Source organism: Pristiophorus japonicus, chromosome 8 (genome assembly GCF_044704955.1).
Source record: "Pristiophorus japonicus isolate sPriJap1 chromosome 8, sPriJap1.hap1, whole genome shotgun sequence".
Lineage (NCBI taxonomy): Eukaryota > Metazoa > Chordata > Chondrichthyes > Pristiophoridae > Pristiophorus > Pristiophorus japonicus.
Window position 1 is genome coordinate 23,186,794 of NC_091984.1, and position 72,089 is coordinate 23,258,882.

Genomic DNA, 72,089 nt, shown 5'->3' on the forward strand with positions numbered 1-72,089 from the left:
CGGATCCGCGACCTCACGAACGCGCCTCGGGACCCGACGAGCTGCAGGTCCTTCAGCGCGGCCTTCTTCGCTTCGTACACCGTCCGCAGGGCCGGGTCCTGGACGACTTGACCGAGACGGGCTTCCAGGTCGAGCACCTCTTTTTCTAGGCGCCCGACTCTGGCCGCCCGCCTCTTGGTCGACCCCCTCGCGTACTCTTGACAGAAGACGCGGACGTGAGCCTTGCCCACGTCCCACCATAGCCTCAAGGAGGGGAAGCCCCCCTGCTTCCTTCTCCAGTCGGACCAGAATCGACGGAACGAGTCCTGGAACCGCACGTCCTCCAGCAGCCGGTTGTTAAAGTGCCAGTACGCGGACCCCGTCCTCGCGCGGAGCGAAGCGAGCTCCACCCACACCAGGTGGTGGTCCGAACACGGCACCGGCCGCATGGAGGCCGCCGGGATGCAGGAAACGTACGCCCGAGACACGTAAAGGCGGTCGACTCTAGACCATCCTACTCCAGGCCTCACCCAAGTAAAGGCGCTGGAGTCGGGGTGGAGATTTCGCCAGACGTCCACCAAGTCGAAGGACCCGACCAGGTCCCTCAACTTCTCCATCGCCGTCATGCACTGCGGGGCACCGGAGCGGTCCCTCGCCTCGAGGGTGCAGTTAAAATCCCCCCCGAGGACAATGCAGTCGCCGACGTCGACGGAGCCAAGAAGAGCGGTGCTGGGTCGGGAAATGACAGCGGAAGGGGTTCCCCCTCCGCCCCAGGAACTGGGGAACAAGGAGAGACCCGGCCATAGGAAATCCCCAGGCTCCCCAAGTACACCAGCTCCAAAGTAAGGGGCGAGGGTGGGTGTTCCTCCTCCTCCCCGCTGCCACCCCCCGGCCCAGCATCTACAGTGTCATAAAAAACATTTGTTTCATTTTCTGCCGGGTCGAACAACTCCCGGGGGAAGTTGGGTATTGGCTGGGCGGGCTCAGGTTCGGCCTTTTCGGCCCCGCCCGCCTCAGTCCCCGGGACGCCCGACCCGGCGGCAATGCATTCCTCCGCGATCCCCACGCCCCCCACGACAGGCAGATCTTCCACGCCATCCCCGGGAGGCAGAGGTTGGGCAGCCTCGACTGCCTCACCCTCCCCGGGGACAGACTCCTCTCGCCTACAGCGCAGCTTGGGGGCGCTGGTGGGGGACGTGGGACACGCGGCGGGCACCGACTCCTCCGCGGAGGGATGTTGTTCCCCCTCTGCCTCAACGGAGCGGCGCCTCCTTTTGTTGCTGGAGGTGCGCTGAGGCAGGGAGACCTCCATGTCTGCCGAGGCCTCCCGCACCACCCCCCCTTTTCCTTTTCTTGCCCGCGCCCGAGCCCCTCTGCGGTATTGGTCAAGGGCTCAGGCACGGACTCGGGGCACCCCACGCTCGCCGGTGACTGGGTTGGGCTGAGCGCGGTGGTCAAATTGTCTGGCGCACTGAGGGGACCCGCCTCTGGATGTTTTGCCTTCTTCCGCGCCTTCTTTCCGGTCGGACGCTCTCCCTCCCCCCCGCCGGAGGCCCTGAAAACAAAGGCCTCCGACGATGCCCGCGCACCTATGGCTCCCGGCACGCGGACGCAACTAGGGGGAGGGGTGGCGGCGGCGCCAGCCTTGGCCGCCTTCGGTGGTTTGGCGGCCTTGGAGGCGGGGCAGTTCTTGCGAATGTGCCCCACCTCCCTACAGGCATGGCACCGCACGCCGTCCGACGTCCAGAAGACGCGGTAGGCAGTCCCCTCGTGCACCACATTAAAGTGCCCTTCCGTCATGTCCTTCCGCGCCAGCCGGACAAAGAGCTGGCGGCGGAAGGAGAACACGTGGCGCAGGCTGTTCTCCCTGAGGCCGAGCGGTATGGGGTTGATCCCCGACCTTACCTCCCCCAGTTGGTGTAGGTGAGGGAGGAGGAGCTCAGCGGAAACAAAGGGCGGGACGTTTGACACGATGACCCTCTGCGCGGTGGCCTCGAGAGGGTCCACCGGCAGGAACGTCCCGCCCACCGTGAGCCCCTTTTCAAGGGCCAGGGACACCGCCCGCTCCGACCCCAGGAAGAAAACAGCCTTCCCAGACATCTTGGAGGCCGCGACAATGGCCGAGGGGCCGACTACCCCAGCCATCGCCCGCACGCACTCCTCAATGCTCATTGTGGGGTGAGTGTATCTCTTGACCCCGTGTTTCCTGGTTATAAGTTGAAAAGGTGGCAGGGCAGCGGGTGGCGCAGGAGGTGCCGTGGAAGCAGTTGCCACCTGCGCATATGTCTTCGCTGGCCCTGCCACCGGCGTGGATGGGGTCGCCATCACGGGGTCCCTTTAAGGGCTACACCCACCCCAAAGTCACAGGCCTTAATGGTCTTTATTAGCCTCGTTGTTGTTTGAACAGAGGGAGCTCTGAAAGAGGCACACCTCTCCCCTTGTTAATGATTGGGGAGGGGCCTTGTTCCCTCTGCTCAGTGTCTTAATTGTTTTTTTTATAATTAGGAGAAAGGGGCCTCAGAGAGAGAGGGGAGAAACAGAGTAACAGAGAAAGAGAGAGGGGGGTGGGAAGGGGGGGAGAACTGCGAGGGCAGGTCTCCCCTCGCAGCTGTGGGTGGGTGCACTCCCCAGATGGCAAAACACAAAAAACACAGTCCTTGGGGTGGGTCTTCAGGTGGGGGGAGAAGACGTCTTCACCTGGGGCAGCAAGAGCCACCAGGCACACACTCCTAACGATGTTAATAGGGTAAATGAGAAAAAACTTCAGCCTGGTAGCTCCAGCTATCCCAGGCTAGGCAATTGGGGGGGCGGGGGGGGTTCAATTGTGGGGGGGGCCTAGTTGTAAGCAAGGCCCCCACACACACTACCACACACACACACACCCCCCACGATGTTCCGGCCCTCAGTGGTCTTCTTTCCTCCCCCCACCGATACAACAAAGTCTGTTTGGGAAATGCACCCACACCCACCTGTAGAAATGTAGAGTCTCCCTCCTTCCACACTGGATGTTTGTTGTTGGTTTTTCCCCCTCTCTCCAACTCTTTGCAGAATGGTAAAAGTTGTTTAAAGTTTTCTGTTCTCCTCCTCTCCCTCTGGGTAAAAGTTGGTGGTGAAGCCCCTTCCTTCCTTCTCTTCCTGGGCTGGTCTCAGGGCTCTCCAGGCAGGAGCTCAAGTTGATAGCTGCTCTCCTCTCTGCAGCTCAGCTCCAACTGAGCAGGACACGCCTCCACTGCTCCACAATTGGTCCTTGTGCATGAAACTCTTTTTGGAGTTTATCTGCAAAACAAAACACAATAAACCGTGCCACCCGACCTGGGTGACACACCAGACATTTAAAGGCCCTTTTTTTCTTTTTTTTGGTTTTTTTTGGGTTTTTTTTTTTTCTTCTTTTTTATGTTTTTTTTTGGGCACTAAAATCACAATTTTTCCCCAGTGCCCCCTATAAAAGGGAAGGGGACACTAAAAACACCGGCAATTAAAACAAATTAAACTTTAAAACGTAAAATCAAATTAAAATTTGGTTGCCGGGCGTGATGATGCACTCCAGTCCCTCCGGTGCCCACCTCTCGCGGAAGGCCGCGAGCGTACCGGTGGACACCGCGTGCTCCATCTCCAAGGACACCCTGGACCGGATGTAAGAGCGGAAGAGAGGCAGGCAGTCAGGTTGAACGACCCCCTCGACCGCCCGCTGCCTGGACCGGCTGATGGCACCCTTGGCCGTGCCCAGGAGCAGTCCTACGAGGAGGCCTTCGGACCTACCCGCTCCCCTCCGCACAGGGTGCCCAAAGATCAGGATAGTGGGACTGAAGTGCAGCCAGAATTTCAGGAGCAGCCCCTTCAAATAATGGAACAGGGGCTGCAACCTCGTGCACTCAATAAAAACATGGAACACGGACTCCTCCAGACCGCAGAAATTGCAGGCGGCCTGGGAGTCCGTGAACCGGCTTAAAAATTTGTTGCACGGCACTGCTCCGTGCACCACCCTCCAGGCCAAGTCCCCGACGAATAGTGGGAGGACCCCTGCGTAGAGTGCCCTCCATCGGGGACCCCCGCCTCCTCCGGACGGCAAGATGGTACGCCATGGTGTGTCCGGACGGCAGGCGAGGATGGCAAAGTTGAGAGTGTGCAGGAGCAGCCCGTACATGAAACCCCTCCGCGCGGAACTGAAAGGCACGGAGGGGATTTCCCCGAGGCGGCTCAAGTTGTGAGGCGCCGGCCCCCGAGGGAGGTTCCGGGGTTTGGCGCCGATGAGGAATTCCGTCCGGACGGGGGTCAGTTCGGACGGGATCTCCCCACGTGCTTGAGCCTCCTCGATGCACCTAACGGAGTCAGGGCCCAGAGCTGTTTTTAGCGACTCGATGGCATCGGCCGCGTGGCGGACGTTGGCAGAATTTAGGCGCCGCGCCAGCGTTTCTGGCGCCATCCAGCCCGCTCCTCCGCCATCGAGCAGGTCCCTGACCCTGGTCACATCACCAGCCACAGCCCTCTCTTCCGACCGCCACATAAAACCTCGGTCGTGGAGGTACGGATTCCCGAGCAGCGGCTCCTGCAGGACGGCCGCCACTCCAGCCGGCGGAGAGCTGCGCTTGGTGCAGACTTTGTTCCAGACCCTGATGAGTTCCCTGTAAAAGACAGGCAGCTCCCGGAGGGCGGTCCTGGCACCCCCCAAGTTCACAAACAGGAGCTGCGTGTCATAATTGAGGTCGCGCTGCTGGCGGAAGAAATACCTCGCCAGAGCACACCACCTAGGAGGGGGCTCGACGTAAAGGTATCTCTGCAGGGTCTGAAGACGGAAAGTCGCGAGCTGGGCGCTGACGCACACCAACGACTGACCGCCCTCCTCAAGCGGGAGACTCAAGACCGCGGCAGAGACCCAGTGCTTCCTGTTGTTCCAGAAGAAGTCCACCAGCTTCTTCTGTATCTTGGCGACAAACGCAGGGGGAGGGGTCAAAGTGACCAGTCGGTACCACAACATTGCGGCCACCAGCTGGTTTATGACTAGCGCTCGACCCCTGTAGGACAGCACTCGGAGCAGTCCTGTCCAGCGCCCTAGGCGAGCGGCGACCTTGGCCTCCAGCTCCTGCCAGTTCGCCGGCCAGGCTCCCTCGTCGGGGCTAAGGTAGACTCCCAGATAGAGGAGATGGGTCGTGCTCCAGGCAAAAGGCCTGAGCTCCTCCGGCAGGGAGTCCACCCGCCACTGACCCACCAGGAGTCCGGAACATTTCTCCCAGTTGATCCTGGCAGAGGACGCGGCCGAGTAAATCTCCTGGCACTCACGCATCCTCCGCAGGTCAGCGGGATCCTCTACCGCGAGGAGCACGTCATCGGCGTAAGCCGAGAGGACGACCTCCACGCCCGGCCCTTGCAGAGCCAGTCCCGTCAACCTCGTCCGCAAGAGGCGCAGGAAAGGCTCCACGCAAACGGCGTATAACTGGCCGGACATGGGGCATCCCTGGCGCACCCCTCTCCTAAAGCGAAGGGGCGCCGTCAAGGACCCGTTAACCTTAATCAGACACTCCGCGGCGGCGTACAAAAGTCGGATCCGGGCGACGAAATGCGTCCCGAACCCGAAAGCGCGCAGAGTTCCGAGCAGATAGTCGTGATCCACCCTGTCGAACGCCTTCTCTTGGTCGAGGGATAGGAAGGCGACCAACAGACCAGCCTCCTGGGAACAATGGATGAGGTCCCGGACCAGATGGATGTTATCGTGGATTGTCCGGCCCGGGACCGTGTAGGACTGGTCGGGGTGGATCATGTTGTCCAGCACGGCACCAAGGCGAGCAGACATCGCCCTGGCGAAGATTTTGTAGTCCGTGCTGAGGAGGGAGACCGGGCGCCAGTTCTTAAGGAGGCTGAGATCGCCCTTCTTAGGCAGCAGGACGATGACTGCCCTGCGCCAAGAGAGGGGCATCTCCCCGGTCGCCAGACTTTCCCCCAGGACCCGCGCGTAGTCGCCCCCCAGGACGTCCCAGAACGCCCTGTGGAACTCCACGGTCAGCCCGTCCAGCCCCGGGGATTTTCCCCTCGAGAGCCGGGCGAGGGCACCGGTCAGCTCCGCCAGGCTTAGCGGAGCTTCCAGATTTTCGGCGCCCTCCGGGCTGACCTTCGGCAGGTCCTCCCACAAAACTCTACGCGCTTCCTCGCTGGACGGATCCGGAGAGAACAGGGCCCCGTAATATTCACGGGCGCTGTTGTTGACGCCCTCCGGATCCGAGACGAGAGAGCCGTTGTCGGCCAGCAGCGTCAAGAGCTGCTTACGGACACTCTGCCTTTTTTCCAGCGAGTAGGGGAGCCGCGGTCCAGATCCCGCAGGAACCGGATCCGCGACCTCACGAACGCGCCTCGGGACCCGACGAGCTGCAGGTCCTTCAGCGCGGCCTTCTTCGCTTCGTACACCGTCCGCAGGGCCGGGTCCTGGACGACTTGACCGAGACGGGCTTCCAGGTCGAGCACCTCTTTTTCTAGGCGCCCGACTCTGGCCGCCCGCCTCTTGGTCGACCCCCTCGCGTACTCTTGACAGAAGACGCGGACGTGAGCCTTGCCCACGTCCCACCATAGCCTCAAGGAGGGGAAGCCCCCCTGCTTCCTTCTCCAGTCGGACCAGAATCGACGGAACGAGTCCTGGAACCGCACGTCCTCCAGCAGCCGGTTGTTAAAGTGCCAGTACGCGGACCCCGTCCTCGCGCGGAGCGAAGCGAGCTCCGCCCACACCAGGTGGTGGTCCGAACACGGCACCGGCCGCATGGAGGCCGCCGGGATGCAGGAAACGTACGCCCGAGACACGTAAAGGCGGTCGACTCTAGACCATCCTACTCCAGGCCTCACCCAAGTAAAGGCGCTGGAGTCGGGGTGGAGATTTCGCCAGACGTCCACCAAGTCGAAGGACCCGACCAGGTCCCTCAACTTCTCCATCGCCGTCATGCACTGCGGGGCACCGGAGCGGTCCCTCGCCTCGAGGGTGCAGTTAAAATCCCTCCCGAGGACAATGCAGTCGCCGACGTCGACGGAGCCAAGAAGAGCGGACACCTCTTCAAAGAAGCGCGTTTGCTGCGGGCCGGGCTGAGGGGCGTACACGTTCACGAGATGGAGCGGCACGTCCCCAGGCGAACCGTTACGTGCAGCAAGCGGCCTGGCACGGGCTCCTCGACCCCCAAGATCTCCGGCTGAAAATGCGGGCCCAGCAAGATGGCCACCCCACTAGAAATGGCGGTGAGGTGGCTCATGCGGACCTCTCCTTGCCATTCCAGGAGCCACGTGGCTTCGTCTCCCGGAACGGTGTGGGTTTCTTGCAGGAAGCACACCGCATATTTCCCCTCCCGCAGGAGCGAAAAATTGTCAAATCTACGGCGTGCCCCTCTGCCGCCGTTGATGTTGAGGCTGGCTATGGTTATCTTCATGGCAAAAGCATAGTGCAACCTCTACCTTAACCTATTGTGGGGGAGGGAGCGGAGTCTTTTGTTGAACTCCGCTCCCTCCGCAGCCCAGCGAGGAGTCCCTCGAGCTCGCGCAGCTCAAGGTGTTGCGCCTTTGTCAAGGGCCCGCCCGCGGCCAAGGTTTTGACGGCGGCGCGGACGGACCCCTTGATCAGCTCTGGCTCGGACCATTTTTCCAGGGCCAGTCGGGCTTGGTTGCAGCGACCCCGGCTCTGGGCCAAAAAGTCCCGGAGTTCCTTTGCAGGAATGAGGATGGTCTCGGCGGCGGCCGCGAGCAGATCCACCGCCTCGCTGGCGGTGGTCTCTAGGTCTTCACCCGCGTCCCCCACCGAGTCCCCGTCCTCCTCCGGGAGGTGGCCGCCAGCAGCCGGCCCATCGACCGCACAAGGTACGGCAAATGAACCAGCCGCTCCAACCGGCCCTGGCTCTGCCCCGATCCCACCCCCAGGATCGTCGGCAGAGGAGTCCCCACTGGGCTCTTTTAAAAATGGTGCTGGGTCGGGAAATGACAGCGGAAGGGGTTCCCCCTCCGCCCCAGGAACTGGGGAACAAGGAGAGACCCGGCCATAGGAAATCCCCAGGCTCCCCAAGTACACCAGCTCCAAAGTAAGAGGCGAGGGTGGGTGTTCCTCCTCCTCCCCGCTGCCACCCCTCGGCCCAGCATCTACAGTGTCATAAAAAACATTTGTTTCATTTTCTGCCGGGTCGAGCGACTCCCGGGGGAAGTTGTGTATTGGCTGGGCGGGCTCAGGTTCGGCCTTTTCGGCCCCGCCCGCCTCAGTCCCCGGGACGCCCGACCCGGCGGCAATGCATTCCTCCGCGATCCCCACGCCCCCCACGACAGGCAGATCTTCCACGCCATCCCCGGGAGGCAGAGGCTGGGCAGCCTCGACTGTCTCACCCTCCCCGGGGACAGACTCCTCTCGCCTACGGCGCAGCTTGGGGGCGCTGGTGGGGGACGCGGGACACGCGGCGGGCACCGACTCCTCCGCGGAGGGATGTTGTTCCCCCTCCGCCTCAACGGAGCGGCGCCTCCTTTTGTTGCTGGAGGTGCGCTGAGGCAGGGAGACCTCCATGTCTGCCGAGGCCTCCCGCACCACCCCCCCCTTTTCCTTTTCTTGCCCGCGCCCGAGCCCCTCTGTGGTATTGGTCAAGGGCTCAGGCACGGGCTCGGGGCACCCCGCGCTCGCCGGTGACTGGGTTGGGCTGAGCGCGGTGGTCAAATTGTCTGGCACTGAGGGGACCCGCCTCTGGATGTTTTGCCTTCTTCCGCGCCTTCTTTCCGGTCGGACGCTCTCCCTCCCCCCCGCCGGAGGCCCTGAAAACAAAGGCCTCCGACGATGCCCGCGCACCTATGGCTCCCGGCACGCGGACGCAACTAGGGGGAGGGGTGGCGGCGGCGCCAGCCTTGGCCGCCTTCGGTGGTTTGGCGGCCTTGGAGGCGGGGCAGTTCTTGCGAATGTGCCCCACCTCCCTACAGGCATGGCACCGCACGCCGTCCGACGTCCAGAAGACGCGGTAGGCAGTCCCCTCGTGCACCACATTAAAGTGCCCTTCCGTCATGTCCTCCCGCGCCAGCCGGACAAAGAGCTGGCGGCGGAAGGAGAACACGTGGCGCAGGCTGTTCTCCCTGAGGCCGAGCGGTATGGGGTTGATCCCCGACCTTACCTCCCCCAGTTGGTGTAGGTGAGGGAGGAGGAGCTCAGCGGAAACAAAGGGCGGGACGTTTGACACGATGACCCTCTGCGCGGTGGCCTCGAGAGGGTCCACCGGCAGGAACGTCCCGCCCACCGTGAGCCCCTTTTCAAGGGCCAGGGACACCGCCCGCTCCGACCCCAGGAAGAAAACAGCCTTCCCAGACATCTTGGAGGCCGCGACAATGGCCGAGGGGCCGACTACCCCAGCCATCGCCCGCACGCACTCCTCAATGCTCATTGCGGGGTGAGTGTAGTTCTTGACCCCGTGTTTCCTGGTTATAAGTTGAAAAGGTGGCAGGGCAGCGGGTGGCGCAGGAGGTGCCGTGGAAGCAGTTGCCACCTGCGCATATGTCTTCGCTGGCCCTGCCACCGGCGTGGATGGGGTCGCCATCACGGGGTCCCTTTAAGGGCTACACCCACCCCAAAGTCACAGGCCTTAATGGTCTTTATTAGCCTCGTTGTTGTTTGAACAGAGGGAGCTCTGAAAGAGGCACACCTCTCACCTTGTTAATGATTGGTGAGGAGCCTTGTTCCCTCTGCTCAGTGTCTTAATTGTTTTTTTTTAAATTAGGAGAAAGGGGCCTCAGAGAGAGAGGGGAGAAACAGAGTAACAGAGAAAGAGAGAGGGGGGTGGGAAGGGGGGGGAACTGCGAGGGCAGGTCTCCCCTCGCAGCTGTGGGTGGGTGCACTCCCCAGATGGCAAAACACAAAAAACACAGTCCTTGGGGTGGGTCTTCAGGTGGGGGGAGAAGACGTCTTCACCTGGGGCAGCAAGAGCCACCAGGCACACACTCCTAACGATGTTAATAGAGTAAATGAGAAAAATCTTCAGCCTGGTAGCTCCAGCTATCCCAGGCTAGGCAATTGGGGGGGGGGGGGGGTTCAATTGTGGGGGGGGCCATGTTGTAAGCAAGGCCCCCACACACACTACCACACATACACACACCCCCCACGATGTTCCGGCCCTCAGTGGTCTTCTTTCCTCCCCCCACCGATACAACAAAGTCTGTTTGGGAAATGCACCCACACCCACCTGTAGAAATGTAGAGTCTCCCTCCTTCCACACTGGATGTTTGTTGTTGGTTTTTCCCCCTCTCTCCAACTCTTTGCAGAATGGTAAAAGTTGTTTAAAGTTTTCTGTTCTCCTCCTCTCCCTCTGGGTAAAAGTTGGTGGTGAAGCCCCTTCCTTCCTTCTCTTCCTGGGCTGGTCTCAGGGCTCTCCAGGCAGGAGCTCAAGTTGATAGCTGCTCTCCTCTCTGCAGCTCAGCTCCAACTGAGCAGGACACGCCTCCACTGCTCCAATCCCAAAAAGTTAGTTTGCAGGTGCAGTCGGTAATCAGGAAGGCGAATGGAATGTTGGCCTTCATTGTGAGAGGGATGGAGTACAAAAGCAGGGAGGTCCTGCTGCAACTGTACAGGGTATTGGTGAGGCCGCAGCTGGAGTACTGCGTGCAGTTTTGCTCACCTTAATTAAGGAAGGATATACTGGCTTTGGAGGGGGTACAGAGATGATTCATGAGGCTGATTCCGGAGATGAAGGGGTTACCTTATGATTATAGATTGAGTAGACTGGGTCTTTACTCGTTGGAGTTCAGAAGGATGAGGGGTGATCTTATAGAAACATTTAAAATAATGAAAGGGATAGACAAAACCGAGGCAGAGAGGTTGTTTCCACTGGTCGGGGAGACTAGAACTAGGGGGCACAGCCTCATAAGCCAATTTAAAACCGAGTTGAGAAGGAATTTCTTCTCCCAGAGGGTTGTGAATCTGTGGAATTCTCTGCTCAAGGAAACAGTTGAGGCTAGCTCATTGAATGTATTCAAATCACACATAGTTAGATTTTTAACCAATAACGGAATTAAGGGTTATGGGGAGCGGGCGGGTAAGTGGAACTGAGTCCACGGCCAGGTCAGCCATGATCTTGTTGAATGGCGGAGCAGGCTCGAGGGGCTAGATGGCCTACTCCTGTTCCTAATTCTTATGTTCTTATGGCTTGCATCCTAGGGTCCTAAAAGGAGTGGCTGCGGAGATAGTGAATGCATTGGTTGTAATTTACCAAAATTCCCTGGATTCTGGGGAGGTCCCAGCAGATTGGAAAACTGCAACTGTAACACCCCTATTTAAAAAAGGAGGCAGACAAAATGCAGGAAACTATAGACCAGTTAACCTAACATCTTTCGTTGGGAAAATGCTGGAGTCAATTGTTAAGGAAGCAGTAGCAGGACATTTGGAAAAGCATAATTCAATCAAGCAGAGTTAGCATGGTTTTATGAAAGGAAAATCATGTCTGACAAATTTGCTGGAGCTCTTTGAGGATGTAATGAGCAGGGTGGATAAGGAGGAACCAGTGGATGTGGTGTATTTGGATTTCCAGAAGGCATTCGATAAGGTGCCAAATAAAAGGTTGCTGCACAAAATAAAAGTTCACGGGGTTGGGGGTAATATATTACCATGGATAGAGGATTGGCTAACTAACAGAAAACAGAGAATCGGGATAAACGGGTAATTTTCCAGTTGGCAAACAATGATTAGTGAGGTGCCGCAGGGCTCGGTGCTGGGTCCTCAACTATTTACAATCCATATTAATGACTTGGATGAAGGGGCCATGTGTAATGTAGCCAAGTTTGCTGATGATACAAAGATGGGTGGGAAAGCAAATTGTGAGGAGGACACAAACAATCTGCAAAGGGATATAGTCTGGCTGAGTGTGCAAAAATTTGGCACATGGAGAGTACAATGTGGGAAAATGTGAGGTTATCCACTTTGGCAGAAAAAATAGAAAAGCAAATTATAATTTAAATGGAGAAAAATTACAAAGTGCTGCAGTACAGAGGGACCTGAGGGTCCTTGTGCATGAAATGCAAAAAGTTAGTATGCAGGTACAGCAAGTAATCAGGAAGGCAAATGGAATATTGGCCTCTATTGCAAGGGGAATAGAGTATAAAAGAAGAAGTCCTGCTACAACTGTACAGGGTATTGGTGATGCCACACCTGGAGTACTGCGTACAGTTTTGGTCTCCATATTTAAGGATATACTTTATATTTGCATTGGAGGCTGTTCAGAGAAGGTTCACTCGGTTGATTCTGGAGATGAGGGAGTTGACTTATGAAGATAGGTTGAGTAGGTTGGGCCTATACTCATTGGTATTCAGAAGAATGAGGTGTGATCTTATCGAAACATACAAGATAATGAGGGGGCTCGACAAGGTGGATGCAGAGTAGATATTTCCACTCATAGGGGAAACTAAAATTAGGAGCATTGTCTCAGAATAAGGGGCCACCCATTTAAAACTGAGATGAAGAGGAATTTCTTCTCTCAGAGGGTTGTGAATCTTTGGAATTCTCTGCCCCAGAGAGCTGTGGAGGCTGGGACATTGAATATATTTAAAGTTGAGATCGACAAATTTTTGAGCGATAAGGGAATAAAGGGTTATGGGGAGCGGGCAGGGAAGTGGAGCTGAATCCATGATCAGATCAACCATGATCTTATTGAATGGTGGAGCAGGCTCAAGGGGCCAATTCGCCTACTCCTGCTCCTAATTCGTATGTTCTTATGTTGTTATACTGTAATCACAGTGGAATAACTGGCAGTGTTTTAACATTAAAGCAGCGGCAGTAGTGAGAGGATAAAGAGCGGCCCGAGAGTGGCAGGGCCGAGGCTCCGACTCAAAAACAAGAAAACAAAATCAAAGCGTGATGTCACAGGAGAGCATGTAGGTGATTGGCTGGTGAGTATGACAGCTTTTTTTTGCTCTGTAAGTTAGGGAAGGTGGATAAATTAAGAGCTGAGAAACTAGAGAAAATAATTAAACTATAAAACTAAAATATCGATTGAATAAAAACTTTAATGAATTAATTAATAACTAAAACAAGATTAGAGATGGCAGGGCAGGTGGTGTGTCATAACTGCAGCATGTGGAGGTTTGTGGAGAGCATCGAGGAACTTCGGCTCAGAGTTGTTGAGCTGGAGTACGAGTTGCAGACATTGTGATGCATCAGGGAGGGGGAGAGTTACCTGGACACTTTGCTCCAGGAGGCAGTCTCACCCTTAAGGTTAAGTAATACTTTAGAGTTAGTGAATGGTCAGGGACAGGAAGGTGTGACTGCGAGTCAGAAAGATATGGGGACCCAGGATGTAACGATAGAAGAACCTCAGCTCTTGACTTTGTCCAACAGATACAAGGTATTTGCTACCTGTATGGATAAGGAAAAGGATGGGAAAACTGACCATGGCACCATGGTACAGGTGGCCATCCAAGTGAGGAGAGAAGGGAGGAATGTGATAGTAGTAAGAGACAGTATAGTCAGGGAGATGGATACTGTTCTCTGCAGCCACAAAAGAGAGTTGCGAAGGCTGTGTTGCCTGCCCGGTGCCAGAGTTAAGGATATCTCCTCGCGGCTGGAGAAGAACTTGGGAGTGGGAGGGGGAGAATCCAGTTACGGTGGTCGATGTAGGAACCAATGACATAGGTAGAACAAAGAATGAGGTTCTGTTGAGGGTTTTTGAAGTGCTAGGGTCTAAATTAATAAGCAGAACCTCAAGGGTAATAATCTCTGGATTACTACCTGAGTCATGCACAAATTGGCATTGGGTCAAGCAAATTAGAGAGTTAAATGCGTGGCTCAAAAAGTGATATGAGAAGAAGGGGTTTCAATTCATGGGACACTGGCACCAGTACTGGGGAAAGAGGGTGCTCTTCCGTCGCTAGATGGGCTCCACTTAAACCGGGATGAGAAGCATCCTGGCGAATCGAATAACTAGGCCTGTATGTAGGACTTAAACTAAAAAAGGGGGCGGGGTCAGGTGAGGGGAAATTTAGAAACCTAAAGAGAAAAGGTCAAGGCTATAGAGCAGCGTAGTAATTTGGGTAAAAATAAGCAAGGTGTGATAGGAAGGGACAGAGGGATACAAATTGCGCACCCCCCCCCACCCAAAACAGGGTGCTCCCACCCTGTTTCGGTGGATTTTACCACAGCTTCAGTTGAGGTCGACTCTTTCGCGAAATTGCGCTTTGTTTTTTTTTTATTTTGATCCGGAAGTCGGTCATAATGGGGGCGGTGACTACCACTATCACATTCCTCCCTTCTCTCCCCATTTGGTTGGCCTCCTGTACCACGGTGCTGTGGTCAGTTTGCCCATCCTCCCTGCAGTCCTTTTCCTCATCCATACAGGCAGTAAATACCTTGTATCTGTTGGACAGGGTCAAGGGCCGAGGCTCCTCCATCACTACATCCTGGGTCCCCATACCTTCCTGACTCGCAGTCACACCCTCCTGTCCCTGACCATTGACTAACCTGCGGGGCAAAAAACGTGGCGGTGACAGAAACTGAGGGGCGGAAGTTGGGGCGGGGGCAGAGTCACCGCCGATGATGTCATCACGGCGCCACATCACCACGGCTCTCCCCTTCACTTAAAGGGGAGAGCCTCTGCACTTTTAAAACTTCGGGCCACTGGGTCACCAGGGAGGGTTTCGGCCGGGCCAGCTGCCTGGCACCCAAGACGGGGTGCGAGGCTGCCAAACCCGTGGGCATATTTGTCGGGCCAGCCTGGCAGTTGGCCGACAGAAATAAAAACATGGCGGCAGCAGCAGTAGGCCCTCCCCTTTAAGGGAGGCCGCACCGCTGCAGTAGAAGGCCACAGCCTCACTGGACCACCGGGTGAAAGCTTATTTTGGCACCGCCAGGTGGGCCAAAGATTTTCAGAGGGGAATGTTACCGTTGTGGGGTAGATCTGCGGTGCGCAAGGTGATGACGTGCATACCGCAGATTGGCAGCAGCGGTGCGGTAGTGGGGGGATCGGCGTACTGCCAGGCAATTGGGCTATCAGCGGTCATCCTCCAAAAGTTGGCATCCACTCCACTCCGCAGCATGGCCGCCGATTTGGGGTGGTAACAGGCCTTAAGGGAAGTGCCAATTTCGGCCCCAGAGAGTTTAATGGTAACAGTGCAGCAGAGAATAAGGTCAAAACAGGGAATAATGGTAAAAAAAAATTTAAATTAAAGGCTCTTTATCTAAATGCACGAAGCATTCGTAACAAGATAGACGAACTAGTGGTACAAATAGAGATAAATGGGTTTGATCTAATAACTATTACAGAAAAGAACTTTTGGGGGCATCCGAAAAGGAGGACGCTCCATAAACCCTCGTAGTTGACAGTGTCAAAGGCCTTTGTAAGATCGAAAAAGGCCATGCAAAAGGGCTGGCGCTGTTCCCTGCATTTTTCCTGCAGCTGTCGCGGTGTAAAAATCCTGTCCATTGTGCTCCGTAGGGGATGGAATCCGCACTGCAACACCGGGAGGAGCTCCTCGGCCACAGGGAGAAGACAGTTGAGGAGAACTCTAGCGACGACTTTCCCAGTGGCTGATAGCAGGGAGATTCCCCTGTAGTTGCCGCAGTCGGACTTGTCCCCTTTTTTAAAGATGGTCACGATCACTGCATCTCTGAGATCTCCCGGCATGCTCTCCTCCCTCCAGATGAGAGAGATGAGGTCATGTATTCGCGCCAACAGCGCCTCTCCGCCATACTTCATGCCTCAGCAGGATTCCATCCGCACCCGTAGCCTTGTTGTTTTTAAGCTGTCTTATGGCTTTTTCTACCTCGTGCAGTGTTGGGTTCTTACTGAGGTGGTGGCAGGTAGCATGCTGCAGGATACAGTCGAGAACACTTGAGTCAAAGGTAGAGTCTCGATTGAGGAGATCTTCGAAGTGCTACTTCCAGAAGGCCCTGACTCTTTGGTGTCCTTGATGAGTGTTTCCCCGTTCTTGGCAGTGGGGTGGGGCCTTGGGTGTTTGGACTGTAGGTGGCCTTGACTGCGATGATGAATCGTCGCACATCATGGCTTATGACCACACTTGATCAGCTCCGCTGGGCAGGTCACATAGTTCGCATGCCAGACATGAGTCTCCCAAAGCAAGTGCTCTACTCGGAACTCCTTCACGGCAAACGAGCCAAAGGTGGGAAGCGGAAATGTTACAAGGACACCCTTAAAGCCTCCCTGATAAAGTGCAACATCCCCACTGACACCTGGGAGTCCCTGGCCAAAGACCGCCCCAAGTGGAGGAAGTGCATCCGGGAGGGCGCTGAGCACCTTGAGTCTCGTCGCCGAGAGCATGCAGAAATCAAGCGCAGGCAGCGGAGTGTGCGGCAAACCAGTCCCACCCACCCCTTCCCTCAATGACTATCTGTCCCACCTGTGACAGAGACTGTGGTTCTCGTATTGGACTGTACAGCCATCTAAGAACTCATGTTAAGAGTGAAAGCAAGTCTTCCTCGATTCCGAGGAACTGTCTATGATGATGATTACAGAGATGTTGTTGCAAGGTGACCAAGGTTGGGAACTAAATGTTCCAGGGTACTTGATGTTTCGAAAAGACAGCCAGAATGGAAAAGGTGGTGGTAGCTCTGATAATAAAGGATGACATAAGGACAGTAGAGAGAAAGGATCTCAGCTCAGAAGATCAGGAAGTAGAATCAGTATGGGTGGAGATAAGGATTAACAAGGGGTAGAAAACATTGGTGTGAGTAGTGTATAGACCTCCTAACAGTAGCTATACTGTTGGACAGAATATTAATCAAGAAATAGTAGGAGCTTGTAACAAACATAATGCAATAATCGTGGGGGACTTTAAACTTCACATAGACTGGACAAATCAAATTGGCAAAGGTAGTGTGGAGGATGAGTTCATGGAATGCCTTTGGGACAGTTTCCAAGAACAATACTTCATGGAACCAACCAGGGAACTGGCTATTTTAGATCTTGCATTGTGTAATGAGACAGGGTTAATTAGAAATCTCATTGTAAAAGATCCTCTGGGGCAGAGTGATCATAATATGATAGAATTTCACATTACTTTTGAGAGTGACTTGCCCAAGTCCGAAATTAGAGTCTTAAACTTAAATTATATAGGTATGAGGGATGAGTTGGCTAAGGTGGATTGGAAATTAAAAGGTATGGTGGTAGATAAGCAGTGGCTAGCATTTAAAGAAATATTTTATAATTCTCAACAAAAATAATTTCCATTGAGAAACAAAAATTCCATGGGAAAAGTGATCCATCTGTGGATAAATAAAGAAGTTATTTATTTCCCTAATCTGCCACCATTCAGAAAATATTCTGCCCCGTGTTTTTGACACCAAAGTGGATAACCTCACATTTATCCACATTATACTGCATCTGCCATGCATTTGCCCACTCACGTAACCTGTCCAAGTCACCCTGCAGCCTCTTAGCATCCTCCTCACAGCTCATACCGCCACCCAACTTAGTGTCATCTGCAAACTTGGAGATATTACACTCAATTCCTTCATCTAAATCATTGATGTATATTGTAAAGAGCTGGGGTCCCAGCACTGAGCCCTGCGGCACTCCACTAGTCACTGCCTGCCATTCTGAAAAGGACCTGTTTATTCCGACTCTCTGCTTCCTGTCTGCAAACCAGTTCTCTATCCACGTCAGTACATTACCCCCAATACCATGTGCTTTGATTTTGCACACCAATCTCTTGTGTGGGACCTTGTCAAAAGCCTTTGAAAGTCCAAATACACATCCACTGGTTCTCCCCTGTCCACTCTACTAGTTACATCCTCAAAAAATTCTAAAAGATTTGTTAAGCATGATTTCCCTTTCATAAATCCATGCTGACTTGGACCGATCCTGTCACTGCTTTCCAAATGCGCTGCTATTTCATCTTTAATAATTGATTCCAACTTATGTCAGGCTAACCGGTCTATAATTCCGTTTTCTCTCTCCCTCCTTTCTTAAAAAGTTGTGTTACATTAGCTACCCTCCAGTCCATAGGAACTGATCCAGAGTCGATAGACTGCTGGAAAATGATCACCAATGTATCCACTATTTCTAGGGCCACTTCCTTAAGTACTCTGGGATGCAGACTATCAGGCCCTGGGGATTTATCGGCCTTCAATCCCATCAATTTCCCTAACACAATTTCCTGACTAATAAGGATTTCCTTCAGTTCCTCCTTCTCACTAGACCCTCTGTCCCCTAGTATTTCCAGAAGATTATTTGTGTCTTCCTTCGTGAAGACAGAACCAAAGTATTTGTTCAACTGGACTGCCATTTATTTGTTCCCCATTATAAATTCACCTGATTCTGTCTGCAAGGGACCTACCTTTGTCTTCACTAATCTTTTTCTCTTCACATATCTATAGAAGCTTTTGCAGTCAGTTTTTATGTTCCCAGCAAGCTTCCTCTCATACTCTATTTTCCCCCTCCTAATTCAACCCTTTGTCCTCCTCTGCTGAATTCTAAATTTCTCCCAGTCCTCAGTACTGCAGTCCATCACAGGCAAGTGTTGCTGGGAACTCAGTCTATGATTTAGTGACCAGCTCTGTATGTCAGCTACTTAGGGAACAGCACAATATGCAACCAAAGATGTGCGTGGTCAGGATGGGATTCCTTGAGCTAAAGCCACTCTCAATATCGGTGAGGTTGATAATCTGCTGGAGCACAAAGGTTTTGCCGTACGGGCCTAGAAATTAATCAGCAAAGAGGCTTGCCTACTGGTATATTGAGCAAAAAGCAGTAGCAAAATTGTGAATAAAAATTAAAATCTGTAGGTCAGTCAGTCAGTATTTGTACAGAGAAAAGACAGCTCATGATATTTTGACTGTTTATTACTTCATTCTGATGAAGGGTACAAACTCAAACTTTTGGGGGCATCCGAAACGGAGGAGGATGCTCCATAGACCCTCGCAGTTGACAGTGTCCTCCGCCTGCTCCACGACGACATGCAGGCCATGATCCTTACCAACGGATCCATTACAGACCCAATCCATGTCCGGACCAGGTTCAAACAGGGCTGTGTTATCGCCCAACCCCCTTCTCAATCTTCGTCGCTGCCATGCTCCACCTCACAGTCAACAAGCTCCCCGCTGGAGTGGAACTAAACTACAGAACCAGTGGGAACCTGTTCAACCTTCGCCGTCTCCAGGCCAGGTCCAAGACCACCCCAACCTCTGTCATCGCGCTACAGTACGCGGATGACGTCTGCGCACAGAGGCTGAACTCCAGGACATAGTTGACGTATTTACTGAGGCGTACGAAAGCATGGGTCTTACGCTAAACATCAGCAAGACAAAGGTCCTCCATCAGCCTGTCCTTACCGCACAGCACTGTCCCCCTGTCATCAAGATCAATAGAGTGGCCCTGGACGTGGACCACTTCCCATATCTCGGGAGCCTCCTATCAACAACAGCAGTCATTGACGACGAGATCCAACACCGCCTCCAGTGCGCCAGCGTAGCCTTCGGCCGCCTGAGGAGAAGAGTGTTTGAAGACCAGGCCCTCAAAACTGCCACCAAGCTCAGGGCTGTAGTAATACCCGCCCTCCTGTATGGCTCAGAAACATGGACTATGTACAGTAGACACCTCAAGTCGCTGGAGAAATACAACCAACGATGTCTCCGCAAGATCCTACAAATGCCCTGGGAGGACAGACACATCAACATTAGCGTCCTCGACCAGGCCAACATCCTCAGCAACGAAGCACTGACCACACTTGATCAGCTCTGCTGGGCAGGCCACATAGTTCGCAGACATGAGACTCCCAAAGCAAGCGCTCTACTCGGAACTCCTTCACAGCAAATGAGCCAAAGGTGGGCAGCGGAAACGTTAAAAGGCCACCCTCAAAGCCTCCCTGGTAAAGTGCAACATCCCCATTGACACCTGGGAGACCCTGGCCAAAGACTGCCCTAAGTGAAGGAAGTGCATCCGAGAGGGCAAGCAGAAATCAAATGCAGGCAGCGGAAAGTGCATGCGGAAAACCAGTCCCACCCACCCCTTCTCTCAATGACTATCTGCCCCACCAGTGACAGCGACTGTGGCTCTCGTGTTGGACTGTTCAGCCACCTAAGAACTCATGTTAAGAGTGGAAGCAAGTTTTCGTCTATTCCGAAGGACTGCCCATGATGATGATGACAAACCCAAAACAGTAAAATTGGGACTGCCGCTTGGTGTACTGCTCCTGATAATTCATATTGCTGGAAGTGGGAGAAGGATTGCGTGTACAATATGGGTGAAACAAAATACTTAGACATTGGCATAATTGTTCCATAAATAACCATCCAAAAATCAAGTTGTTGAAAAATCAGGAAATTGCTGGGAGTGATAAATATTAATGGGAAGAGCGACACATAGCAACCCGAGTTAAATTTAGGGAGCTGCATTTATTTTTTTTGAGCGACAGATAGGAAAATACCTGTCATGTTTTTGAACCAAAAATTAGCGATTGCCCATCCCAAAGAGTGAAACTGGCCAGGACTATAGGGATTGGTCTCCTTTTGAAAACTGTATAGTTTGGGATATAAAGTGCTGAGTTTTGACAGAACAAATAGGTGTGTTTTTTCCCCCCCCTGGGAATGGAACAATCTGTTAACCCCATGACAGGAAAAGCCTGAGTAAGACCCACCGCCGGTGTCACGTTAAATTCCGTCCTTCCTGGCTTTTAAGCAAGTGAAAAATAATAATGTGTTTTAAATTGCAACAGACGAACGGCGAGAGCAAAAGGCCGCGCGTGTGCTTTATAAGGATATTTGTTGGTGTAAGGCGGGGGGGAGGAGGCGCGAGTTGGTAAACAGCTAGTCCCCCTGGGCTGGGGCTGGGGCGGGGGGAAGGCTTAGTGTGAGGCAGCCGGCAGGCAGGCGCCAGTCAGCGCGGAGGAAGAAGACGGAGAAGATGGACGGGCTGAGAGGAGCGAGCCGGGGCTGGGGCGTCAGCGAGACGGACGGGCTGAGGGGGTCGAGCCGGGCCTGGGGTTCCACCGACTCGGAAGGACTGAGAGGTAGGATTGGGGCGGGCTTTTTTTTTTTTTCCTTTTTCTTTTCTTTCTTGCTCTCTCTTATCGCCTTCCTTCTTCCCGTGCGCGCCTTTTCTTTCCAAAACCGTCGCCTTTTTCTTTTTTTCCTTCCCCCCCCCCCCCCCTCGCCCCCTCGCCCCCTCGCCCCCTCGCCCCTCGCTCGGGACCCGCGGGAAACGGGCGAGCTCGGCGCCACGGCGTGTCCTCCATGGCAAAAAGCGAGAGGGGAGGGGAGGGGAAAGTCTCCATCTCTCCCTGTCGGTGTGTGGCGGGGGCGGGAGATCACCCGATAACGCGGCCGGCCGGCCGGCCTCCCGCTCCGCCGCTCACTCTCTGGAATGTTCCCTCTAAAATGGCGGCCGTCTTGTTGCCCTTCCCACCAACGCAGCGAGTGCGGTAATCGCAGCGGGGGCCGTGACCGCCACTCCGCCGCGCCTCTCCTGTTCCTACCCGCATCGTTAAATCATCACCGATTCCTCATCTGAAAACAAACTACTTTTTTTTTTTAAAAAACAAAAAAAATACCAGAGGATCTGTCTTCTTTGACCTCCCGTCCATTCGGCCCCCGGGATGGCCGGGAACCATTTTGAGTTGGATCGGTGGCAGAGCCTCCGCTTCCCTCGTTGCGCAGCGGCCAAAAGCAAATTACCACCTCCACCGGCAAATCATCCAAGAGCTGCCCCGAATTACATCAGATGCGTTACACACCACTTCCTAATCCAGTTTTTTTTTAAAACATCGCACCACATGGGCGGCCATGTTATTTAATTTTATAAGTTTCCTTTGTTTTATTTAGTTCCTTATTGGCTGTGACCCTTCTTAAATTTAAAAAAAAAAACGGGGGGGAATTAATTTTTAATTTTTAAAGAAAAAAACACGTGATTTTAGTATTTCATTCTTCAATTGAACGTTATTTAATTTTTACAGAAATTGCTAGAAAGGTAGAATAATCAGGCGTCAACCATGGTTACAATTCAAATATTAACCTGTCTTCTAAATGATCAAGTTGCTTTTCTCTTCTTAAGGATGTACTGCCTCTTTTTAAATTTCTGGTTTACTAAAACTGCTGGAATTTTTTTTGTGTTGGGAATAGATAGACAATTCTGGCTCAGAAATGATTCGCTATGTAATGTGTTGCTTACGTGATCACGCGGATGTAATTAAAAGCTTTCCATAATTTAAATGGTGATGGTAATTTGGTGGGGCGGGGGAGGGGGGTTGTCCAGAGTTATATTATTTTTGTCTAGGTGTAATAGAGAATGCATAGATGTAGTTTGCCTGCCCACTAAAGGGAAATATTTCTCAATGCACTGTAAGCCAATAGGCCAAATAAGCCTGTGAGTGATGTAATCAAACCTTTATGGCAGAATTCAATTTTGAATACTGGGCTCAGTTGACCTTTCACCAATATGTTCCTAAAATTTGTCAAAAACAAAATGAGCTTTAAATTGTAAAAACATTGCAACTGGTATTTGTTTAAAGTGGTCCTTCTCTGACCTTGCTTCAGGTCATCTGCTGTTGAAACCCTCATCCATGCCTTTGTTACCTCCTAGATTTGACCTCCCATCTTCTACCCGACATAAACTTGAACTCATCCAAAACTGCTGCCTGTATCCTAAATCGCACCACTGTGTTCGCTGACCTACACAGGCTCCCAGTCCAGCAATGCCTCAGTTTTAAAAATTCTCATCCTTGTTTTCAAATCCCTCCATTGCCTCACCACTCCCTAGCTCAGTAACTGTATCCACCACTACAACTATTTGAGATCTCTGCTCCTCCAATTCTGGCCTTTTATGCATCCTGATTTTCATCATTCCACGTGGCGGCTATGCCTTAAGCTCCCGAGGCTCTGGACTTTCCTCCCTAATCCCCTCCACCTCCTTGAAGATTCTCCTTAACACCTACCTCTTTGACCAAACTTTTGGACACATCTCCTATGTGGCTATTTGCCAAATTTTGTTAATGCTTCTGAGAAGTGCCTTGGAACATTAAAGGTGCTATATAAATGCAAGTTGTTGTTTGCAACTTGAGACGAGAAGAAGGGAGTTTGCCTGTGCAGATGAGTGTGAGGTAATGCATTTGGGGAGGTCTAACAAGGTAAGGGAATATACATAAAATGGGTATGACACTGAAAAGTGTAGAGGAGCAAAGGGACCTTGGAGTGCAGGTCCACAGATCCCTGAAGGTAGCAGGCCAGGTAGATAAGGTGGTTAAGAAGGATTATGGAATATCTGTACCTGCAATTAGTCGTCGAGGCATGGAATAAAAGAGCAAGGACGTTATGTTTGAACTGTATAAAACACTGGTTAGGCTGCAGTTCTGGTCACCACATTACAGGAAAGATGTGATTGAACTGGAAAGGATGCAGAGGAGATTTGAGAATTTTGGCTATAAGGAAAGATTGGAGATGCTGGGTCTGTTTTCTTTGGAACAGAGGAGGCTGAGGGGCGACCTGATTGAGGTGTATACAATTATGAGGGGCCTGGATAGAAAGAACCTGTTTCCCTTGGCAGAGGGGTCAAACAACCAGTGGGCATAGATTTAAAGTAATTGGGGGGAGGTTTTGACGGGAAATTTCTTCACCCAGAGTGTGGTGCGGGTCTGGAACTCACTGACTGAAATGGCGGTAGAGGCAGAAATATACTTTTAAAAGATACTTGGATGTGCACTTAAAGTGCTGTAACTTACAGGGATATGGACCAAGATCTGGAAAGTGGGATTAGGTTGAATAGCTCTTGGTTGGCTGGTGCAGACACGATGGGCTGAAATGACAACCTTCCGTGCTGTAAATTTCTGAGTACATTTTTAATTGGGATTTTCCTGTCCAAAAGGGGATCTTTAAATGAGGACTTCTAATACACGTGGACCAGTGTAAAGCATTGTAAACTTTTAAGATAACCATGAAACTGCACTGCCTTGATTGCCCACTTTTAAGATCAAAATTATTTAGTGAATTAATGAAATTAGAGTTTCATTAAACTGTGCGTTCATGGAATTGATGTCAGCTGTTGAAACATTCTTCACAATGGCTGGCAATATGAAATTCTTTTAATTTAAGAAAAAAAGCTAACAAATGGGACATTGAACATTTAAAAAAAAAAAAATACCTGGAGTGTAAATTTTACGATGCAAGATTTCTGGATTTAATTTCTTTTTAGGTTCTTCAAATTAAAACATATCTTTATTGCTTATTGTGCTAAGGCAAAGCCCAAGATGTTGAAGGGCACAACTTTTGCACTATGGAGGGTAGTCCCACCATGACTTCAACCCTGCCTATCTTTGTAAGTTTCTCCAACCCTCTGTGTTCCTCTAATTCTGGCCTCTTGAGCATTCCCACCACTGGGGGCCATGCCTTCAGTCATCTAGGCCTGAAGTTCTGTAATTCCCTCCCAAAATCTTAGCTTTACTGTTTCCTTCCTTTTTTTAAATGCTCCGATCTCTTTGACCAAACTTTTAGTCATACATCCTAATATCTTCTACAGTATCAGTCTTTGTCTGATTATGTTCCTGTGAAGCGACTTGACGTTTTACTAAAGGTGCTATATAAATTCAAGTTGGTCTTGTGCTGTTTATATGTCTCCGCATTTGAAAAGGGAAATCAGATAAACATTTGGGTTGTCAAGACACGAGAATGTTGGGTAGCAGAAGTTTATGAAAAATAATCTGCTAGAATATTTTCATGAACATTACACATTTTCTAATGCTTAGTGCATGTTCCTGATGCACCAAATAAGTTTTAATTTAAAATAGCCCACAGGCTCCATCTAGTGACCATTGTGGGCAGTGCCTTCATTCTCCTTGATATGAAGCCCCAATGCATTCTTCATATGATTTTTATTTCAAAACAAACTGGAAAGGAAACAAGTAAAATTAGTAGGTCCATTTTAACTCTACAACAACAACTTGTAATTATTTAACGTTGTGAAATGTCACGGCGCTTCATAGGAGTATTATGAGATAAAAAAAATTTGACACCGAGCTGAATAAGTAGAAATTAGTGCAGGTGAGCAAATGCTTGGTTAAAGAGGCATGTTTTAAGGAGCACCTTGAAGGAGGATAGAGAAGCGCAGAGACTTCGAGCTTGGGGCTTAGGCAACAGAAGGGACGGCCAACAATGGTTGAGTGGTTATAATTAGAGGAGAGCAGACATCTCCTGGTGGAGGGGTGTTGTGGGGCTGGAGGAGATTGTAGAGATAGGGAGGGGCAAGGCCATGGAGGGATTTATAAACCAGGATGATAATTTTGAAATCGAGTCGTTGCTTAACTGGGAGCCAATGTTGTGCAGCGAGCACAGGGGTGATGGGTGAGCAGGACCTCTTTAGATCACCTCTAGTTTATGTAGGATAGCACGTGGGAGGCCAGCTACAGGGAGAAGGCAAAAAAGAAGCAGAAAGGTGATGTCACAGCCAAGGGGGTATGTGATTGGCTGGTGATTGGTGAGTAGTTTTTCTTTTTTCTCTTCTATAACTGAGTAAACTTTAGCATTGTTGCCAATTTAAGTGTATCTAAGGGTTAAGTCATGGCAGGAGAGCACGGTCACGTGCTATGCTCCTCCTGTACCAGTTGGGAACTCGGGGACACTTCCGGTGTCCCTGACGACTACGTGTGCGGGAAGTGTATCCGCCTCCAGCTCCTGACGGTCCGTGTTGCGGAATTGGAGCTGAGGGTGGATTCACTCTGGAGCATCCACGATGCTGAGAATGACGTGAGTAGCACGTTTAGTGAGTTGGTCTTGCCGCAATTGAAGGGTCCACAGCCAGATAGGGAATGGAAGACCAGCAGGAAGAGCAGTGCAAGGAAGGTAGTGCAGGGGTACCCTGCGGTCATCCCCCTGCAAAACAGATACACCGCTTTGAGTACTGTTGAGGAGGATGACTCATCGGGGGAGGGCAGCAGCAGCCAAGTTCATGGCACCGTGGCTGGCTCTGCTGGGCAGGAAAGAGTGGGAGAGCGATAGTGATAGGAGATTCAATGGTAAGGGGAATAGATAGGCGTTTCTGCGGCCGCAACCGAGACTCCAGGATGGTATGTTGCCTCCCTGGTGCAAGGGTCAAGGATGTCTGAGTGGGTGCAGGACATTCTGAAAAGGGAGGGTGAACAGCCAGTTAGTTGTCATCGTGCACATTGGTACCAACGATATAGGTAAAAAAAGGGATGAGGTCCTACGAGACGAATGTAAGGAGCTCTGAGCTAAATTTAAAAAGTAGGACCTCAAAAGTAGTAATCTCGGGATTACTACCAGTGCCATGAGCTAGTCAGAGTAGGAATCGCAGGATAGCTCAGATGAATACGTGGCTTGAGCAATGGTGCAGCAGGGAGGGATTCAAATTCCTGGGACATTGGAACTGATTCTGGGGGAGGTGGGACCAGTACAAACCGGACGGTCTGCACCTAGGCAGGACCGGAACTAATGTCCTAGGGGGAGTGTTTGCTAGTGCTGTTGGGGAGGAGTTAAACTAATATGGCAGGGGGATGGGAACCAATACAGGGAGATAGAGGGAAATGAAATGGAGACAAAAGCAAAAGACCGAAAGGAGATGAGTAAAACTGGAGGGCAGAGAAACCCAAGGCAAAAAATAAAAAGGGCCACTGTACAGCAAAATTCTAAAGGGCCAAAGTGTAATTAAAAAAGCAAGCATGAAAGCTCGGTGCCTCAATGCAAGGGGTATTCGGAACCCAGGAGAGGGCTCTGAGCTAGTTAGAATGGGTGAGAGCTCAGATGAACAGGATCCCAAGAAAGAATGCAAAAGGCAGGAGGCAACAGAGCAGAGTAGCACTGGGGTAAGTGTAAACCACAAGGTGATAGGAAGGGACAATATGTATGAATATAAAGGGGCTGTCGGAGGGGTCAAAACTAAGAATCATGGTTTAAAAACTAGTATTAAAACACTCTACCTAAACGCAGGCAGCATTCGAAATAAAGTAAATGAGTTGACGGCACAAAACATTACAAATGGGTATGATTTGGTGGCCATTACAGAAACGTGGTTGCAGGGTGGCCAAGACTGGGAATTAAACATACAGGGGTATCTGACAATTCGGAAAGATAGACAAGAAGGGAAAGGAGGTGGGGTAGCTCTGTTAATAAAGGATGATATCAGGGCAGTTGTGAGAGATGATATTGGCTCTAATGAACAAAATGTTGAATCATTGTGGGTGGAATTAGAGATAGTAAGGGGAAAAAGTCACTGGTGGGTGTAGTTTATATGCCCCCAAATAATAACTTCACGGTGGGGTGGGCAATGATCAAGGGAATAATGGAGGCATGTGAAAAAGGAACAGCAGTAATCATGGGGGATTTTAACCTACATATCGATTAGTCAAATCAAATCGCACGGGGTAGCCTTAAGGAGGAATTCATAGAATGCATACGGGATTGTTTCTTAGAACAGTGTGTTACAGAACCTACAAGGGAGCAAGCTATCTTAGATCTGGTCCTGTGTAATGAGACAGGAATAATAAACGATCTCCTAGTAAAAGATCCTCTCTGAATGAGTGATCACGGTATGGTTGAATTTGTAATACAGATTGAGGGTGAGGAAGTAGTGTCTCAAACGAGCGTACTATGCTTAAACAAAAGGGACTACAGTGAGATGAGGGCAGAGTTGGCTAAAGTAGACTGGAAACACAGACTAAACGGTGGCACAATTGAGGAACAGTGGAGGACCTTTAAGGAGCTCTTTTATAGTGCTCAACAAAAATATATTCCAGTGGAAAAGAAGGGCGGTAAGAGAAGGGATAACCAGCTGTGGATAGCCAAGGAAATAAAGGAGAGTATCAAATTAAAAACCAATGCGTATAAGGTGGCCAAGGTTAGTGGGAAACTAGAAGATTGAGAAAATTTTAAACGACAGCAAAGAATGACTAGGAAAGCAATAAAGAAAGGAAAGATGGATTACGAAAGTAAACTTGCGCAAAACAAAAAACAGATAGTAAAAGCTTTTACCGATACATAAAACGGAAGAGAGTGACTAAAGTAAATGTTGGTCCCTTAGAAGATGAGAAGGGGGATTTAATAATGGGAAATGTGGACATGGCTGAGACCTTAAACAATTATTTTGCTTCGGTCTTCACAGTGGAAGACACAAAAACCATGCCAAAAATTGCTGGTCACGGGAATGTGGGAAGGGAGGACCTTGAGAGAATCACTATCACCAGGGGGGTAGTGCTGGACAGGCTAATGGGACTCAAGGTAGACAAGTCCCCAGGTCCTGTTGAAATGCATCCCAGGGTATTAAAAGAGATGGTGGCAGTTATAGCAGATGCATTCGTTATAATCTTATCAAAATTCTCTGGACTCTGGGGAGGTACTAGCGGATTGGAAAGCAGCTAAAATAACGCCTCTGTTTAAAAAAAGGGGGCAGACAAAAGGCAGGTAACTATAGGCCAGTTAGTTTAACATCTGTAGTGGGGAAAATGCTTGAAGCTATTATTAAGGAAGAAATAACGGGACATCTAGATAGGAATAGTGCAATCAAGCAGACGCAGCATGGATTCATGAAGGGGAAATCATGTTTAACTAATTTACTGGAATTCTTTGAGCATATAACGAGCATGGTGGATAGAGGTGTACCGATGGATGTGGTGTATTTAGATTTCCAAAAGGCAATCGATAAGGTGCCACACAAAAGGTTACTGCAGAAGATAAAGGTACGCGGAGTCCGAGGAAATGTATTAGCATGGATAGAGAATTGGCTGGCTAACAGAAAGCAGAGAGTCGGGATGAATGGATCCTTTTCGGGTTGGAAATTGGTGGTTAGTGGTGTGCCACAGGGATTGGTGCTGGGACCACAACTATTTACAATAGATGACCTGGAAGAGGGGACAGAATGTAGTGTAACAAAATTTGCAGATGACACAAAGGTTAGTGGGAAAGTGGGTTGTGTCGAGGACACACAGAGGCTGTAAAGAGACTTAGATAGGTTAAGCGAATGGGCTAAGGTTTTGGGTTCCATATTTACAAAAGAATGTACTTGATTTGGAGGCAGTTCAGAGAAGGTTCACTAGGTTGATTCTGGGGGATGAGGTGGTTGACTTACGAGGAACAGTTGAGTTGGTTGGGCCTCTACTCATTGGAATTCAGAAGAATGAGAGGTGATCTTATCGAAACGTATAAGATTATGAGGGGGCTTGACAAGGTGGATAGAGAGGATGTTTCCACTGTTGGGGGTTGACTAGAACTAGAGGGCATGATCTTAGAATAAGGGGCCACCCATTTAAAACTGAGATGAGGAGGAATTTCTTTTCAGAGGGTTGTAAATCTGTGGAATTCACTGTCTCAGAGAGCTGTGGAAGCCAGGTCATTGAATAAATTTAAGAGACAGAAATAGACAGTTCCTTAAATGATAAGGGGTTATGGGGAGTGGGCGGGGAAGTGGAGCCGAGTCCATGATCAGATCAGTCATGATCTTATTGAATGGCGGAGCAGGCTCGAGGGGCCGTATGGCCTACTCCTATTTCTTATGCTCTTATGCTAATTTGATACTGACCAGCTACATATCAATATATGAGGAATAAGATTCTGGAGCATATTACAGCATACTAACAACTGATGGAATACAATGTCGGAAAATGTGAGGTAATCCACCTTGGTGGGTGGGGGGGGGGGGGGGAGAAACAGTAAAAGGGAATATTATTTGAATGGGGAGAAATTACAACATGCTGTGGTGCAGAGGGACCTGGGGGTCCTTGTGCATGAATCCCAAAAAGTTAGTTTGCAGGTAATCAGGAAGGCGAATGGAATGTTGGCCTTCATTGCGAGAGGGATGGAGTACAAAAGCAGGGAGGTCCTGCTGCAACTGTATAGGGTATTGGTGAGGCCGCACTGGAGTACTGCGTGCAGTTTTGGTCACCTTACTTAAGGAAGGCTATACTAGCTTTGGAGGGGATACAGGGACGATTCACTAGGCTGATTCCGGAGATGAGGGGGTTACCATATGATGATCGATTGAGTAGACTGGGTATTTACTTGTTGGAGTTCAGAAGGATGAGGGGTGAACTTATAGAAACATTTAAAATAATGAAAGGGATAGACAAGATAGAGGCAGACAGGTTGTTTCCACTGGTCGGGGAGACTAGAACTAGGACACAGCCTCAAGATAGGGGGAGCCAATTTAAAACCGAGTTGAGAAGGAATTTCTTCTCCCAGAGGGTTGTGAATCTGTGGAATTCTCTGCCCAAGGAAGCAGTTGAGGCTAGCTCATTGAATGTATTCAAGTCACAGATAGATTTTTAACCAATAAGGGAATTAACGGTTATGGGGAGCGGGCGGGTAAATGGAGCTGAGTCCACGGCCAGATCAGCCATGATCTTGTTGAATGGTGGAGCAGGCTCGAGGGGCTAGATAGCCTACTCCTGTTCCTAATTCTTATGTTCTTATGAGTGTGCTGGAATAGTCAAGTCTGGAGGTAACAAAGGCATGGCTGAGGGCTTCAGCACCGGCTGAGCTTGAGGCAAGTGCGGAGAATTCTACAAATTTCTGCTGCCAACTTGCAGCCGAGTTGAACTTTTATCTCACTCAGTTGTACGATAACATGATCAGTCTAGGTCAGGCAATACTGGGTTGTTTTGTCTTGTTGGAGCACTGTGGCCTCGCTATAATATACTTATTGGGAGTATGAAATATGTTATAGCAAGGTGTGTATTTTGCTGAAGTGCTGTATTGTGGATGTTGTGACTGGACTTGGTCAATGTCTTTCTATGCCACTAGCATCTGTACTCCACCTCGCTACAAGATGGATCAGGATCTCCATAGTGCAACTTGCTGATGCAGTTCTTGTACTCATTATAACACGGATAGATCCAGTAATAGAGTTCTCAGATTATGGTACTTTTTGAGGAGAAAGCGTATGCCCTGCTCACCAAGTTTTGCTTGTGGTTTGTGCAAAAACATCTGGTTTTGAGATGAGCTTTCTCACATTGGGTAACATTACATAAAATGTGAGTAAACAAAGAATATACTTGGGCATTGCTCAGTACAGCAACTGCTCTAGGTGCAGGTCGAGACCTGTATTTGCACTGCTGTGGCTGAACACACTGGTGAGCTAGTGGGTGGGAGCCCAATCCAAAATTGGCGAACATGCTTTGGCTTGTTGCAACTCATCGTACACAAAGCAATGTGCGTAATCGAGACTGCATTTTTTAAAGCTACTTGGCAATGTTCCCACTCAGCTGCGTGGGCTCCCAAAAAGGGGAAAGGTCCCATGTAGGCTGCTCACCGGCTGCTCCACTTTAAACACAAGGATAACAATTTTAAATCCGAGGTGTTGAGGAATCGGGGGCCAATATAGGTCAGCAAGAACAGCGAGCAGCAACATATTCAATGTAAGATTGGCCGACAGAATACTAGAATAGTTGTGTCTGGAGGTGACCGTTTCTGCAGGAGATGGACTGAAGTAGAGGAAGTGGAAGTAGGTGGTCTTTTGTGATGGGAGGATATTGATTGAAAACTCAGCTCGGGGTTGGATCAGACAGCAAGCTTACACGCAGTCTGTTGCAGCCCGAGGTGATGGCCGGGGAGGAGAACGGAATCAGTGACAAGGGTATGGTGTTTGTGGCTGGGGCCAAAGATGGTTTTAGTCTTTACAGAGTTTAACTGGCTCATCCAATACTTGATGTCAGACAACAGTCTTAGACGAGACAGAACCCAGATCCTTCTGGTTGGTTATGGGTCATTATTACAACAGATAGTACATTTACTCATTGAGCTGTCCAGGCACTTCAACACCACTAAATCTATATAATGTACATTATTGGTATTTGAGGTCATTTCAACCTCAAAAGTTGTTAGTATGCTGTAATATGCTCCAGAATCTTATTCCTCATATATTGATATGTAGCTGGTCAGTGTCAAATTAGCATAAGAAATAGGAGTAGGCCATACGGCCCCTCGAGCCTGCTCCGCCATTCAATAAGATCATGACTGATCTGATCATGGACTCGGCTCCACTTCCCTGCCCACTCCCCATAACCCCTTATCATTTAAGGAACTGTCTATTTCTGTCTCTCAAATTTATTCAATGACCTGGCTTCCACAGCTCTCTGAGGCAGTGAATTCCACAGATTTACAACCCTCTGAAAAGAAATTCCTCCTCATCTCAGTTTTAAATGGGTGGCCCCTTATTCTAAGATCATGCCCTCTAGTTCTAGTCAACCCCCAACAGTGGAAACATCCTCTCTATCCACCTTGTCAAGCCCCCTCATAATCTTATACGTTTCGATAAGATCACCTCTCATTCTTCTGAATTCCAATGAGTAGAGGCCCAACCAACTCAACTGTTCCTCGTAAGTCAACCACCTCATCCCTCAGAATCAACCTAGTGAACCTTCTCTGAACTGCCTCCAAAGCAAGTACATCCTTTTGTAAATATGGAACCCAAAACTGCATGCAGTATTCCAGGTGTGACCTCACCAATACCTTGTATAGCTGTAGCAAGACTTCCCTGCTTTTATACTCCATCCCCTTTGCAATAAAGGCCAAGATACCATTGGCCTTTCTGATCACTTGCTGTACCTGCGTACTATCCTTTTGTGTTTCATGCACAAGTACTCCCAGGTCCCACTGTATTGCAGCAATTTGCAATCTTTCTCCATTTAAATAATAACTTGCTCTTTGATTTTTTTCTGCTGAAGTGCATGCCCTCTCACTTTCCAATATTATACTCCATCTGCCAAATTTTTGCCTACTCACTTAGCCTGTCAATGTCCTTTTAAAGATTTTGTGTCCTCACACATTGCTTTGCCTCCCACCTTTTGTATTGTCTGCAAACTTGGCTACATTACACTCAGCCAAGACTTGTCAACAATCCCAATGGGAACCATGAAGATTTTCAAAAAATCTTAGTAAATTGGGTCCATCCAAGATTACTTAATCAAAGAATGCTCAATAAGGCAATACTGCAGACATCTTAGAATTTTAGGGATTTCTTTTGATTTATCCTTGATTTAACTATATCATGATTTGAATTTTAATTGGTGCACAGGTGGATCGGAATGGCTGAACAGCGGAACCAGCAGCAGTTGGAGTGCCAGGGATAACTGGAAAACAGGTGGGGTCTGAATGGCTGAGCAACACCAATTGGAGTACTGGGGATCTGGAAAACAATCTGACGACTTTTCACTTTTCATTTGTCACTGCCATTTTGATACTGCAGCCATCTTGTACAAAAGCAGAATACAGCAGATGCTGAAAATCTGAAATAAAAACATTAGCGTTCCTTAGTCTGTTAAGTTTAGTATGGTGGTAGCCATTTTAAGAGTGATCTGCAATTTTCACACAATAGTGAGCCAACTTTGTGGTTTTTTTTGGAAACAATGTTTTGAGAAAATTTGAACTAAGTGGTTTCTTTCTTCAGAAAAATTCAATTACATGCAAACCCGCACCAGTGTTTCCTATTGCATTGTTATCACCAGGCTTATGTTGGCAGAAGTATACAATTCAGCATGTCAAATTGTTCCTGTTACTGCAATTGCCATTGACTCCTGTAGACTTCACCTTGGGGTTATACAGCTCAAAATGTTTCCTGGAGCCACAATTCAAGTTTGAAAGGACAACATCTCAGTCTCTACGGATGGGTATTTTTCACCATTTAAGGTCGTATACCTGATATAAATAATATTTCTACTATTGACTATCCAATTTGAAGTGTTTTCCTAGGTGAAGTGAAAATATTGGGTAATTTTCCTTGTAAGTTCCTGATAAATAAATAAAATTAGCATCTTCCAGTGGATATGTAGTGTGAGCGGTCCCTCGCCTGCCAGAATTGCTGCTAGTTCTTCACATATTTGTAAGATACCTTCAGGCTGCAAAACTTAAGGATATCCGCATTTAAAAGCAATCCCAAGTTCCCACCTCTAAATTGGTATTTTTTTGTTTATAAAACAAACCATTTTACACTCACTATTCATGATGCTAGTCACTGTATCTTGTCAAATAATTTGCACTTTCTGTGCCAAATTTTTAAATATACTACAGGGCTCCAGATACATTAGCAGTTTGCTCTCCAAAGCAATTGCAAAGTAATTTAGTTTGAATTGCTGATACATCAGCTTGAATCTGATTAATACAATTCAATGCAAAATCTGCTAATGAAGTTGACAGTAGAGTGGTGATAATGAAGTCAAACACAGTCGAGCCCTGTAGCATTGTTTCTGTGGTGCATTGCATGTTAAGTCTGAAGTGTATTTGTGTTCTATTTTGTTTGCAATTTACAAAATCTGGTTAAGATAACAAATGGGTTGATAAGTGAATTTAATCTTCCAATGCAAAACAGTTGAAACCGGATCTGAACGGTGTCCGAGAAAGTTTGGGTTTGTGTGTATCATCATTCAGAGAATAGTCTTTACAAATGTGTTTATGGAGAATTGTAAAAGGCAAACTAAAAGTTTACAGGGTGAGATTAAAATTGGCTTGCCCCAAAAAGGATTGATGAATTTCTAATATTGATTTTATATAAAAATTAAACAAAAGAGCCAAAACATGAGTATGGCAGACTTTAACTATAGCCGATGGTGGAAAACTACTAACAAGTTGGCCACCCTTTATACACGCTGACTAGCTTATCTTTCCATTTAAGTCAGTGGAAAGAGAATTGGACAGTGTGTATAATGGGCAGCTAATCTATTACGGCCTGTTTTCTACCGCTGCCAGCGGTTAAAATCAGTGCTAGGCTTGTGAAAACTTGATATTTGCTAATTGCTGTAGGCCCAGCATACAGAATTTCTAACTGGCAACAGTTTTGCAAGCAAAATTTAAATTGTGGGCAGGTAAAAGATCCAATCAAATATCACCTCGGGAGTTTGGGCACATCTCTTGGCAGACGGCTGAAAAATGAATTTAATATCTTGAAATCTCCCTGGGATTCCTCATGATTATCATATCTTGTGAAGATGTGAATCTTTGAAGTTTGTCCTGAAGCATTGATTCTCTATTTTCTGATTACAGTAGTCTGCCTTAATTACTATGTGTTTTTCAATTGGAGGACATATATCGGTAAATCCCCAACTCCCTCCTCCGAAGCAAATGAATTTCCTGAAATGAATAGTTTAAGCAGTAATTTGTGACTAAATCTGTTGAGTACAATTATTTGTGACTGCTTGAGTGGGTAAATTTTTGATAAAAATCAAAAGGTCTGGTTCTTGTTGTAGGGTTTTGAAGGAAGAAAATTATTCGCAATGGAGAATATTGATGTCAAGTCTTGTAAATTTCATTTGCAATAAGCTTGACTCAAGAAATTCATCCATTAAGGGAAAACTGGGCATGATGCGGGTGGGGGGGGGGGGCGGCGGGAAGCTGGTTGTTGGCAGGCATGTATGTGGTCTAAAATAGGAAATTTGAACTGTGACCATGTAATTGGGCTCACCTGAAATTAAGGAGACAGCAATTAGGCAGACTGGCCAGCTGTAAAAAAAAAAATCAATGGTTTTCCATGATATTTTATATGTAATCTAAAAGCAGTGGTTGAGTTTAGCATGCAATACAGGTGAAAGAGGTTGCTGTTTATAGGGTAGGATCTTCCTTTAATTCCTGTTCATAACGTGGTAAATGTATTGCAAACTGTTGGTTCTATTGTGTAAATGGATAAAATCTGATCTGTACTGAACCTGTTGAAATTTGATAAATAATTGAGAGAACCATTGCTCTGTTAGGCTCAAAATGGAGTCCTTCCCAATTCTTGTCATGAGAGTTTCCAAAATGCATTTTAAAAAAAAAAAACACAAATAAGTTGGTCCCACATACCTGTGAATCTTCCTTGTTTTAATTGGACAGCTAGCGCTTTTGAATATCTAAATTGTGTGACATGCTGTGTAAGACAATTCTCATGATTTTGCAGAATAGGGAATTTCTGCTTGCCTCCGTTGCATTTGGCTGCATTGCAGGAACTGGGAGAAGGAAGCTGCCAGTATAAACAGGAGAAGGGTATCTGGAGGGAAATGGGTGTCAGTATGAACTAAAAGGGGAGGGAGAGAAGAGTGCTGCTATGAGGAAGTGAAAAGGTGGGGGTGGGGGGGAAGAAAGTACCTCCTGAAGTAAAGGAGAGATAAAGTTCACTTTGGCAGCTATATAAACCATTTAATAATCCCATTTAGCAATATAAAGTGCCAATAATAGCCTTCAACTTCTCAAATAAACGAGGGATAATTCCTGCAATTTTCGCCAGTCTTCCACTGTACAAGTGATAGACTGCAGGTGGTAGATCCAACATTCTAAGTTGTGGTGAGGAAATGCCCTACTGCACCTTCAGTGTAATTGGATGTCATCGATCACTATTTCGGCTCTCCTTTCTTCCCCTCCCCTCCCCCATTTGTCAGCTTTTTAAAAGCTGTGATGCTATTGGTCAGATTTTTCTCATTTTATAGATGGCAATGCATGGTCCCTGTGATGCCATTGGTCAGATTTTGCTCACTTTATAGGTGGCATGCACTGTCCCTATTCTACCTTGCCTGTCCTTCACAAGTGAGCTTGAAGAGTGAATGTTGATCAACTCTTCCACTATGGGCCAGCACAGCTTATCCCCTTATCCTCAATCAGTATTTACATCAATTAGTTTGATGGACCGCAATCAATAGGAAGAACCATGGCCATTTTCCTCCTTCATGCCTTGCCCCCGCCCCCCAAATCTTTAGCGCCAACTCAGCAATGGAAATAAGAAAATGTTCATTCAACCAATCTAACTCCCGTCAATTAGTTGCATGCACATAGAACACTTTTGTCTCCCCTTTGCCTTGATGCTAAGTATATATCTCTTACCTGCTCAGCCATTTATGTTTGAATGCTACAAGTGATTGGTCTGTTAAATATTTCATTAGTTAACTGTTAAATGTAAATATTCATTTTAATGAGAACTCTGCTGAAAAGATTAACTTTTTTTAAATTAAAGGTATGAGTGGTGGTGACTATGAGCGTAGCTCTTATGGGAGCTCCAGGTCTTTCCTGGAAACTTACCCTAGTAGGAGTGAGAGGTAGGTGAAACATGCTTACTCATGTATTACTATCTTTAGAGTTGTGTTGCACATTTTTAATTGAAAGATAAGAAAAAAAAAAGTATTAAACTAATTACAAATTTTAGATCAATACTGGAGCTCAGATAAGCTTAACATAACCAGGCAGGTTGTCTTGCAATAATTCTGTCTGGTTATGAATTTTTAATTTCTAAGGCAAAGTGTATTGCAATAGTTGATTTATACCAGTAGAAGCTGCTAATTAGACTGTTTTGGCATTTTAGCAGTATAGCCAAAAAGGGAAGCCACAATTTAATTATTTCACTGTCCTATTGAGCTTTAGAGTGATTTGATTTTTCTTTTGATCAAACCCCAACAGTAGTCACCGGTAACAAAGCCAGCCCTTCCAAAATTGAGGGTACATTTTAAAGTAAAAGATTATTGTTTGTAGAAAGAGAGATAACCTTGGGGTTGGGGGGTGGGGAAACTCAACAATGATCAGTTGTAAAATATCCAAATTGTACAATATTCTGTAAATAAGTTAAAGTTTGCAATAAAGTAAGAGAACTACTGTAATTTCTAGGCATAGTGGGCTATTGTAAGGAAATAGTTATTTATCTCGGGTTAGATTAGTACAGTAGCAGTTCTGAGCTGTTAAGCAGAGTTCCTTAAAGAGGGCAAGTCCTTTTGCTATGGTCTTAGATTTTTTTTAAACCTGACGTTTCACTAATATTTTCTCAAAGTTGTAAAAGCTTTTCATTCCCCAGTACTGATGTTTCTCACCTAATGAGCACAAAACTTAGCAAAGAAGTTTTCATGTGGAAATTAAAATGACCACGTGAAACTACTTGCTTCTCACATTGAATTTGCCTGATCCTTAATGGAGATTGCAATTTAAAATGTCTATAAACACTGGGAATTTGGAAGTACAATGGCAATAACTAGGTTCAAACGTAGCTCAGACAGAGGAGACAATGGTCTTCTTTCCCATCTTAAGTCAAAAACTCAGTTGGCTTGTTTTTAATCCTGTTTCCAGTGGGCACATAGCCGCACCACATAAGTACCCTGAAAACATAGAATTAATTTGTGAAAATCATTCAGATACCAAAATGATGAAGTGTGGAAATAGAAGTGTTACACTGTACTCTTCTAAGGCTGCAATTGAGGCTTGCTATGTCAGGGCATTGTAGGGTGATCTGCATTGCACTTTGACTTGAGAGAGCTTGATATGCCCACCACATCCCCGCCTTTCATTGTGGGTTCATACACACTTGAACCCCATTTGAATTTTCAGAACCCAATTTCAATACCGTCTGGCTACAATAGCCAGTAGTATTTGTAGGATTTGTGTCATCATTCTGTACGCTTATGTGAAAAGATTTGTAAACTTTTAAAACTAACACATAGTTCAGGAAAAAAACTTCATAGTTATAATTGAAGTTGCAGTGAAACCTGGACTGAAATGGATTTCTCTCAGTATGAGATGTTCAGAAGATACTGCATCTGTACTGAGTGCTTAAGTGCACTACAAGTACAGCTGAAAAGATTATGGCCACAAATCTGGTGAAATGTCAGAGCAGACCTGGAATATCTGGCCTTTAATTCTTGAAAGATATGTCGACTTATCCACTGCATATAAGCGTACTGATGATTTCAGTGACTACAAAACTACCATTCACCACCCTGTTATGGGGCATGGCTGTTGGAAATCTCCATGCTAAATAGCTGTCGATATGAAAACTAATTGAGTTAACATTGCTACTGTTGCATAAAAAGAAAAATGCTCTCTGGACACTTGTTCAAAAAATGTGATTTTTAAAGATAACATTTTAAAACAAATATTTGCATAATTTTGTATAAGTAGTTCAGACAGAATTATAAAAGTTAGCTGCTTATGATTGTTGCTAACTAAATATGCTTTCATATTCTAGGCATTTTAGTGAAATGCTTTAACTTTATTACTGTAAATAAGTTTTCATGCTCATTGAAAAAAAATACAGGAAAGTAGCAACTTCCATGAAGTAGTCTACATTTTAATACTGACTAGTAATTGTGTATTGACATAGTTTCAAAACAAAAAATACTTCTAATTATGCAGGAAAAATGCAATATAAAAGAACTGTTGTAAATCTTAAACCTGTGGCGGTTTGCATTTTTTAATTGTTAACATTTTTCTTAAAACATGTATGGTAAAATGTTACCTTTTTGTTGAGTTTGAAAACTTATTTTCATAGCACATTTAACAATATTTTAACTAATGCTGTGTATAATTTATACATAAGTGAACAATATATACCTACGAAAAAGGGAATGAATATTTGAACCCTTTTTAGCAGGTAAACAGTGTTTTGTTCTGGTTTTTATTGTATTTCACTGGTAACTTTACCGGTTTCCTTACTGTGCAATTTTTCCAGGTTTGGACCTTATGAGTCGCATGACTCCAGGTCTGCTCTGGATGGCCGTGATCTGTATAGATCTGGCTACGATTTACATGAACCAGGACGAAGTCGCTTTGGGGATAGCTATCCTGATCGATCCGAGAGCTCCTACAGGAATTTCGGTGATCAATACCTTGACCCTTATGAAGGTAGAAGCCAGAGCCGATTATATGATAATGGCAGGTCTAACTGGGATGACACCTACACACACTCAAGTTCAATGCCTAGGGTGTGGGCTGATTCGGAAACAGGAAGAGGAAGTTACTCTTCCTACAGCAGCTTTTCTTCACTCCTTTCGAAGCCTTCAACTGTAGGCTCTCGGGGGAGGGGAATGCTTGCTTATGCTGGCAACGAGTATGGAGGCGGATCCCTTTCGATTCTGGGAGGACAAGGAGGAGGCAGAGGTCGAGGCAGAGAAGTAAGTACAGAATCTTTGAGATTCTATTCCCTTGCCACCTTTTTTTAAAGGGTACAAAATTAACTTTTTTCTGGTCACTAGCATTATTTTGCTAGTGAGGGAAAATAAATTTTCCACATGAGCTAAAACCGTTGATTGGTAGTAAAGTTAATGCAATGTTTTAAAATCAAATGCAAATTTTTGTTAACTGTAGGTGTTAATTTTGGACCCCATTTTAAAATAGTAAAACTATGAGTTAATATTCATACTTGCACAAAATATTTTTTCCTTCCTGAAACTCCTCAAATTTTGGATTTAAGTTTGGAATACAATCTTCACTGTAGGGATTTTCATTGTTTAAAAGAAACGTAAACCATTTTTTCTTACCATTTGGGTTGTGTTGAAATTTCCTCCCGAACTGTTAAAAGTCTGAAAATGCTGTTGCAGGATGCTTTCATAAGTGATGCTCTGCCAGTTCACCAGCATTCTCACAGGAGAAACGAATGGCATGGTTGCAGGTGGACATAGTGTTTTTTTTTGGCCCTGCATCCATTCACCGTTGTTGGTCAGGCAGCTTTAGAAATTGTGCTGCACTCAGCACAATTCTTAAGACTTGTTAAATGTCTGAGCTCACAAAAGTAGCCCTGTGCCATTTTAGTTTTAACACCAGGCCTGATTTGCTCAGGAGAACCTTGCTCAAATTAGGCAATTTGGTGTGTCCATACCCATCTTTTTTTTTAAAGGTATACCCTGTGGTCCAAGTCCTGAAGCAGAATTGCTGGAGCTGTGCTCCAACCCACTGCTTAACTAAACTCTTGAGAAGGAAAACTTGTGCTCATTGTGTGCATGATTAAAACATAAGGTGTGATTTATGGTGACAATCAGAATGAGCAGATACCCCATTTCTTGCATCTTTTATAAATTAGATTAATAATGTAGTTTTGAGAATACAAAGCTATTATCTGATAGGGAGAAGATATGGGCTTATGATAATGACAGTAAAGAAGAGAGGCTATTTGCTTATTTTAAATAACCCAAGCATTTCTTGTAACAATTTTTCCTGAAAATTGTAAACTTCTACATTTTATATCTTAGCAAATTGGATTTTGAAAAAAATAATTATAGAACAAAAACAATTAGGGTCACTAGCTTTAGAAGAAAACATAAACAGTTTCAAGGAACAGTTTAACTGCTTGTTATGTTTAAATTTCTCCGATGTATGCACAATGTGTCTTTATCTGTTTCCTTGTGCATTTTTATAATTAGTATGAATAATTTGCTTTTACATGTTTATTGATTATTAGTTGGATCAGTTCTTTATTTGATAAATATTTGCAGAAATGAGTTTCCTTTAAATATAAAATGTATATGTTTGATTTTTGGAAGTGTTTTACATTGTTTAGACAAGATTTTAGTGTATCGTGGGAGGTTTTCTAATAGTATCCATATTTGATAAAATTAAGTGGTTAAATGTTCTCAGTCATGCAGTACCCTTTTTAGTATTACTAGATGTCTTAAAGTATGCTTTGTAACTACTGTACATTGTACTATTCACCAGCATCATAGCTACATTCCGTGCCAAACTCTTGAGTTAATATGCAACTATGAATGGCCATCAAGTCTAGCTATACCATGGGAATGTAGTGCACATCAGTCAGCTAGCAAATTGGTTAAGTTATGCATCAATAGGAAAATGGAATTTTTGCAAACATTTCAAGCTTGTAGTGTTTTGCTTAAACATTTGCCACATGGTAAATGGTTGCAAAATGCTGTATATTCATATTCAAAAGAGCACTCCATGTTGTACCATCCACTTCTCTCAGCCATTTTTAATAATATAATGCTCAAGTGAGAGTGCTAGATTGACAGTTCATTTTGAAGACTGTTTTACCGGGATCTTAGCTGATACTGTCGCAACTAAGTTCACATAGACCCTTTATAGCCAGCAGAGACTTTCATCCCACCACTTTTTGTTTTGAACCTAGATTCTAAAGATGAAAGCATAATGTGGTCACCCAGGCTCCAAATTCGAATTCCTAACCATTCAAAACCTAGTGATTGTCATAATGCTTGAACAGATTTCCAAAAGACCTCTTTAAAAGCTCAAGAACTGCAAAAAGGCAACTTATTTTCTGACCAGATTCACAAGTATTTAAGGTCTTTTACATTCCAGTTTGGAGAAGGTGGCATTGAAAGCGGCTTGCTGCTGCCAGTGGCTTTGCAGAAATTGTATTGAGAACCACAAGCCTCCATTACATTAAATGTGCCATACATTAAAATGAATACTATTTTTGTTGAATAAAGTTGTTGCAACAAAATTCCAATCAATTAAAGGTGAATAGTTGCCAAAAAATGTAAGAATCCCAGTCACTAACAAGAATTGACAAACAAAATACATCAACAGATGATAAGTAATTAAACGTTACTACTGGTAGTAATAGTTGTTAAGCTTAGTGATCTATTTTAGTTGTACTTATAGTGAGACTGTTTGCATTCCACAGTCAGGCATACTAATCAGTTCATCTTCAAAGCTTTGTTTCTCAATTGTAAATCTTGTTTCTACTCTCTTGTGCATAATCAAACATAACACAATTGTGAGCATAAGTTAGGACAGATCAGCACGTTGCTTTTACATGTTGTAGGTTATACAAAAATGTACAGATACTGAAAATGTAGAAAGCAGATGAACGGCAGCATCCTTGATGTTTGGATACTTGTCACATGGCATACCCTCAAGTTCAGCTCCGCCCAAAAAATTTTAAATCTACTGGCACATCTTGGACTCCACTGCAGACAACTTCAGCTCAGCACCAAACATTAAGAACATAAGACAAGGAGCAGGAGTAGACCCTCGAGCCTGCTCCACCATTCAATAAGATCATGGCTGATCTGATCTTGGCTTCAACACCACTTCCCTGCACGCTCCCCATAACCCTCGACTCCCTTATTCAAAAATCTGTCTATCTCCGCCTTTTAAATATATTCAATGACCCAGCCTCCACAGCTGTCTGAGGTAAAGAATTCCAAAAATTCACGACCGTCACAAAATTTCTCCTCATCTCTGTTTTAAATGGGTGACCCCTTATTCTCTAGTTCTAGATTCCCCCACAAGGGGAAACATCCTCTCTGCATCTATCCTGTCAAGTCCTTTCATAATCTTATACGTATCAATAAAATCACCTTATTTTTCTAAACTCAAATGAGTATAGGCCTAACTTGCTCAACCTTTCTTCATATAACAAACACATCATCTCAAGAATCAACCTAGTAAACCTTCTTTGAGCTGCCTCCAATGCAAGTATATCCCTTTTTTAATTAAGGAGACCAGAACTGTTCAGTACTCCAGGTGTGGCCTCACCAAAGCCCTGTACACTAGCACAGCATACCCAGCGTGATCTCATCCCATTTGTTTTCTTCCCTCCCCTCTATTTGAACAATGTAAAATCATACTGGGACAGGAGAGTAGCAGTTTGTTTTTTTTTTTAAACGAAAGGTTTTTAAATTAGATTGGTGAAAGTAAACGTGGGTCCCTTACAGGTGGAGTCAGGAGAAACTATAATGGGAATAAGGAAATGGCTGAGATATTAAACCAATACTTATATCTGTGTTCATGGAAGAAGACACACAAATATTCTAGGAAAAAGTGGGAGCCAAGGGTCTAGTGAGAATGAGGAACTTAAAGATATTAGTAAAGAAACTGTACTGGAGAAATTAATGGGACTAAAAGCTGACGACATCCCCTGCACCTGATTGTCTACATCCTCGGGTTTTAAATGAGGTGGTTGCAGAGATGGTGGATGCATTGGTTTTGATCTTCCAGAAGTTCTAGAAGGGTCCCCGTGGATTGGAAGGTAGGAAATGTAAACTCGTTCAAGAAAGGAGGGAAAGAGAAAACTGGGAACTATAGACCAGTTAGCCTGACATCATTAGTAGGGAAAATGCTAGATACTATTATTAGGAACACAGTAATAGGACACTTAGAAAATCATGACTGGGCAAAGTCAACCTGGATTTATGAAAGGGAAATTGTGTTTGACAAACCTGTTGCTGTTTATTAAAGTTGTAATTAGATAAGTGGATGTTGTGTTTGTTTTCTGAAAATCCAAATTCAACAAGGCGCACAAAATTAGGGCTCATGGGATTGGGGGTAATATGCTAGCATGGATTGAGGATTGGTTAACCGACAGTAATCAGAGTAGGAATAGACTGGTTGTTGGCAGGCTGTAACTAGTGGTATCACATGGATCACTGGTTAGGCCCCATCTACTTATAATCTAGATCAATGACTTGGATGAGGGGACGGAGTGTAATCTATCCAAGTTTGCTGACAGTACAAAGCTAGGTGGGAAAAATAAGTTGTGAGGAGGAAGCAAGGAGGCTGCAAAGGGATATGGACAGGGTAAGTGATTGGGTAATAAGATGGCAGATGGAATATAGGCCCCAAGTTTCCACATGATTTGCTCCTGATTTTTAGGAGCAACTGGTGGAGAACGGAGTATCTTAGAAATCGCAATTCTCCACATTAAGTTTTCTGCAGTTCTAGTCAAATAGAACAGTTTCACTTTGGAACAGAATTTTATTTTCAAAAGGGGGCGTGTCCGGCCACTGACTCCTGATTTGAAAGTTTCCACAGTGAAAACGTACTCCAAGCTAACTTAGAATGGAGCAAGTGAAGATTTTTGTAGGCCTGAAAAAACCTTGTCTACACATTAAAAAATCAGGCGCAGGTTACAAATTAGGCGTCCGGAACGAGGTGGGGGGAAGGGAAGTCATTAATAAATCCTTAGTTATACTTATACAAATATTATACAAATAATTCCAACCTGAATAAAAAATTTATAAGAAAAGATTAAATAAACCATGTTCCTACCTATGTGAAAGTGCTTCAGGCAGGGAGAAGGCTGCAGGAAGCCTCAAGTTGAGGCAGCCGTTCCCAACGGGGGGGCGGGCGAGAGGCAGTAAGGGCCCGACCGACGGCGGGGGGGGGAAGCAGTAAGGGCCCGACCGACAGCAGCAGCCGTTCCCGATGGCAGCGGGGGGAGCCAGTGAGAAGGCTGCAGGAAGCCTCAGAAGTTGAGGCAGCCATTCCCGACGGCAGTGGGGGGGAGGCCCCCCTGCCGTCGGTCGGGCCCGTCATGAAACGGCTGCCTCAACTTCTGAAGCTTCCTGCAGCCTTCTCACTGCTGCAAGAAGCCTCAGTGCTGATGTGCTGATGGCAATGTGGTTTTGTTAAAAAATGTTAAAAATTGAACAGCTACAAAGAACTACAAAAATGGCTGAGTGCCAATGTTTCCTTCACACTGCGCGTGCGCGAACGCTCCAACGCGCATGCGCAGGGTTGCCGGCACGAAAAAAACTCATTTAAATGGTACCCGCCCCCTCCCACTTACAAAATCGGCGCGAGTGGTAGGCTCCATCCCCTGGGCGCCGTGCCAAGCACACATCGAGCTGCAAAGTGCTCGAAAATAGCGCGTTTTCTTTCAGGCGCCGTTTTCGGCGCGAAAAACGGGCGTCCAGCTCGGAGGGGTGCCTGTTTTGCCACGTGTGGAAACTTGGGGCCATAATGTGGAGAAATGTAAAGTTACCCACTTTTTGGTAAGGGAAGTAGAAAAGCAGAATTTTTAAAATGAAGTGTGGGAAATGTTGGTGTTCAGAGGAACTTAAGTGTCCTTGTACACTAATCACTGGAAGTTGAAATGCAGGTAAAACAAACAATTAAGAAAGCAAATAGTATGTTAGCCTTTATTACAAAAGGATTGGAGTACAAGAGTAAAGCAGTGTTACTGCAATTATATAGGGCTTAGTGAGACCACACCACAAGTACTATGTCCTTAGAGGGAGTATAACAAAGGTTCACCAGACTGATTCCTGAGGAGAGATTGAAGAGACTGGGCCTATATTCCCTAAAATTTAGAAGAATGAATGGGCTTAACTGGTGTTTCCCCTGCCTGGGGAGTCTAGAACTAGAGGTCATAGTCTCAGAATAAGGGGATGTCCATTTAGAACAGAGATGAGGAGAAATGGCACTTGCCATCAAGAATTTGAGTATTTCAGCATTAGCCCTGAAACTTTTCATTCCATTACGATCATCAGCAATACATAAAGTTTTGGAGATAGAATTATCACAACCTTGATTCATAACCAAGCCAACAGGTTCTACTCGGTTGTTTACTTGGTGCATTTCTCTTCATGCTGTTGCCATCTCTCTAAGCAGAACATGCCAGTGTCACTTGCAAACACCCCTCCCATAAATGCTGGCTCTGCTCCTCTGAAACCTGCTTCTGCAAAACAATGTTTTCTACTTTGAGTTCAATCATTGGATGCAAGAGCCTTTGAGTAACAGAACAGCCTTGTGTTGCTCACAAGCCCTGTGTCAGCCATTGTCCAACTAAACTGAATCATTTACCTTCTAACGAGACTGGAAAGCTATAGAAAGATACATTTTCAACATTAAGCATCACTTCATTTTCAACATTAAGCATCACTTCATTTTCCGATGATATAACAGTGGCTGGATGAAATGATATGTTCATAATCTTTTACCACCACTGTTGCCATTATGCTTTTCACCAGCAAATTAGAATACAGCAATAAGTTCAGTTTCCCGCCCCCCCCCCCCCCCCCTTAATGTCCGGATAATAAAAGCAGTATTGATGCATTTAGTTACAAAGCATCCTGGAAGCATCTAATGATAAAATATTGTTTTCAGTTTTGAATGGGTACTTTTAGGATTTATTTGTTCCCTCTTTTTTGACCATAGCAAAATGGTGCTATTTGCATCAAGGGACAATCTTGTCAAATATGTAAATGCTGCATAATTGGCCTGATTCAGCCAGTGTTACCAATGTATGCAAATTAATTTAAGGATGAACTGCTGAATTAATGCAGTCTGGCAAAACTTTAGTAGTTCAGTACATTGAAAATCTAGACCTGGATGCAAAAAATCCATTATTTTGAATTAATAAGATTAAGCACATGGCTTCTTCACTTGCCATGATTCACATTCTAAATTAGCATATGTGGATCTAAAAGAGTTTCACATTCTAAATTAGCATATGTGGAACTGTGCCATCCCACATGACCATGCATTTATAAACAGACACTGAAAAATGTTTTTTTTAAAAAAGCTTTTCAAATTAAAATAAAAGATATTGTCTTTTTCCTGTTTTCCTCCCTTTCTCTCTGGCAGTGCATCTCCTGAGGCTGAGTGGAGAAAATTATTTTCCCATGTGCCTAGTTGCATACAGCTGGACCTGCTCCAAAGGTTGCCTGTCACCAGCTGAAGTGTGACCTGGAGAAACCAAAGAAGATAATGGGATTTCTCTTTTCCAAAAAATACCTATGAAATTTGTGGGGTGGTGCATTCTTTTGTTTTTTTGAGAAAGTTAATAAAATTAAAGTTATAGGGTAGTTGGACTTTTTCCAGAATTTCTGCTTGATTGTCCCTAGTTTAGAATCATTTAATTAGTCACGTCATGTGCTGCAGTTGAGGTAAAAATGAAATTCTGGATTTGTGAAGAACTGTTTTCAGATGCTACAGTTACCCTGAAGTACTCCACAATTCTAAGATTCTTATTGCATTCTAACATTCCCTTTCAAATGCAAAGATAATTTTGAGTACATTTTGACCTAGTTTTTTTTTCTATTGTATGCACTAGTTCAGGAACAAAACCCACCTCTTCTCTGATGCCGCCTTTCCTGTATTCAAATTGTCATCATAGGACAGAGTGAGGTCCTGTAGCAATTATGTTGCTTGATGTAGGACCCCTAACTCTATAGTTTTGAATGACTTGCCATGAAACTATTTAAATGAAATCTGTCTTAATGACCATCTTCAGACCCAGTTTCAGGTGATATTTTAAACACCTGTTTTCCAAATATCGATTCAAAATCTGAATAATTGTTTGGACATGTGGGCCAGTGGTTAACGCACACAGTTTGAATGTATTGTAATTTTAATGGGGGGGAGGTGAGGAATAAGTAAACAGGAAATTGTAAGAATATCTAAAGTATGAGGAAAAGGAAGGGAGGATTTCTACAGAAAATCTGAGCGCAACGAAAACCTTTTACTAGTGGTCGGGAAGTTAGGCATAGCTTAAAAAGTTTAAATAATGCTGAGGCAGTTAAGAATTTTTTTCTTAATATTCCAAACAGTATAGTGAAAATTGTTTCCTCAGTTTGTCACTACGAAGCAAGTTTACAAACACATGACTCACAACTGATTCAGTGCATGCTTACTTTTTGAGAAGTGATTTAAATTTTTAGCATTAGGGTTATACACTTTCACGGATTATAGTTAGTTTTACACATTTTGGGCAAATTGAATTGCAGAATGTAAGAAAATTTAGGTATGTTTGTGGTCAACATAACATTTGTGCTTGGTTTTAAAAATACATTACAGCTGCCAGACTTAGATTTGTTCTCAAGAGCTGGGAGTAGTCTGTCATACAACAGAGGTGGGTTTGGATCCAATGCTGGAAGAGGCATGAAAAGGAAAGGGGCACAAGCCAACAAAGCTGCAGTAAAGAAACAGAAAATTGCAGCTGCTGAAAAAGCTCTCAAAGCAGCTGGTAAGTACTCGTGCATTGACTTATTATGCGGAACATGTGCCTGTCTCCATGTTACTAACTCGAGGAACTGAATTGGTAGAGTAGGCCTGTTTGTTACTGGGTAGAATTAATAGTAAATTTGTTGAAGTTAGTTAATTAATTTAAAAAGACTTGACTTCTTTACATTACTGAGTAGTCACAGTTGGGCACTTAAAATATATATTTTTTTTATTACTTTTGAATAGATCTGTTACACTGACCAGATTGCATTTTCAATGAAGGTTGGCTTAGCAGGCCATTCCTGTCCACCTCCAGACTGACCCTAATCTGTATGCTGTCGATCAGATAGCTACAGGACAGCCACTATGCCATTGCTGTGGCACATTCCAGATCAATTTAAACTAAAATTACTTTTATTAATACTTTAGCAGTTGAGATGCATTCTAAAAGATGAAATTTTGAATGATCATTTTGCTTTGATTGCTTTGCTGTTTATATATTATATTATAATTGTTTTTGATGTACAAGACCAGTGTCATGAAATCCATTTGAATTTTTCAGTGGCCAAAGCAACTATCCAGGCTAGCAGTGCAGCGGCTAAGGCATCAAAGGCCCAGGTAATACTTTTATTGAATCTGGATATTTACTTGTGATTAAACTAAATAAAACTGTTTCTTCAAGTGTCAATAATCTGGAACTAAATAGGTAGTTGTGCTCATGGGTATTACATGAAGTGAAAATTTGAACACAATGCAGTAATGTTTTAATTCTGTTCCTTTTCAGACTACCACAACAAATGTGGTACAGGATCAAGAAGTGAAGGATGAAGATTTTACTAAAGATGCATATGAACCAGATGCATATGAATGCTTTGACAAAAATGAAGGTAGGTAAATTCAAGTTTCTTCGTAAATTATGTAGTTACTTCATTTTCAGTAGTACCTATTTAAAAAAAAAAAAAAATAATCCCAATCAAGGTAAAAAGAAAACCGACAACGAAGATGAAGAGGAGAAAAAAAAACTTGAGGCGAGAAGAGAGAAGCAACGGCGTAGACGTGAGAAGAATACTGAAAAATATGGAGAGGATTACCGGTAAGTGTAAATGCAATGGAGCCCACTTACTATTAAAGCCAACCTTTAGCAAGCTACATGCCACAAATTGTGTTGTTACATTGCATTGTTTTTTTTAAGTGCACATGGACTAGGATGCCCAGTTTGTATAAATGTTGCCAAAGATTAAGAAACAAGAGCAGGAGTAGGTCATTTGGCCCTTCGAGCCTGCTTGGCCATTCAATAAGATCCCAGCTAATCTTTCACCTCAACTCCACCTTCCCCCACTATATCCTGATATCAACGTTGCCCCTAAAGTGCGTGGGCAATTGGGAGGTCCTGCACAGGCTGCTCACAAGCTGGAAGTGATACCGTGCATGTGTGGCCATGCAGCAAATTTTATGGGACCATGCACTTTTTTTTAAATTAAAAAAAAAAAAAAAAAAAATTTAAATCCGAGGCAACATTGGTCATATTCCTTGATTCTCTTCGTATCCAAAAATCTTCTCAATCTCTCTCTTGAATGTACTCCATGACTGAGCCTCCACAGTTCTCTTGGGTAGAGAATTCCAAAGATTCACAACCCTTTGCGTGAAGAAATTTCTCCTCATCTCAGTTCTAAATGGCCGAACCCTTATCCTGAGTCTATGACCTCCTCGTTCTAAACTATCCAGCCAGGGAAACAGCTACCCTATCGAGCCCTGCAAGAATTTTACATGTTTACATGTACTACAACAGCAAGAGTGTCATATTGTGGTACAGTTCTTTGTAAATCCAGTTCTGATTGAAAATTTGCCTATAAACATACTGGAAGTTGGCAGAATTAGTGTTACCTGGATATGTAAGAGTATTCCATCCGTGATGCCAACCTGGGTATATTAGCAAAAAGAAATTCAATAATGGTTGATTACTGGTCTACCATTGTTCTCTGTAAATTGCATAGGGGGAATTACTTGATATTGGAATTATAATCCACTCTTGCTTCTCTCCCATGCCCAGTTGGTTCTTCTTTAAAAAATGCACTAATGTGACTTTCCTGTGAAGTTGTTTGCACTTTTCAGAGTGTTGTGAAATGACAGAGCCAGGCTCAGGCTTGTTTGAGCCGAAGAAGTCTAGTTCAAAGCAGAATCTACTGAGGGATGGCCAGTGGAAAGGGTTTCCTAAAATCATTCTATAGCCAATTATTTTTTTGACCACAAAGTGGAATTCACAAATTTCTGCATGATGTGCAGAGGTTCAAAAAGATGGATCACTACCATCTCCAGGGCAATGAGGATGGGCAATAAATGCTGGCCTTACCAGCAATGCCCACATCCCAGGAATGAATAGTAAAAAAAAAAAAATTAAACAATCTGAAAATAAACTTGTATCTTTTATTTTATTTTATGTAGGAATGCATTTACGTGTTCCCTTTGTAAATTCCGAACCACAGAGGAACAAGAGATTGAGGCTCATTTGGAAACTCCTTACCATAAAGAAACTCTCGAGTACATTGGAAAGAACATTCAGTTTGAAAAAGGAGCTTCTGACTTTCTCCATGTAGGTTATGTCTGTTCTGTGAAAGTGATTTGAATTTTGAACTGAAATTAATCTGCATATAAATTTTAAAAAAAACAATTCTGCCCATCCCAATAATAGTCCATATAAAATTCTATATTGGTCCAGCTTAATTTGAGATTTGCCTCTACACCAATACCACAACATATTTTGAGCTAGATTTTCGTTTTTTGGCAAAAACAGTAGATTTACGCCAAAATTACTCTCTGCTGCACTACTGTTTTTAGGCGGAACTTTCGGCCTTTACATCTGCCCGGTAAAGGAGGCGTTACACGATGATTCGCGGCGAAAACCACGAGTTTCGGCAACTTTAGTCCGGGGCCAGGAGCACTGCGAGAGAGGCCCTGGGAGGGGAATAAAATTTCACACAACCCTTGGCTACTAAATCTCTGAAAAATAATAATAAAATAAAAATGTTTTAACTTGCCAGTTTTCGTACTTACCACTGCTGGCAGGGCTGCACCGACCGGTTTGACCTGTCTGTATTCTGTTCAGGTCGGGAGTGTGCCAAAAGTACGATGCAAATGCAACGTGGAAGCGCCGTCGCAAAGAGGATCCCGCCAACCGGGTTTTTGCCGCGGAGGGTCAAATCGCGGCGAAAACATAGAAACATAGCAAATAGGAGCAATAGTTGGCCCTTCGAGCCTGCACCGCCATTCAATGTGATCATGGCTGATCCTCTATCTTAACACCATATTCATGCTTTCTCTCCATGCTCCTTGATGCCTTTTGTGTCGAACCTGGCAAAAATCCGGCCCCTCCATGTTGTTCATAGTTTACAATTCGTATATAGTTTCCTGACTATATAGTAAATATTGTCAGCTGTGGCACAGTGGGTAGCACTCTCTCTTGAGTCAGAAGGCTGTGCGTTCAAGTCCCACTCCAGGGACTTGAGCGTACGAATCCAGACTGATACTTCAGTGCGGTGCTGAGGAAGTGCTGCATTGTCGAAGGTGCCGTCTTTCGGGTGAGGCGTTAAACTGAGGACGTTAAAGATGCCATGCACTATTTTGAAGAAAAGCAGGGGAGTTATCCCTAGTGTCCTGGCCAATATTTAGCCCTCAATCAACATAACAAAAACAGATTATCTGGTCATTATCACGTTGCTGTTTGTGGGAGCTTGCTGTATCCAAATTTTCTACTGCTTTTAGCACATTACAACAGTGACTACACTCCAAAAGTACTTAATTGGCTGTAAAGCGCTTTGAGATGTCTGGTGGTTGTGAAAGGTGCTATATAATTCCAAGTCTTTCTTCCTACTCGGTTGGAAATTATTTTTGAAGCACTTTAGATTCCAAGGGGCAAATGTAATTGATCAGCACATAGAGCGCTGCCAACATAAAAAGGACAGAACTTTAATTTATGCAGTGACTTTTACAACCTCAAGATGTCCCAAAGCTCTTTGCAACCAAACAGCTGCTGTACTGTAGGGAAATGCAATAGCCAATTTGCGCACGTCCAGGTCCCACAAACCGCAATGAGATACACGACCAGATAATGGTTTTAATGATTTTGATTTGAGGAATAAATATTGACCAGGACATTGGGAGAGCTCTCCTGCGCTTCAAATCATGCCATGGGATCTTTTATGCCACCCGAGAGGGCAGACAAAAGATGGCATATCTGACCGTTCAGCAGCACTCCTTCAGTAGTGCAGTGACCAGCCCAGTCAGACTGGATTATGTACTCCAGTTTCTGGAGTGGGACTTGAATCCACAGCCTTCTGACTCTGAGGCAGGAATACTACTGTGCCATGGATGACACTTAACATGAGACCCGAAATTGAATTGACCTATACATATAAACTTCAAACGTAAATATTGAAGAGTGATTTCAGAACTACTTCCCAGGGTTTGGCTAAGTTATAAACAGCTTTGGCTTTTTTCTTCTGATTTATGGTACCCATTCAACCTCTTGATTAAATCACTGCCTTGTATTCCTGGGTATTCATTCTGCATATAATCTAGTTTTCCTGTAAAATTTTGTTTCTTCAGAAGTGCATAATTTGTTACTGGCAGCCTTGTTCATACATTTTTTTTCTCTGCTACAAGGTACTAGTTGGCTGCTTGAATACTGAACAGTGCAATTAAGTAATTTTTGTTCTTTCACAGCTCCTTATGGGAATTAATGCGGAAGCAGTCCAGCCTGTGGCATTCATACCCTTACTGCTAAACAGCTCTAGTTTACTGTGCAAATTGAGCCTGCCTATTGCTGGTCTATTGATTGATTAGTACCCTACAGGGTTATAAAGCAAAATATAGAGAAGATTCTTTTTCATCAATTTTTTTATTATACACATGTAATACTTTCTTGGTGCGAAATGCTAGTTGATGCAAAGTAGAAAATTAGTTGAAGAAATGGGATTATATTTACTATTTAATTCACAAAAGAAATATTCCTCATTTGGAAAGCAGTTTGAAAAGCTGATAAGTGGATTATCAGTCATTTTACCTTCTCATTTATATTACTTGCATGATGTGGTGTTAGAAAGATGCATAGCACTAAATGTTCAGCCTTAATGGTTATTACTTGAAATATATACGGTTGTAATGGAGTTTGAATGATTTGTAAACCAGTAATAGTACTGGCATTTATATAATGCATTATTAGATTAAATTCTCAAACCACTTCTCACTTTTTTAAAAAATGCTGTTATGTAGGCTAACACATCAGCTGTTCTGTGGCAGTACCCTAGAAACAGCGTTGAGCTGACCTTCCTAAAGCCAACTTAGAGCTTGCTTTCTTCATCTTTTCGCACGACTTTTTACCATCTTGTCAAAAACTTAATTTATTTAGGCATCGATGGTCAACAAGAATAAGAAGATTGCTGCTCGTAAACAACTGCAACAACAGGAGCAAAAGGAACCAGCACAGAAACTTTCAAAGGATGTTTTGATGGGTAAGATATGTATGGGTACATTGTGAATCATGCATTTCTTATTGATGTAATTCTGTTAGCTATGTAGAAGGTGAAACTTTACAGATGTAGCGATGGACATTATTGGTTATTCACTGTTCTAGACCTTCAAACAATTGTACTGCAAGTTCATTTATTGTGGAGTTTCTTATTCTAATGAAGATACTGAAGTGATTATATGACCGCTTTAAATGTGCCATTCCCCTTTCAAAACATTTTGTAGTAGAAAAGAGAATATAGTGAAAATTAATTTTTCACTGGTAATGATCTCCATTTTGAAAGGGCAGATTAATCATACTCTGGGTTATGTGATCTGCTTCCCTCTGGAAGCAAATGGCTGCCATCATGAGAATTTCCTTTGAGTGAAAAATGGTCTTCACAGAACCTCGTTGGTTGAAAATGTGCTGAGTTGCATGAAGTCGGGATAAATTTTATGTAACGCTGTATAAATTTTAAAAATTGGAATTTTTCTACTTTACAAACTCGACCATCCATTTTAAAATCCTATTCACCCCTGGTTGTCTCAGTGATGCATTATGTTCTCTACTGAGAAGAGATGGTCCCATTAATTTCCTTTGCATGCCAGCTAAGGATTCAATATGGCAGCTACAGAAGTGGCAGGATCATAAAGGAACAAGAGTAGGCCATTCAGCCCGTCAAATCTGTTCTGCCATTCAGCCCGTCTAGTCTGTTCTGCCAGTCAATGAGATCATGGCTGATCTGTATCCTAACTCAATTTACCCACCTTGGCTTCATTTGGTTTAATACCATGTCTAGCAAAAATCTATTGATCTCCGATTTAAAATCATCAATTAAGCTAGCATCTACTGCTTTTTGTGGGGCAGAGTTCCATACTCCTACCGCCTTTTGCGTGAAGAAGTGTTTCCCAACATCTCTCATGAATGGCCTGGCACTGATTTTAAGGTTATGCCCTCTTGTCCTAGACACCCCACCAACAAAAAATGTTTCTGCCTATCGACCCTATGAATTCAATTTCAAAATCCTAAAACCCTCCATCAAATCACCCCATAACTTTCTGTATTCCAGGGACTACAAGTATAGTTTTATGTAATCTCTCCGCAATTTAACCCATGGAGTCCTGGTAACATTCTGGCGAATCTGCGCTGCAATCCTCCCAAGGCCATTATATCCTTTCTTAGGTGTGGCCAGAACAGTGCGCAGTGCTCCAGATGTGGTCTAACTAGAACTTTGTATAGTTCTGGCAAAACTCCCTCCCCTTTATATTCTAACGCTCTAGATTTTGTACCTGACCCCTACATTTGAGTGATCTGTGTATATGGACCCCTGAATCTTTTTGGACCGCCACTGTTCCTAAGTTTTCAACACTTAAATAATACTCTGATCTATCCTTTTTGGTCCAAAATGGATGACTTCACACTTGCCTGCGTTAAAATCCATCTGCCACAATTATGCTCACTAGCTTTATCTATTTCTCTTGTGATTTATGCTCTTGTTTACACTGCTTGCTATGCCACCAATCTTTGTGTCAATGACAAACTGGCATATATGGTTCTCTCTTGTTATCCAAGTCATTAATAAATAGAGCAAATAGTTGAAACCCCAGCACAGATCCTTGTGGCATGCCACTAGTCACTCCCTTCCAATTTGATTAGATACCTATTAACCATACCCTCTATGATGTCTACTGCCTAACCAATCTCTTAACCAGCTTAATAATTTGCCTTCGATTCCATGAGCTTTAATGTTAGCTAACAGTCTCTTATGTGAAACCTTACTGAAATCCTTCTGGAAATCTAAGAAACTACATCATGGGTGTTAATACAGGAGGGGGAGGAGGCGAGGACAGAGATACAGATTGCCCCAGCAACAGTCAGTGTTCAAGATCGAAGTAAGGCTTTGGGCTGAAACTTGAAGTCCTGCCAATAGAATGGTCACAGCAACAAGTACACTGCAAATTATGTGATGGGTGAAGGCTTTTAGATGTGCGTATATTGTAGAAAAATGTAGATTTTGTGTGTGTGTGTACAAAAGGACTCTGCATTAAGCCAGAGACTGCCATATAAGGCAATGCTAGTTTGATAAGAAGAAAAGAGTGGATAAGGGAGAGGCTTTATGCTAAAGATTTTGAAAAGAGATGAATGCATTCATCTGCTGACAAAACTCTGCTTGTAAATTGCTTTATACTCCAAAGAAATTACTCTGCTTTTAGATTTTTTTAATGCTAATAAAGTAGAAAAATAAGTGATTGTAAACAATGTTGCCTCTTACTTTGAGTAATGGGTTGTGCAGCCCATTCAAATTTCATTGAAAAAGCTAGCAGAGAGATGCGTAGCTGTGTACCTTTTTTATAGGGAACGTTGATTGTAACCATAGACTGACTTCGTTACTACTCAAGTGAAGGATGTTTTTAATAACAGTGGATAATGTGTAAATGAAGGTACTTTAGAAAGATCTTTTGTTTATAATTGCTTTTGTATTCAAAAATATGTGTATACAGTATATATTACTGTGTGCATACACATGCTTTTGTAGTATAAAATCATTTTTGCCTTCAATGGAAATTCTGAAGGGGGGAAAAAAAGCATTTTACTAATCAGGATTAAGCTGTTTCATAATATAATTAGCGGGAAGATCAGATAGACTTCTTGCAGATGTTTTCTAGTCTGTATATCCAGTGTTTCACTGAAATTCATACAACAAAGGCGCTATTTTTATATAGCGCATTTAACATAATGAAATGTCCCAAGGCACTTCACAGGAGTATTATGAGATAAAACAATTTGGCATTGAGCCACACAAGTAGAAATTGGCACAGGTGACCAAAGGCTTTGTCAAAGAGGTAGGCTTTCAGGAGCGTTTTTGAAGGAGGAAAGAAAGGCAGCGAGCCGGAGAGGTTTAGGCAGAGAGTTCCAGAGCTTGGGGCCTAGGCAGTGGTTGAGCAATTATGATCAGGGATGCTCAATAGGGCAGAATTATAGGAGCGCAGGGTTAGTGGGGTTGGAGGAGATTCGAGAAAGAGAGGGGCGAGGCTATGTCGGGATTTGAAAATAGGATGAGAATTTTGAAATCGAGGCATTGCTTAACCGGGCGCCAATGTCAGTCAGTGGAACTTGGTGCGAGTTAGGACACGGGCAGCCGAGTTTTGGATCACCTAGTTTACGTAGGGTAGAATGTGGGAGGCCAGCCAGTGCGTTGGAATAGTCAAGTCTAGAGGTAACAAAGGCATGGATGAGGGTTTCAGCAGTAGATGAGCTAAGGCCAGGGCGGAGACAGGCGATGTTACAGAAGTGGAAATAGGCAGACTTAGTTATGCTGCAGATATGTGGTCGAAAGCTAATTTCAAGGTCAAATGTGGTACAAAGCAGATCTGATTATTCATGGGTGTACCTGTTGGACAGTTAAATAACATTGTGAAAGCTGGACATAATGCATCCATTTATAAGAACATAAGAAATAGGAGTAGGCCATACGGCCACTCGAGCCTGCTCTGCCATTCAATAAGATCATGGCTGATCTGATCATGGACTCAGCTCTACTTCCCTGCGCGCTCCCCATAACCCCTTATCGTTTATGGACAGACATGAATAGGATATATTTAACACAACATTCTTGGGCTGAGTTCTTCAAATGAAATAAGAGTCCCAAATAGAAATCACTTCTCTGCATCGATTGTCGAAGGATAAGTCTTATTGAAATTCACTTTTATTTTCTTTTTGGTTTTTAGGAGTTGCTCCAGATGACCAAATGAAAAAAGTTGAAGCTGTTCAGTGTGCAGTCTGCAATACCTATATTCCTTTCCTATTTCACTCCGTGCAGCAACATTTGAAGTCCAATGAACATATCAATAGCAAGAAGGTATACGTTTTCTTTTTTTATAAAGAAAACTTCACAGACAAGTGTTTAAATGTAATTGTTAATTTATTTAAACATTTTTTAACTGCCTCTACTAAGGTTGAGAATACAAATTGGATTGGTTTATAAATGGTATTGATGTGGTCTAATACTAGTTTTGAGCTAACCAAGTTACACTTGCACAGTGCCTTTTTAATGTTGCAAAGTGTTTCAATAAAGAGGAGATGATGGGTCAGACAACAAGCCAGAGTCAAGAGGGAGAAGTGGGAAAGAGAAGCTGTTGATAGCTGAAGATTTTGTCATGAAAAGTAGGAAGGAGGATGGTGACAACCCACAATAGCTCCGAATGGGAAGAGCAGAGGGTATGAGTTGAGATAGTAGAGGTGGGTGGGGGCTAGGCAGTGGCAACATTTGTAAATGAGAATCAAGATTTTGAAAGCAATACATTGCAGGTACAGCGAGCCAGTGGAATTTGGCAAAGACTAGTATAATAGAAAAGTGGGGCTTAGTTTGGCATAGGAGCTAGTCAGAAATTGATACATAGCAGAGGATGGTACAATTTACAAGTTAAATCTAAGGTGCTTCAAGAATATAAAAGTTGCCTATTTTTAATGTTGACCATTTAAGCTTTAAGTGAAGGTAAACATACTTGTGCTACTGAACAATTTATTAATGCTAACTTTTCTCATTTCAGAATTACCATGACCAGGTCAGAAGAGAGAGTCTCCTCACAGCCAGCAGCATGCTGAATAACCCCACCGTAAAGGCTAAATTTGATATGTTCTTAAAGGTAAGGCTTATAATAATGTATAAGTGATTGATTATTCTGAGCATAAAGTAAACGGGCAGCCTATTCTTGGATTATGACCTAGCGATGAGGAAAGGCAGAGGTATATGACCAGATCGGGATGGTTTCCGACCTGGTGGGGGACTTTGAGGTGATTCGGTTCCCACAACACTGTTGCTGTTGCCCTTCTTCGTGGTAGAGGTCATGGGAGGGAGGTCCTATTGAAGTACACATTTTCTTAAGGAATGAGATTCAGCCTGGTTTCACTGAGATTGCATTGAAATGATTGGGCTGATCTGCCCGTAATTAGCAGACTGCCTTGAATTATTAAAATAACATGAGGTTGGTCAATTCAAGGGTATAATGCAACTTCTATTTCTTCTTGCACTATATTTTAAGTCTGCCCATTTATGTATTAATCAACTGTTGAAAGGGAGGGGCTTTTAAACAATGTAGAAGAATGTCCAAAGGAGCTTCTCAAAGATGGAGAACAACTGATGTTGAGCCTTTTTGGGAGAGTTGAGAGCAGGTGATCAAAGGCTTGGCAAAAAGATAGCTTTCAGGAGTTTCAGATGTTGAGTGAAACTGTAAATTGATTAAAATTGCTTTTAGTGGGCAAAGTGTGATGCTCTTACTGCCCCCCACCCCTCACTCATCACCTGGCCACGATCCTCTCTCCACCCACCACACCCTGATCCATGTAACGGCCCATCCTTCCTCTAGCTGAAGGTCTACCCACCCGCAGATATGTTAGTAAATTGCCATGGGATCTAGGGATGGTGTGGTTGAACAACTTTGCAAAAGATGGATGGGAAGGGTGAGGACTTTGTAAGAGGGCAAGATGCCAAAGTAGGACTTGGCTAGAAGAGCTTTGTGGTTTGGGTAAAGCTTGTGATGTGTGTAGCCAGGTTATGGGGCTTTGGTAAGGGGTGTATTCACCATTGGATTTCTTGCTTGTGTATAGGGTGAAAACCCTTTTGATAATCCTCATGAGCAGCAACAGCAACAAAAGGAGACCGATGAAGCAGCAGATGAAGCCCCAGACCAACAAGAACCAGATCAAGCCCCAGAACAAGAGGAAAACAAAGCAGATATGGAGGAAGGGGCAAGTGAACCAATTAACGAGTAGCATCTTCAGAAAGGGCATGTCGTCATTTCATCAATTCTGAACCTGTAAAAATGCAGCAGTAATGAAAAAGATATGTTTGCTTCGTTATCCTCCAAAAGCAATGTTGTAATGGTTCAATATTCCTTGGCTGATTGTAATCAAAATGCTTTTTTGCAAGCCTGTGTATTAGTATTTTTTGTTCACAAAATATGATTGTTTCCATGAATAACCATGTATTAATGGAGGAAATGCTAACTGCACTCAATACTTAAAGTCTAAGACTGAGTAATGAATGACTTAGTCAAAAATAACCAGTTGTAGTAGAGGGACAATGTGTTCCATTGGGCCTTTGAGTTCTCGATTGCTGAACAATGTTCACTTATGTCTTTTTAAAAAAAAAAAAAATCTTTTTATGCTTGTTGGTATGTATGCTGTTCAGAACTTTGTAGTATTCAATAACCCAGTGCTTATTTGTTGCATAGTTTAGAAAAGTAAGGAAATACTGTGTAATTTTTCTTAGACATTTATATCGGAACCAATTAGAATACAGTTGTGTGATTAGTTTGGTAAGCGAATACTGGTTCGTATTGAGGTTTTGCTTGTTTACCTACATTGTAAAGTCAAAATCTGGCTTGATCATCCTTTCATTGATGTATACCTTTGTACGCTATTGATGGCAATAAAGAATTTTAGATATGTAATCTATATTTTTTAAACTTTGTGAACAGTTAAATATTTGACAAACGCATAGCTACTTGTCCAGTGCACATATTAAAATTGGAGGAGTGTGTAAATGTTACTTAAATATGTGACTTTCAAAGCCTGATAACTTGAACAAATATGAGTTGATCAGAGAGCCAATATGGCTTTGTCATGTCTGACTAATCTAGTTTTTTTTTGATGAGATCAATACTAAGGTAGATAATGGAATGTCTGGATGTTATCTATATGGACTTCTAGAAAGCAGTTGATAAGGTTCCATGCAAGACTATTAGTAAAATTGAGGGCAGATGGTATTGGCCTTTTGACTGTAGAAATTGGTCCGTAGGTGGGATGAGACTGGGGATAAAGGGTAGATACTCAAGTGTTGTTTCTCAGGGATCTCATTTTCACCATATTTGTTAATGACTTGGATGAAGGAATAGAGAGTTGTATATCCAAGTTTGCACATTACACCAAGTTTGGAAGGGCAGCAAGAAGTGGAGATGGGAGCTGGAAGTCAGAGACCTAGATAAATTTGGTGAGAAGGCAAATCTATGGCAAATGGAATTCAATATGGGCAGGTGTGAATTCATCTATTTTGGACCCAAGAAAGATGCATTGTATTTTCTAAATGGTGAGAAACTAGGGACTGTAGATGAGCAGAGATTTGGAAGTTCAAGTACCCAAATCATTACCTTTTAGTATCCGTGTACTAACTTTTAATCAATGGAATGTTAGCCGTAGTCTCGAGGGGAGCTGGAATACAATGGGAAGGAAGTTATATTTTAATTGTATAGAGCCTTTGTTAGATCCCATCTGGCGTACTACGTTCAATTTCGGGCACCCCACCTTGGCAAGGCTATATTTGCCTTGGATTGGGCGTGATGCAGATTCACCAGAATGGTGCTTGTATTCCCTTTAGCATAGAAGATTTAGGGATGATCTGACTGGTGTATTTAAAATGTTTAAAGGATTTGATATGGAGAAATTATTTAATCTGGTGAGGGAATCAAGAAAAGGGTTAGGTAAGGGTATAAAGGGGTATGGAGCAACAGTGGAAAAGTTGAGTTGAGGTGCATATCAGCCATGATCTAATGAATGACAAAGCAGTCTCGGTCTGAATGCTCTTCTGTTCCTAAAATTGTCATATGTTCTCTTATTTAGATCACACTGCTGTATTGAATGGGTTATTGGCACCAAATGGATGACGAAAACTAGATGCTGGCCCCAACATGTATTGTTACATAATCTAAATTGCTGTGATTGTGTTTCAACAGGGTTCATCTATCTCGGCTTGTCCTTAATACCTCTGTCTAATGTCTGCCACTCCGTATCCTAGGTGCGATGAGTTGTGTGTTGGCATTTTAAAGTAATAAAAAAATTGCTAACACACATGAGTTTCTTTTTCACGTTTGAAAAAGATGAAATAGTAACCTACCTCTTTGATCTGGTCAAAAAATTGTACTTAATTAAAAAGTGTTTTTTATTTCATGGCATGCTTGTGGCTAACATCAATACTTGTGCGAGTGAGTTGGGATGTTGCAGTGTTTACTTATTTTAAAATATTACTTCACAGCCCCACCCCCAATTGAGTCCCCTTTCTGTGGGGGGTGGTAACAGATGCAGAGGTGAGGTTCAGTGGTGCCAGGTGGCCATTAGTCATGTACGGCAGGTTATTTTGGGGAGGGCCACATCGGAAACTGATGTCCATGCAATGCACTTCTTGGCAATGGTCACTGGATAGTGATCGGGAATTAGAATCCTGGATAATCATCCACCTTCATAACAGATGTGTGGAGTCTAATTATAGTGCTCCTCATACAATGCTTTTTTTTCCCTCTCTGACCTGGCGAGGCTTGGAGTTGTGACTTTTCTATATAGCGGGCTCGGTAAAGCTTTACACTTTAAAGAAAAATATATATATATCATTGCAACGTATACACCTCGCGTTTTACTTGTGTGATCATTCGTTGATTAATATTTTGCCACAAAATTAGACAAATGTTTTGTTGGTCTCACTGGGCTCAAATCCTTGTGTGGTGTTCCTACGGCCATAGAATTGAGATCTCGCTGAGGTGGAGTCAGCAGAGCTGGAGATGATCAACTGCCTTGAATAGTAAAACTTTAAAAGGACTGTGCTCAAGTGAGTCATAACGTGGAAGAAATTCTGTGTAAAATTGGCTGATGTGAACTACTGTAATCTAGAAATTTTTGCTTGTCCATTTAGTTTTGCTATATTTGGGTCCACAAATTTACATTTACTTAATTTATACTGTTGATCAAACTCATGACAGTCGAGCAAGCGATATGTTTAGATATGGATGTTTATTTGTACTGTAAAAATGGCACCTTTTGTTCCTGATTGGTCTCCTTGGAGGATAAGCCACACCCTGAAGTTTCACTGAAATGTGTAACTGGAACCTCCCAACCCAAGTTCTCACTGACTTTGTAAATTGTAACTCAATCCTGACTTCCAATTGTAACTGACTTCCAGAAGATAGATCTCCCCAGAAGCCACCAAGTGCTGGCACCCCCCCCCCCCCCCCTCCAGCTGAAGTCCCTCACACCAGCGCAGGTGCATGACTTTGCCCCACCACCACCCCCAACCATAGATGGGGCATTGTGTATGGATTGTTAACGGGTTTATTGGATATGAAGTGAATAGTGACTTGTGGATTTCATCCACTCGCAACACGTCTCTTTGAGGGGGTTATAAGAATGAGATCAATCTTCCCTGAGTTCTCTCTCTGCCCTCTGATTAGATATACATGCACTCAATCTATGGAATTTAAAATCAGCAGATTGAATGCATCCAAGAATATTTCAAAATGGTTAGAGCCGAAGTAGGGGAGCAATAATTAAAAATTATGCAGCTCTTGAAATAGTAGTACCAAAAGATTGTAAAATAGTTAATGTTCCAGTTTTTAAGAAAGGTTAGGAGCACAATCCCCAGCTTGACATGTAAAGGAATTTAAAATATTGGTGTCTTATAAACATTAATTAAGGTCTAGGCAATTCCTGGTGTTGCCTCGATTTATGAAAGGCAACCGATTATTTCAGTATGTAATGGATTAGTAGATGATTGTGGTTGACTTTCATAAAGGCTATAATAAGTTGCTTCACAAGAGACTATTTTGCCTGAAGTGAAACCTCTTCAGATAAAAAGAAGCAGCAATCCAGCTAAATAGTCAATAATTTGATAGCTGTGACCAACTGAAGACCTAGAGCCGTCTTGGGGCTCCGGCTGTTCGATTCTTAATGTTCTCTCTTCTGCCAACTCACGCAGGATGAGGGTTCCCAGGGTACAGGCAACTCGTGATACTTTGCCAAATTATCTGCTCTTTATTTGTGAGGCTAAGCAAGGAGTATTGGCAAGTATATGACTCAGGAGGATATTAGAGTTAAGCTCAATCCAGTTCTTGTCCAACATATTTTCCAAGCAGTCCCTGGACATCAGGCAGCAGGAACCCAGGTCTTTAAGCTAGCTGCAGCTGCCCCAGCTGAGATCGGCTAACTCAGCATAGAATCAAACCTAGGACTTTCTCATCTAGCAGTATAATCCTAAAGAGGGTGCAAGAACAGAGAGTCCTGAGGGTATGTGTGCACAAATCATTGAAGGTGGCAGGGCAGATTGAGAAAGTGGTTAAAAAGGTTTGTGGGCTTCATAAATTAGAGGTGTAGAGTATAAAAGCAAGGAAGTTATGATGATCCTTTTATAAAACTGGTTCAGCCTCAACTGAAGTATTGTGTCCAATTCTGGGCAATGCACTTTAGGAGTGATGGGAAGGCCTTGGAGAGGGACTAGAAAAGATTTACGAGAAGGGTGATGGAGGAAGATTCAATTGTGGTTTTCAAAAGAGAAATGGATAAATACCTGAAGGAAAATATTTGCAGGGCTATGGGGAAAGGGCGGGGGAATTGGATTAGCTGAAGTGCTCTTGCAGAGAGCCAGCACGGGCCGAATGGCCTCCTGTACTGTAACTATTCTGTGATTCTATCTGTGTGATCTAGTGTTTCACTAGTCAGTATCTTTATCCATTAGGCTATTGCAGAGGTCAAAACAAAAAAAAAATTGTTGACGTTATTAAAAATAAAATGGCTCAAATTTGTAAATGGTACTAAACAAGATTTTTGAGGAAGGGAATGAAGTTCAGAGATGACTGCGCAGATGAATCTCAAATCAAATTTAATATTTGAAAAGTTTATTTGATATAGCTGTAGGGCCTATAAACAGCAAATACGATTTCAAAGTAAAGGGTATACATTTAATTTTCTACATAGAATCTCTGCCTCTAGCCAATGGGGTTTTTAAGTTTAAAACCTTAAATGGAGATGGATTGAGAATTAATGTTTCTTTTACACCATTTAGAAATATATAGAAATTTGGATGGATATATTTCCTTTGAGCACTGCAGTGCTTTTAAAAATATTCACACATCATTCAATTGTGACAGTCAAGTCTGAAAGAATCCTGCCAACTGTTAAGATACACTATTTTATACCATTACAACCACCTCCAATTCGACTAGACATGGAGTGCATCTTTAATTGATTTTTGATACCTTCAGTAAATGTGCTCCCTTTTGCACCACCTTGATGTTTTCCTGTACTGAATGTTCCCTATAAAATATTGTGTGTGCGTGGCCGCACAGAAAATTTAACGGTACTGAGCAAAAAGGAAAAATTTAGAAAGAACACTTCTTGCGTCTTCACCCACCCACCCACCACCCCCCCACCCCCCCGGGCCGGGGACCCTGCTACATGAGAGTTTATGGGTTCCATAGCATTACCTTGTTAGCTTTGATTATCATGTCTGCAGCATACAGATCATACTCCCTAACTTAACTCAGAAGATTGAAGTCAACATTTTGTGCTGTCCTGTGTCTGCAATAACTTTGGTTTTAACTTTCCCACCTGAAAAGGATGATGTATTCTCAGGTGAATCGGAACTTACCAACTAATTACTGGAATGTCTTTTAATTAGGTCCACTGCCCAAACTGACCATTGCCCTTCACTGCATTTCTTATTAATAAAATAAAGCAAGCCTATCTTATGATTACACTTTTAAACTTATTTCACAAGCAAAAATTAAAAGTTAATACTACCACAATATAAAGAGACTTCAAGGCAGTCTACTTAACCCTTTCCTTACACTACCACTGGCAAAGTGAATTGGTGCAGATTTGGAATCGCACTAAGTTTCAAAGCACAAAGAATTTAGGCCTCTGGGGAAAGGCACGAGAAGTTAAATGACAGATATCTTCAAAACAATTGAGTTAAGTAACTTAAAAAAAAAAAAATTTGTGTATATTCCATCACTCTTGATTTCTGTCTACACAAATCTGTCACTGATGACTTAGGATACCAAATTCTATTGTTTTCCAGCCTAAAGCCAAATTTAGTATTGCATGTACTCCCACTAGTATTGCTTGTGTCTTGGGATCCCTGCTGATGAGGAACTCATAAATCTCCATTCTCTTGTTTATTTCATTCACAAGCTGGGGCATGTAAATCGGGTCATAAATCCTGAGGTGAGCAGGTATACAAAGCCACAGAGATTTCTCCTCATGTAAAACTGGTGACGCTCAGGATCCCTGACAGACAAACATCCAGTGTGTTTTTGAACTTACTTGAGTTCCCTGTGGGCTTACAGCTGCCAAGGTTGTACACCTGCTCAGATCCATCAACCATCTATACCTAATGCTGGGGTTTGCGGGAGTGTGGGTGAAATGCAATGTTTGCAGCTGAGGTGCATTGGCTGCAGGAGGCTAATATTATGAGGCACTGGGGCCTGCTATGCACAGCAGGGGTGTACCTATCCCAGGTAGGCGGCAAGCTTGTTTTTTTGAGGTTCTTGTCCCACGATGTCTCAGCACCCATATAAAATGGACGCTGGATGATAGACCTATTTGGTCATGTCGGTTCCAGTTCTTGAAGGCTTGAATCTAATTAGTAGTTGCATCAAGTAGCTGAATATTGACCCAGCAGTTTCATCCTTTATTTTGTGATGTCCTTGGGTTTCACTACTGTAGCTATTTACATCTTCTTAAAGCTGGCTCTGCCAGCTGTGGGTGTTGGCTGTGGGAAATATCCCTGAGCTTTACGTAGGTGAGACTGGAGTATCCAGATGACTCAATCTACTGATTCTGGAGAAAGAAAGGTAGGAGTAGAGGCAATAAAAGTTAGTGTGGTAACCTTCCTGAGACCATCAAATGTCTTCCTCACCTGCTTCCAGGATCAAGCCAGGGACAATGCATACAGCAAGATCCCACAGCCAGAAATGGGATTAATGAGTAGATAATTGATTTTTAGTGGTTTTAGTTGAAGGATAAATATTGGCCAGGACACTAAGGAAAACTCCCCTACTCTTCTTCAAATAGTGCCATGGGATCTGGCGGAAGTTATAGCTGATGCATTCGTTATAATCTACCAAAATTCTCTGGACTCTGGGGAGGTACCAGCGGATTGGAAAGCAGCTAATGTAACGCCTCTGTTTAAAAAAAGGGCAGACAAAAGACAGGTAACTATAGGCCGGTTAGTTTAACATCTGTAGTGGGGAAAATGCTTGAAACTATCATTAAGGAAGAAATAGCGGGACATCTAGATAGGAATAGTGCAATCAAGCAGACGCAGCATGGATTCATGAAGGGGAAATCATGTTTCAACTAATTTACTGGAATTCTTTGAGGATATAACGAGCATGGTGGATAGAGGTGTACTGATGGATGTGGTGTATTTAGATTTCCAAAAGGCATTCGATAAGGTGCCACACAAAAGGTTACTGCAAAAGATAGAGGTACGCGGAGTCAGAGGAAATATATTAACATGGATCGAGAATTGGCTGGCTAACAGAAAGCAGAAAGTCGGGATAAATGGGTCCTTTTCGGGTTGGAAATTGGTGGTTAGTGGTGTGCCACAGGGATCGGTGCTGGGACCACAACTGTTTACAATATACATAGATGACCTGGAAGAGGGGACAGAGTGTAGTTTAACAAAATTTGCACATGACACAAAGATTAGTGGGAAAGCGGGTTGTGTAGAGGACACGAGAGGCTGCAAAGAGATTTAGATAGGTTAAGCGAATGGGCTAAGGTTTGGCAGATGGAATACAATGTCGGAAAGTGTGAGGTCATCCACCTTGGGAAAAAAAACAGTAAAAAGGAATATTATTTGAATGGGGAGAAATTACAACAGCTGTGGTGCAGAGGGACCTGGGGGTCCTTGTGCATGAATTCCAAAAAGTTAGTTTGCAGGTGTAGCAGGTAATCAGGAAGGCGAATGGAATGTTGGCCTTCATTGCGAGAGGGATGGGGTACAAAAGCAGGGAGGTCCTGCTGCAACTGTATAGGGTATTGGTAAGGCCGCATCTGGAGTACTGCGTGCAGTTTTGGTCACCTTACTTAAGGAAGGATATACTAGCTTTGGAGGGGGTACAGAGACGATTTACTTGGCTGATTCCGGAGATGAGGGGGTTACCTTATGATGATAGGTTGAGTACACTGGGTCTTTACTCGTTGGAGTTCAGAAGGATGAGGGGTGATCTTATAGAAACATTTAAAATAATGAAAGGGATAGACAAGATAGAGGCGGAGAGGTTGTTTCCATTGGTGGGGGAGACTAGAACTAGGGGGCACAGCCTCAAAATACGGGGGAGCCAATTTAAAACCGAGTTGAGAAGGAATTTCTTCTCCCAGAGGGTTGTGAATCTGTGGAATTATCTGCCTAAGGAAGCAGTTGAGGCTAGCTCATTGAATGTATTCAAGTCACAGATAGATTTTTTAACCAATAAGGGAATTAAGGGTTACGGGGAGCGGGCGGGTAAGTGGAGCTGAGTCCACGGCCAGATCAGCCATGATCTTATTGAATAGCGGAGCAAGCTCGAGGGGCTAGATGGCCTACTCCTGTTCCTAATTCTTATATTTTATGTTCTTATACATCCATCTGAGAGGGCAAGTAGGGCCTGAGTTTAACATCTCATCTGAAAGACATCACCTCTGGCAGTGCAGCACCCCCTCAGTACTGCACTGAAGTATCAAATTACATGCTTAAATCTCTGGAGTGGGATTCGAACCAACAGCCCTCTGACTCAGAGGTGAGAGTGCCATTACTAAGCCAAGGCTAGAACCTTTATTTATATATATATATATATATTGCCTTCCAAGGTGCTTTCAATTTCTCACCAAGTAACCATTCTTCATGTATACATGAGGGTGGGAGGAAACATAGATTTAGGGAAGGCCAACTTCAAGAAGGTGAGACAGACTGTCCACAGTCGTCATCATCATAGGCAGTCCCTCGGAATCGAGGAAGACTTGCTTCCACTCTAAAAATGAGTCCTTAGGTGGCAATCCCCAGGACCAGATAGTTTTCATCCCAGGGTTTTACAGGAAGTAGGTGAGCACATTGAAGATGGCCAAAGTATGATCTTCCAAATTCTCTCGATTCAGGAAAATTGTTTTGCTATTTAAAAAGGTGACATAGGGAAACCAGGGAATTATAGACCGGTTAGCCTAGCATCTATTGTCGGGAAATTACTAGAGTCTAAAATTAAGGATGGAGTGACAGAACACTGAAAATTTTCAGCTGATCAGCGAGAATCAGCATGGATTTGTAATGGGTAGGTCATGCCTGACGAACTTGATTGAATTTTTTGAAGAGGTGACTAAAGTAGTGGACAGAAGATTGTCTATGGATGTTATTTATATGGATTTCCAGAAGACATTCGATAAAGTCTCTCATAAGAAATAGGAGCAGAAATAGGCCATACGGCCCCACGAGTCTGCTCCGCCATTTAATACGATCATTACAAAGAGATTTCAATAGATTAAGTGAATGGGCAAAACAGTGGCAAATGGATTTCAATATCGGCAAATGTGAGATCATCCACTTTGGACCAAAAAGGATAGATCACAGTACTTTGTAAATGGTGAAAAGCTGGAACCAGTGGAGGTCCAAAGAGATTTGGAAGTTCATGTACAAAGATCATTAAAGTGTCATGGACAGGTACAAAAAATAATGAAAAAGTCTAGTGGAATGTTGGCCTTTATAAACAGAGAACTAGAATACAAGGGGTTCAAAGTCATGCTTCAGCTATACAGAGCTTGGGTTAGACCGCACCTGGAGTACTGTGTTCAGTTTTGGGTACCACACCTTAGAAAGGATATATTGGCCTTGGAGGGAGTGCAGCGTAGGTTTACCAGAATGATACCCGGACTCCAAGGGTTAAATTACGAGGAGAGATTACACAAACTTTGATTCGTGATCGGTATTGAAATGTATCCTGGAATCTAATGTAAACCTGTTCTCATCTGCTCCATGTAATACCCTCATTTGCACAGTATTACATGTAATGTGATTTATGGATAGTACTAAACTGTATCTTGAATTGAAATGCACGCTAGTGCATTGTATGGAACTGCTGTCAGCATCCAAACGAATTGTATGGAATTGCTGACCGCAAGGTACTGAGCTATTTTCCAATGTATTGTGAAAATTTTATATGAATAAAGTATATTTTTGGAAAAAAAAGATTCCACAAACTAGGGTTGTATTGCCTAGAATTTAGAAGATTAAGGGGTGATCTGATCGAAGCATTACAGATATTAAGGGGAACTGATAAGGTAGATGGAGAGAAACTATTTCTGCTGGTTGGGAAATCAAGGACTAGGGGCATAGTCTAAAAATTAGAGCCAGGCCTTTCAAGAGTGAAGTTAGGAAACACTTCTACACTGAAAGGCTGGTAGATATTTGGAACTCGCTTCCGGAAACGGCAATTGATGCTAAATCAATTGTTAATTTTAAACCTGAGATTGATAGATTTTTGTTAACCAAAAGTGTTATGGATATGGGGCAAAGACGGATATATGAAGTTAGGTCACTGATCAGCCATGATCTCATTGAATGGCAGAACAGGCTCGAGGGGCTAAATGGCCTCTTCCTGTTTCCATATTCCCAAGAGCAGTAACCTCAGTCAATACCAATCCTATCTTCATGCAGTATCACTTTATCTTCTGGAGGAGGAAGAGGGGTTTTTAGGTGCTGATCAAGAATTCTCGTTGATTTTTGTCCTCACCCCAATGGCACTGAGGCCAATTGTTGCATCCATGGGCTAACCCAGCACTGACCAAGGATTGAACCTTCCTGATCTATGTTATGCAGCACCACACCAATGCACTTTAACCAATGCCCATGTGAACCAACTCCTGTGTTATGAATAAATCAACAAAGACTTGCAGTTATTTACTGCCTTGTGCATAGTAAAACATCCCAGGAGTGTTATCAGAAAGTATTACAACAGGTGACCAAAAGCTTGGTAGGTTTTAAGCAGCATCTGAAAGGGGGAGAGAGAAGCAGAGAGATTTTAGGGAGGGAATTGCAAAGCTGGGCCTAGATAGCTGCTAGTGGTGGGGTGAAGGAAATTGGGAATTAGAGGAAGACAGAGATCTTGGAGGGTTGTAGAGCTGGAGGAGGTTAGAGCCAGTGAAGGGCAAGGCCATGGAGGGATTTAAACACAATAATAGTCTGACATTAATTTAAATAAGATAGTATTTGTTTTCCTGCTTCTTATAATTGGCATTCTGCACCAATATTTTCACAAAATAAATTTGAGCCAGTTCATGTGACACAATCCCTCAATCAGCAGGTAGAGGGCACCATAACTATAATTCTTCAGCTAGAATTGACAAGCAACGAACAGACAGTATATATTATATACACGCATTAGAGAGTGATTATAATTAGAGAGTGATATAAACAGTTGTGACTAGATTAGATATTATGAAATACATTTTCTGCAGCATTTAAAGGAGAGAAGAAATGTTAGTAAAATGAAAGGTTGTACATTATCTTAACTATAACATAAATAGTAAATAGGATGTGAAGAGTTCCCTGAATCTAATGGCTGTAGCTAGTAATTTTCTACTATCACTAGTCGACAATTGTAGCTAGTAATATATGGTAATTCTTCCACATCAACAACATTGAAAAGCTTTTTTTGTTTGTTCACGGGATGTGGACGTCGTTGGCAAGGCCTGCATTTAACTGTTGTAAAATGAATGACTCTTACCAGGTTTTGACAATGTTTTGTATGCACGTTGCAGGTATCAGCAGCTATTTGTTGGCATTATGGATCACATTTAATGCAGCAGAATGCCATTTAATTATGTCATAATGCCAAATCGTCAGCAATGTTTGAGGCAATGAGCAGTTCCATGCTGATTAATTCCTGAGGTCATGGGTTGAGGAGCTTAATCAAAATGCAGGTACTATTTATTGCATAAACTTTTATGGTGTTGAACAAATGAACGATGAATTTTAGAATGTCAGAAAGATTAGGGCCATATTCTCCTATTTTTAAGGAAAAGTTAGATATGCCTAGATAGGTGAGAAAGAATGGTAAAATGTGACGATGGTCTTTCCATCCATTTAACTGTTCCGATTCTGTCTCCCAGCCTGAAAATAAAAATTAGGAAACAAATCTTGATCATTAAAGGCCTGTTCTGGGAATGTTGTGCAAAATGTTGGGTTAATTATACAAATTGTATCTAAGGGGCGTATGAATATTTCCTTTCTAATGCAAAGACAATGCAGTTAGTTCAGATTGTGATGCAGCTGCAGCAGAAGGTGCTTAATAGAAACCTAAAATTTGCAGAAACCAAGGATTTCAAACATACAGAGTTGAGGCCTGAGTGATTTAGAACCTTTGTAATAGGCAGTAACGAAAGGATTTATATTTGGTCTGGTCTTACCATTGCCGATTGCTAATCTGAAGAATCTATTTCTTTATAAAACTACTCATTCTGCAAAACATTTGAAGTGAATAATTAATGTAATTCTTTGTGAGTTACACAGGCTAATAGATTGATCTCGTGTTTTGTGAAAGAATAAAG

The 72,089-nt window shown here is 44.3% G+C and overlaps 1 protein-coding gene across 1 annotated transcript; it reads left to right on the plus strand.

Annotated features, from left to right (window-relative positions):
• Window positions 1-20,755: 20,755 nt before the first annotated feature.
• Window positions 20,756-60,199, plus strand: znf326 (zinc finger protein 326). Its single transcript, XM_070886566.1, has 13 exons — window positions 20,756-20,907; window positions 32,904-32,969; window positions 36,801-36,882; window positions 39,276-39,717; window positions 48,098-48,266; window positions 48,807-48,862; window positions 49,029-49,131; window positions 49,223-49,337; window positions 50,687-50,834; window positions 53,649-53,751; window positions 57,476-57,606; window positions 58,298-58,393; window positions 59,355-60,199. The coding sequence occupies exons 1-13, from the start codon at window positions 20,802-20,804 to the stop codon at window positions 59,517-59,519; spliced, it is 1,782 nt and encodes a 593-aa protein (XP_070742667.1). The 5' UTR covers window positions 20,756-20,801; the 3' UTR covers window positions 59,520-60,199.
• The last annotated feature ends 11,890 nt before the right edge of the window (window positions 60,200-72,089 follow it).

Bases quoted from the DNA above. Each gene is read 5' to 3' on its own strand.
- znf326 (XM_070886566.1), top strand. From the start codon at position 20,802: ATGGACGGGCTGAGAGGAGCGAGCCGGGGCTGGGGCGTCAGCGAGACG. The intron at 32,970-36,800 runs GTGGGGTCTGAA...TTTAAATTAAAG, and splicing joins CAGGGATAACTGGAAAACAG to GTATGAGTGGTGGTGACTAT. The intron at 39,718-48,097 runs GTAAGTACAGAA...AATACATTACAG, and splicing joins GCAGAGGTCGAGGCAGAGAA to CTGCCAGACTTAGATTTGTT.